This window comes from Drosophila santomea, unplaced genomic scaffold (assembly GCF_016746245.2).
Source record: "Drosophila santomea strain STO CAGO 1482 unplaced genomic scaffold, Prin_Dsan_1.1 Segkk85_quiver_pilon_scaf, whole genome shotgun sequence".
Lineage (NCBI taxonomy): Eukaryota > Metazoa > Arthropoda > Insecta > Diptera > Drosophilidae > Drosophila > Drosophila santomea.
In genome coordinates, this window is record NW_025319021.1 from 1,084,859 (window position 1) to 1,156,947 (window position 72,089).

General features: G+C 38.6%; 2 protein-coding genes across 4 annotated transcripts; one reads left to right on the forward strand and one right to left on the reverse strand.

Annotated features, from left to right (window-relative positions):
- Positions 1–28,429: 28,429 nt before the first annotated feature.
- On the reverse strand, positions 28,430–46,701 carry LOC120457862. Of its 3 annotated transcripts, none has more exons than XM_039645378.1 (5): positions 46,487–46,505; positions 30,589–30,677; positions 30,130–30,500; positions 29,906–30,078; positions 28,430–28,833 (listed from the first exon to the last, which is right to left on the reverse strand). In XM_039645378.1, the coding sequence occupies exons 3-5, from the start codon at positions 30,477–30,479 to the stop codon at positions 28,430–28,432; spliced, it is 927 nt and encodes a 308-aa protein (XP_039501312.1). In that variant the 5' UTR covers positions 30,480–30,500; positions 30,589–30,677; positions 46,487–46,505. The 3 variants fall into 3 exon arrangements, with proteins under 3 accessions (XP_039501312.1, XP_039501311.1, XP_039501314.1); XM_039645377.1 differs by lacking the exon at positions 46,487–46,505 and adding an exon at positions 44,008–44,314; XM_039645380.2 differs by lacking the exons at positions 30,589–30,677; positions 46,487–46,505 and adding an exon at positions 46,571–46,701.
- Positions 46,702–54,929: 8,228 nt separating this feature from the next.
- On the forward strand, positions 54,930–55,712 carry LOC120457871. The gene is made up of 2 exons (XM_039645397.2): positions 54,930–55,457; positions 55,519–55,712. Exons 1-2 carry the CDS (start codon positions 54,939–54,941, stop codon positions 55,528–55,530), a joined length of 531 nt encoding a protein of 176 aa, XP_039501331.1. The 5' UTR covers positions 54,930–54,938; the 3' UTR covers positions 55,531–55,712.
- Positions 55,713–72,089: the final 16,377 nt, after the last annotated feature.

Genomic DNA, 72,089 nt, shown 5'->3' on the forward strand with positions numbered 1-72,089 from the left:
GTGTTTCGGACAGACCCTTTCAGAAACTTTACATTGACATGTTAGGTCCCTACCCGAGAAGCAAGAAAGGTCACATAGGATTACTTATTGTCCTTGATCATTTCAGTCGTTACCATTGTTTATGTCCACTAAAAAAGTTTACTACCTCCGCGGTTATCGATTTTCTTGGGAATAGAATTTTTGCTGTATTTGGAACACCCGAGACCATCGTAAGCGACAATGGATCTCAGTTCAAGTCTAATGAGTTTGAAGCCTTTCTAACCAAGTTTGGAATCAAGCACACTTTCACAGCGTTATACTCCCCTCAGAGCAACGCTGCGGAACGGGTTAATCGCTCTTTATTGGCTGCGATAAGATCCTACCTGAGAGCGGATCAGACTGAATGGGATACCAATTTAACTAGCATTTCATCGTCATTACGATCCTCACTGCATCAAGCTGTTGGATGCTCACCTTATAAGGCATTGTTTGGATTCAATATGATTAATCATGCCAGCGATTATAAATTGTTAAGAAAGCTATCCCTCTTAGAAGAATCTCCGCTGTTAAATTGCCAGGATAAACTATATTGGTTAAGAGAAAATATACAACAAAATAGCCGTACGGCTTATGAACGTAATGCGACACAATACAATTTGCGATCCAATCTCGTACAAAGAAGGCCAAGAAGTGTTTAAGAGAAAATTTTACCTAAGTAATTTCTCGAAGAACTTTAATAAGAAATTAGGGCCTCGGTTTTCAAAGTGTCGAATGAAAAAAAAAATAGGAACAGCCTATTATGTATTAGAAAATTTACAAGGCAAAGAAATAGGTACATACCCCGCTAAGGACTTACGAAGCTAATTCCAGCTAATCATGCCTCGTTCGACCCTCTCGTTAGATTATCTGGTGGTGTAATGTCCCCATATATTAAGATTTTTTTTAAATCACCGAAATTCGCGCCTTAGTTAGTAGCTATAATAATTATCGGAACCTTATCTGGCAACGTCATCTAAATGGCAATTGACCAGCTGGTGAATATTGATTCGGATAAGGGTTCTTCGGATCCTCAGCATCTAGCTTCGATCTTTTCTTACGACGATCGTCAAGCTGATAAGTTCAGTCCCAGCAGAGATAAGACCTAGCAAAAAGGCAAATCAAGAAAAAAGAACTGAAGAGTAGAATCACATGTGCTCCCAACTTTATTCCAGCTTATATTGCGGCATCAAGACTAAAAGGCCACAAAGAAAAGGCAATTAATAAATGCCCGTGGATTGCCGTGTCGGCAAGGTAAATATTTCAAGGAAAATTTTAAAAACAAAAAACAAATTATAAGAACAGTTGTGCCCGTTTAGGTCACGCGTGTTATTATACCCGTTACTCGTAGAGTAAAAGGGTATACTAGATTCGTTGAAAAGTATGTAACAGGCAGAAGGAAGCGTTTCCGACCATATAAAGTATATATATTCTTGATCAGGATCAATAGCCGAGTCGATTTGGCCATGTCCGTCTGTCCGTCCGTCTGTCCGTCCGTATGAACGTCGAGATCTCAGGAACTACAAAAGCTAGAAAGTTGAGATTAAGCATACAGACTCCAGAGACATAGAAGCAGCGCAAGTTTGTCGATTCATGTTGCCACGCCCACTCTAACGCCCACAAACCGCCCAAAACTGCCACGCCCACACTTTTGAAAAATGTTTTGATATTTTTTTATTTTTGTATTGGCCTTGTAAATTTCTATCGATTTGCAAACACACTTTTTGCCACGCCCACTCTAACGCCCACAAACCGCCCAAAGCTGCCACGCCCACACTTTTGAAAAATGTTTTGATATTTTTTCATTTTTGTATTAGTCTTGTAAATTTCTATCGATTTGCCAAAAAACTTTTGGCCACGCCCACTCTAACACCCACAAAGCGCCAAAAACTGTCAGTGTTGAAGACACTCCTTCGCACTTCCACTAGCTGAGTAACGGGTATCAGATAGTCGGGGAACTCGACTATACACTGCGAGAACTCGCCAGGTCGATCTATTCCACTAAAGAAGAAAATCACTGGGTAAATATCCAAGCAATTCTGGGAAAATATTTCCCGAAATGAATGAGTTATATTTCTGCAGCTGAATTTTAAACTCTTCCACGCCCACCCAAAAGTTCGGCTGGAGTCAGCTACCTCTGCTGGGAGACAATTTGTTCGGAGGTAGCAGGAAAAAATCGACAGAAAACCTACATAGAAATAAAAACCCTTACAAAACTAGTGTAAAACAAAAACAGATTAAAATTCCTTCAGTGCCTAAAAACCCAAAAATTAATTGAAGTTAAACAAATTACATATTACATAAAACAAAAGCATTTGATAGTGATGTGAGTGTGTGCAGGTGATAAGTAAAATAAGAGAAAAAAAGAAATACAAGCTGGCCAACCCAATGTAAAATCGTACACTGAAAGAAAAAGAAAGTTTCGTTGCCAATGCCAAAAATAAAATACTTCAAATCAAAAATAAAAATAATTAATCATGACAATATAAAAAAAATGAAATGAAAAAAATTCATAAAAAAAATGAAATACCTATTTTAATTATAACTTATGAAAAAACTAAATAGTGCATTTATAGTTTGAAGTTTTCTTACTAATAACCCCCAACACGCATCGACAAGAAGGCCTTCTTCGAGAACCAACAGTGGGTGAGTAAAATTAAAAAATAAAACATTATATATATAACCAAAACAAAACTAAAACTTCAAGTTACTAAATTGCAATTATGTAGTTCAGTGTAGAGCCTGGCTACCTGAGTTAAGGCTTATCAACCGCTCGCGCCGATTGATTTGTCTATTTTGTCAATTACTTTTTTCATTCTTATCCAAATTCTAACATGGTAATTTAAAGCACTATAATGCAACGTAAACATTGACGACTACACTGAAAAAAATTAATATTGACATGATTGGCACCTACATATTTTCTCCCTTTTAGCAATAGAAACCTTTTTCTTTCAATGATGCGAATAAATAAATCAACCCCATAGAAAAAGAAAAAACACTAATTAGTTGTTTAGGATTAATGATGACTTAACAATTACGGCATAAAAAAAAAAACCACACCACTTCAATGTTCTTTTCTTGGTAACAAACAAGAAAAAGAAATGCTTGGCACAATAAAAAAAAAACAAGAGAGAGTTCCCCGACTATCTGATACCCGTTACTCAGCTGGTGGAAGTGCGAAGAAGAGTCTTAAACACTGACAGTTTTTGGCAATTTGAGGGCGTTAGAGTGGGCGTGGCCAAAAGTTTTTTGGCAAATCGATAGAAATTTACAAGACTAATACAAAAATGAAAAAATATCAAAACATTTTTCAAAAGTGTGGCCGTGGCAGCTTTCGGCGGTTTGTGGGCGTTAGAGTGGGCGTGGAAAAAAGTTTTTTGGCAAATCGATAGAAATTTACAAGACCAATATAAAAATGAAAAAATATCAAAACATTTTTCAAAAGTGTGGGCGTGGCAGCTTTGGGCGGTTTGTGGGCGTTAGAGTGGGCGTGGCAAAAAGTTTTTTGGCAAATCGATAGAAACTTAGAAGACCAATACAAAAATTAAAAAATATTAAAACATTTTTCAAAAGTGTGGGCGTGGCAGTTTTGGGCGGTTTGTGGGCGTTAGAGTGGGCGTGGCAACATGAATCGACAAACTTGCGCTGCTTCTATGTCTTGGGAATATAACACAATATAAAAACACAATAAAAAAAAATTAATCAATAAAAAAATAAAAATGAATAGAGATTTTTGCGAAAAATAAATAAAGATAAATGATGTAAAATAAGGAGCAAAACTTAGAAAAATACGGAATCAGACTTAAGGAATTAAGAGTATGGAATTATGAGATTTAAGCTAGTAAGGCTAAGTAGCTAGAAATATGTACACTGCAAGAAATGCACTCAAAAAGAAAGAAGAAATTGTTTATTGAAAATTAAAATGGTTGTAAAGATGCAACTCTAAGTTCTTATTCATGGCAGGGGAGCATAATTAAATTATGCATATTTAATTACATTTGGGGTCTTCTAAAAAAGGTTACACTGAAGACTATGGTTGGGAGGGTAATGATATTGGGAGTGGAAACTAACATCTAAAACCACCCCGCCAGGCTTACATCAAAATTCGTGCTTCCTTCTCTCGCGTTATAGTTTAATTAAGTTTCGCTTGCTGTTAATTTTCTAAAAGAAGAAACTGAGACAGTGGAGTTGTTTGTTGTTTTTTTCCGCTGTTCGTTCATATGAGGATATCTATAATAAAACCTTTTGGTGTAGCAATCATTATCCACAGCAAAAAACCCCCCCACATCTCCCGCTAGAGCTAGGAATCAATGGGTCCCGCTCAGCTGATGGTTAATGGTCGACAAGCCTGAAGATGGTGAACATTTTGGAATCGAATCGCCAACAAGGATACCCAGTAAATGTTTCTCTTCTTCAACGGCGCTCTTACACCACAAGATATGATTTATATACAAATCGAATGGCTTGAACTACAGGCCGGTATATATAAAATCAGTCAACTGGAAATATCTTTGAAAACATTTCAATTGATAATTTAAAAAAATGGGCAAACAAATATTAAAAAATTAAAAGTGGCCCTACTCAACCCAGTAACGTTAATAAATGATGAAAAAGAAGAAATTTTGTGTATGGTACATGACGATCCATTACAGCGAGGTCATACAGGCATTTGAAAGAAGTCATAGAACTTTAAATGAATACATACGATCCTGCATATCGGTTGATAAAACTGATTTGGTCGTATGGCATTAGTATTTCGTCTATTGTATTAATATAACCCCCTCTGAGGTACATAATTATTGTCCATATGAGTTAATTTTTGGTAGTACAAATATCTTATACAAATATTTTAATAGTATTACCTATTTATATAGAGGATTATGCCAAGGAAAGTAAATTTAGGTTGATCATAAAAATGATAAAAGAAAGAATAAGAAAAATTATGACTTAAATACAAAAAATATAGAAAGAGACAATTTAATATCAAACAAAAACAAGAGAGAACGCTATAGTCGAGATCCCCGACTATCTTATACCCGTTACTCAGCTAGTAGAAGTGCGAAGGAGAGTTTCAACACTGACAGTTTTTGGCGGTTTGTGCGCGTTAGAGTGGGCGTGGCAAAAAGTTTTTTGGCAAATCGATAGAAATTTACAAGACTAATACAAAAATGAAAAAAATATCTAAACATTTTTCAAAAGTGTGGACGTGGCAGCTTCTGGCGGTTTGTGGGCGTTAGAGTGGGCGTTGCAAAACGTTTTTTGGCAAATCGATAGGAATTTACAAGACCAATACAAAAATGAAAAAATATCAAATGGGCGTGGCAGTTTTGGGCGGTTTGTGGGCGTTAGATTGGGCGTGGCAACATGAATCGACAAACTTGCGCTGCGTCTATGTCTCTGGAGTCTGTATGCCTAATCTAAACTTTCTAGCTCTTGTAATTCCTGAGATCTCAGCGTTCATACGGACGGACAGACAGACAGACGGACAGACGGACAGACAGACGGACAGACAGACGGACGGACAGACGGACATGGCCAGATCGACACGGCTATTGATCCTGATCAAGAATATATATACTTTATATGGTCGGAAACGCTTCCTTCTGCCTGTTACATACTTTTCAACGAATCTAGTATACCCTTTTACTCTACGAGTAACGGGTATAACAATAGAGAAAATATATTAGAGTTCCCCGACTATCTGATACCCGTTACTCAACTAGTGAAAGTGCGAAGGAGGCTCGAAGGAGACACACGAATACAATCTCATAGGTCTTAATGGGGGGCTTTTCGCGAAGCTTCAACGAGACATAAAATGGACCACTCCACAGACCAAACATGGGGGAGCTTTCTTGACCCGAAAGGCGGGCAAATTACCTTTTATTTGATTAAGCAGAACAGGTTTATACCGAAAACAGTGGACACAGCCACGGACAATTTGTGCATGCTTCTTGATCATTGATTAGCAAGATCTGGTGCCTCAAAAGCGACACCATCAATTTTGTAGCATATTACGGGTGTATAATATTAGGGTATTCGGACCAGCTGATGGACGTACGGGATAGTAGTAACCCGCCCAGCCTTGACCATTTAATTTCATACAACAAAAAACAAGAAAGGAAATTATTTCAAATGGTCCCTAAGTACACTATCAAATTTCAGTTCGGCATGACCCCCACGGCTATAGATTAGCAATTCATCTCTAATTCAAACATTTTATTTCTAATACTAATTCTTCAACATATTTCCCCATTTAAATTGACCAACTTAATATTTTTAACCTAAATTCTAAATTTTTAAAATAAGTTGTTTAACTTTCAAACATGTTAGAAATATCGTAAGAATGGTGCTGTGGGTAGTTAATATGGTATGTATGTAAGACGGGGTATTGGGACTTCTCAACAAAAGCAGTACTCGAGTAGATTTAAGAAGAGATGCAGAAAAAGTATTAAGCAGGAGAAGCGACAGCAGAGCAGCAGCAGAGCGAGAGAAGAGCATTCGGAGAGTAGAAGTCAGCAGATACGGACGTCAAAGAACGAGTTAAGAAAGCAGAAAAAACAAAAGCAGAAAACTTAAACTAAACTTGTAACATTTATCGTTAATAATAATACTGATATTTAAATACTTATAATAATAAAAACCAAAGTTGAGTAAATCTCATCTTACATTTGGGGGCTCGTCCTAACCTGAAAATTGCAAGTGACGCCGTCCCGAAAAGTCTCAACGCCGTTCCGAGAAGTTTCAACGCTGTTCCGAGAAGTCTCAACGCTGCCCCGAGAAGTCTCAAAAGACGAAGAAGAAGAGTTTGACAGACGCCGGTTAGCAACGGGGAATGCGTGTGAGTGAGAAGGAAATTAAGCAAGAGCCGTCGCGGATTCCAATTTCAAAAGGAAAACAGCCATATTACACAAGGTCAGTGGCTGCAGCAGACAAAAAGATTAAAATGAGTACGCCGTTGGAAAGCGATTGCGAAATAAGTGGAAATGAAAATACGAAAGAAATGAAAATCGTGCAAGAACTTGTCGCAACAAGCGGAGAGCAATGTGGGAATGCAAGAAGCAACATGCAGAATCTTGTCGCAACAAGCGGAGAGCAATGTTTGGAAAAGATTAAACTCGTGTTTAACAGAGCTGGAGCGTTTGGCCTGAAGATAAAGTGGCGAAAATGTCACTTCTTGCAAAAGAAGATTTATTTTTTGGGCCACAACATTGAGGACGCAAACATATGGCCTGGACAGGAAAAGACAGCTGCGGTCAGCAAATTTCCGGTGCCAAAAAACGTCAGAGCAGTCCAAGCTTTTTTAGGGCTGACTGGATTTTTCAGAAAATTTGTATTGAATTATTCGCAGATTGCACGCCCATTAACTGACCTGCTGCGAAAAGATGTTTGCTTTCAAATGGCCCATCCGCAGATGAATGCATTCCATAGTTTGAAGGATGCGTTGACAAAGGAACCCGTTTTAAAGTTGTATATCAGAGCGGCCAAAACTGAATTACACACGGATGCATCAAAAGATGGATTTGCAGCGGTTTTAATGCAGTGGTTCGATGGCAGACTCCATCCAATACAATACTGGAGTAAGAAGACGTCAGAAGCTGAGTCCCGCCAGCACAGTTATATCCTAGAAGCAAAGGCCGTTTATCTAGCGGTGAAGAAATTTAGACATTATCTGCTGGGATCGCCGTTTAAGCTGGTTACGGATTGCTCTGCTTTTAAACAAACCCTACAGAAAGCGGATGTGCCGAGGGCAGTCACGCAGTGGATTGTTTACCTGCAGGATTTCGAGTTTGCAGTGGAACATCGCCCTGGGGAACGGTTGAAGCATGTGGACTGCCTTAGTCGCTATCCCGATCGTGTGATGCTCGTGTCCTCGGAGATCACAGCTCGAATCAAAGTCGCACAAGGAAAAGATGAGATGCTAAAGGCAATTATGGAAATTCTGGAGAGTCGTCCATATGAGGGCTACAAGATGAAAGCTGGACTTGTCTTCAAGGAGGTGAACGGCAATGACCTCCTTGTGATCCCGAAATCGATGGAGAAAGAAGTAATTGTTGAAGCCCATAGTGCAGGTCATTTTGCACTACAGAAAACTGTTCATGCTGTTCAACAATTGTATTGGATTCCTCACTTAGAACAGAAGGCTCAGCAGGTAGTGAACAACTGTGTGAGATGCATCATTTTCAACAAGAAACTTGGCAAGAAGGAAGGATTCCTAAGCTGTATTGATAAAGGTGATCAACCCCTTCACACGCTGCACGTTGATCATTTGGGCCCCATGGATGCTACGGGAAAACAGTACAAGTACATATTTGCGATGGTGGATTCATTTACAAAGTTTATATGGCTGTTCCCAACGAAAACTACAAGCTGTGAGGAGACACTGAAGAAGTTGAAGATTTGGTCAGAAGTTTTTGGCAACCCCGTGAGGATGGTTTCGGACAGAGGCTCCGCTTTCACAGCCAACTTGTTTGCAGAACATATGAAGGAAAACGGAATCGAGCACGTTTGGAGTACAACAGGGGTTCCACGTGGAAATGGACAAGTTGAAAGGGTGAATCGAACAATTTTGTCGATTATTTCAAAGATGTCGGCGGATGAACCAGCCAAGTGGTTTCAGGCAGTGCCAGACGTGCAGAGAGCGGTCAATTCACACGTACATGCTTCAACCAAGAAGTCACCATTTGAGCTGCTATTCGGAGTGCAGATGAACAATAAGCCAATGGATCGTATTCTACAGCTTTTGGAGGAGGAGATGTATTTGAGTTTTGACGAGCAACGACAGCAACTGAGAAAGGATGCAAAGATCGAGATTCAACGCGCACAGGAATCTTATAAAAGGAATTTTGACCTTAAGCGGAAACCAGAAGTCGCATATAAAGTAGGAGACCTAGTCGCTATACGCCGGACACAATTTGTTGCGGGAAAGAAGTTGGCTGGAGAATATATGGGACCGTACGAAGTTTCAACTGTCAAGAGGAACGGCAGATACGAAGTTCGAAAGGCAGCAGATTTTGAAGGCCCATGCAAGACTTCCACAAGTTGTGATTACATGAAGTTGTGGAGGTATGTCCAGGACAATGAGGATGATTGTTCATCTGGGACAGATGAATAGTCAGGAATGGCCGAATGTAAGACGGGGTATTGGGACTTCTCAACAAAAGCAGTACTCGAGTAGATTTAAGAAGAGATGCAGAAAAAGTATTAAGCAGGAGAAGCGACAGCAGAGCAGCAGCAGAGCGAGAGAAGAGCATTCGGAGAGTAGAAGTCAGCAGATACGGACGTCAAAGAACGAGTTAAGAAAGCAGAAAAAACAAAAGCAGAAAACTTAAACTAAACTTGTAACATTTATCGTTAATAATAATACTGATATTTAAATACTTATAATAATAAAAACCAAAGTTGAGTAAATCTCATCTTACATGTATATGTATAAATTATTAATCTTGTAGCTGCCGGGGGGATCCCTCGCCGCAGTCACTAATATTTAGCCGGTTGGCTGTAGATATTCGGAAACCCCTCGTACGGAAACGGGCGGTATCTTTGCTTGATGATTTGTGATTTTATTTCTTTTAACTTCTGGCCTAAAGACTCAGATATTTAAGTTAAGTTTAATAATCACAGCGAGAGCCGGAGTATGTTTATGAGCTAGTGCTCTTTATTAATATGCAAAACGAACTGATTTAAAAGCTAACATTAAAAAGCTTCATAGCGGCCTCTGCCGATGTGCAGAGCTTTTGCCGGCTATGTTTGAGATCCGGCCAAATGCTTGGTCAGCAATTTGACCGGTGCTGGAGAGCGGACGATCGGTCCGGTTAACTTAGTTATCTACTCCCCCCTTAAGATTAAGGCCGCCCTCGGCTGACCTTATTTGGGAAAGGACTTCCTTCAGGTGGGCTGTTGATTTTCTGGCCCTCGCGGCTCGCTCACAGGTTAGGCCGATGCAGATAATGGCGCAGAAAATTGCTCCTGCAACTAGCGCTATCTGACTTAGTCGGTATCCGTCGACGTCTTTCTCGAATTTCTTTATCTGCTTCAAATTCTTTTCACTCAGGCGGTGAAGGTATGGGAGGTTCAGGATCTCGTGCTTCATCGAGATATTCAGGACTGGAGAGTTAGCTACTCCCGGTCCCCTTTTTTGGACCATATCGTGATTAATGAAGACGGTCACGTTAACCATAGCACTCTCAATGAATGTTATTAAGTGCATGCCTCTAATATGGATGTTTGTTCCATTATCCACGCGCACGAGTGCTGGTCTATCATGGATAATGATTATGCCTTCGTCGACGTAGGTGATTGGATGCAGGTCGCTCTGCTCTGTGTCGCAATGTGCCACAACTCCAGCGTGAAGTTCTTGGGCACACGAGCTCACCGAAGATAACTGGCAAAACGCCGGCCCAGGTGATATGGAGCAGTTCTTCACAGTGCGGATTTCTCTGTTGCACTCCGCCACCACATAATCCTCTAACCTCAACACCGTATCATGGTGTACCACTGGAAGGACGGTGATCTTATTACAGGCTATAATGATCTTGGGGAATTTTATTATGAAATGCAAAATGTTAAGGGACTGTAAAACTTTCACGGACGCAAGGGAAAAAAATTCCCTTATGGGGGTGTTGGTGGACTCCTCGCCCCAAACATTTTCCAAATCTGCATGGTGCAGGAAGATTGGACTAACTACGTTGATTTTTGCGAGTGTGATTTTTAGCATAAGGTTCTGTTATTCCATGACAATAATTCTATTGCGTGTAAAAAGCATTTCCTAAAATTTTTTATTTTTTTTGTTTTATTACTTTGTTTTTATTTATTGAATCTTCTTGTTTAAGAACTAACAATAAGTTTAAAAATCTTAACTATAACAAGTATTTTTTTCTAAACAGTTTTATTATTTTTCCAACTGTTCTATGATTAAACGGCCGTAAAAATTTCTTCGCTGGGCTTGGTAGGTCTTTTCGCCGGAGACGGGAACGGCTGCTGAGCTGGGTTAAACCTCTCGCTAGGTGGTTGGGGTGCGAGTAAAGCTTGCTATGGTATTTTTCCTTAAGTTCCGTAACTGCATTGATAACTGATGGGATATTTAAGTCTCTTTGGATGTTTTCATTCCGAACGTACCACGGTGCCCCAGTTATGGTTCTCAGAATCTTTGATTGTGCTCACTGTATGATGTCAATATTGCTGTTGCTGGCATTGCCCCATAACTGTGAGCCATAGGTCCAGATAGGTTTTAATACAGAATTGTAGAGTAAGACTTTGTGATCTAGGGTGAGCGGAGAACCAGAGTTGATGAGCCAGTGTAAGTTGTTGGCTTTGAGTTTCAGTTGAGTTTTTTTGGCTTCAATGTGCCTGCGCCATGTGAGTCTTCTGTCAAGGTGTACTCCTAGGTACGCTACCCCATCTGCTTTCGGGAGTGGTATGTTGTTCAATAAGAGCGGAGGGCAGTCTTGTCTGTTTAGCGTAAACGTCACGTGCTTGCATTTTTGCTCGTTTACTTTTATTCGCCAGTCAGAGAGCCATTGAGGTGCAATGCCAGCTGTGCTGTTGCTTGGGTAGGGGACCTTGAACGGCTAAGGATAGCTGTACCGTCGACAAATGTGGATACCGTTAAGCGACTAATTGTAGGGATGTCGGCTGTGTAGATGAGGTATAAGGTTGGCCCAAGAACGCTGCCTTGGGAGACTCCAGCCTCAATTACATGATCAGTGGAAGTGGCAGTGTTGCACCGCACTGCAAACTTTTTGTCATAGAGGTAAGACTTTAGAAGTTTGTGTGTGCTTTCGGGTAGGGTTGTTTTAATTTTAAACATTAGGCCGTCGAGCCAGACTCTGTCGAATGCTTGGCATACGTCTAAAAATACTGCTGTACAGTATTCGCGATTTTTGAATTCAGTTCTTATTTCCGTTGTTATACGATTCACCTGTTCAATGGTTCCGTGGCATTCGCGAAATCCAAATTGATGGGCTGGGATTATGTTGTGTGTTCTCAGATGTAGATTAAGTCGGACCAGCAGGCATTTTTCGAACAGTTTCGAAATACATGAGAGTAGACTTATTGGTCTGTAAGATGAAGAGACTGTGTGGTCCTTACCAGGCTTTGGAATCATTATGATAATCGACCTCTTCCATCGTTGTTGAAAGTAAGCAAGTTTGGTGATGGCATTGAAGAGCTGGGTTATGTAGCGAACTGCAGATTGAGGCAGCTTGATGATCATTTCCGGTGTTATAAGTTCGAAGCCCGGGGATTTTTTCGGACTGAGATTGTCTTTGATTATTTTAATTACTTCTTTAGGACGAAACACAATTGGGGTGTGTTGCTGTTGGCAGTTTACGGGTGAGGACTGTAGCGCGAACGTGCTAGTAGCCTGGTTTGGCGTGAACACATTTTGTAGATTAGCGGCAAATGTGGTGGCTCTGTCTGCATCACTACGGGCCCAGCCGCCTGAGGAATTTCTTATCGGCAAAACGGTTTCAGTCGGTGGGCGAAGAGTTGAGTGGGCTCTCCACAGTGACTTATGTTTCGTGCCTGTTGGTGAGAGTTGCTCTATGTATCGGCGCTGATCGTCTTCCTCTTCTTGTTTCAGAGCGTTGGCCAGTTTTCGTGTAACTACTTTTAGCTTTTGTTTTGCAGTTGGGGATCTAGAACATTGCCATTCTCTGCGTAAGCGTCGTTTTACGTGGACGAGTTGCTCGATTTGTGCGTGTGTGTGTAGTATTTGTGATTTTAAGTGTTGCAGTAAGAGCTGCTGCATTAAGGATGGATTGTAATGCACACGTGCAGCTCTTTATATCAGATTCAGTATTGAGTTTTGGGCTTAGCTCAATGTGTGAACTTATATGTATTTTATACCTGAGCCAGTTTGTTTTGTGAAAAGTCAATATGTATGGTGGTTTCACGTTTTTGCGTATCGGCGGAGGTGAATTAGTACAGGCGAGTGATCAGATGACAAATCCGGCAGTCATTCAGCTTTAACCAAACTACGGGAAATATTTTTCGTAACAGCGAAGTCTATCAGGTCAGGCAGCTTATTGAGGTCTGATGTCCAGTATGTAGGACTCCCAGTGGAAACATGGTCAAGTTTATTAGTGGCTTTTGTTATAGTCTTATAAAGCTGTTTTCCTTTTGGGTTCACAAGTTGCGATCCCCAGTGAGTATGTTTAGCGTTGTAGTCGCCTGCTGCAATGAAGTGTGGCCCTAGTGCTTGGAAGAAATCCAGGAATTGATCTTCCAATACTGTGAAACGGTGAGGGCAGTATACGGCCGCTAGTGTGAGGTGAGTGCTGTCCTCCAGCTGTATGTTGATAGATGTGGCCTGAAGATCATTTTCCGCAAATTCTTTGTAAAAGTGGTGCTTCATACGGTTCCTTATGAGTATGGCGGTGCCACCGTGTGCTTTTTCGTCGGGATGATTTGTACCATAGAAATGGTAGTCTTTTATTTGAAAATGGTGTTCCACGTAGCTATGCGCAAGGTTGCCATTATTTATTTGATTGTTAGGCTACAAGCATCTGTATCAAAAGGTTTTGATTACGCAACATGTCTTGTATGGTGGTCCTCATAAATTCCATCATGCTCTGTTGTAAGGCTTGCATCATAGCTTTAGTTTTTGTTTCTTGCTGCGTAGCTGGGTTATAGTTTTGTTGTGTGTCTAATTTTGTATGCACTTCATGTTGAGGTTCGGGTATTTTGGGTTGGAGGCTGGAGGTTGGAGGTCATACCTGATTTTATTACGTTTGGAAAGGTTATTTAGTTAAAGGTTAGTGCTGGGTGTAGACCAGGGAGCGAAACTTGTTGGTTTCGAAAAAAGTACTTCAGGATTTGTTTCTGATGGTATCAGCGTAGCTGTTCCTTGGTGTGCCGGCGCCGTATTCATTCTTTTGTGAAGACGGCTATTCAGCTCTTTGTAGATTGAACAGCCTCTGTAGTTTGCTGTGTTATTGCATTTTTTCTCGTTTGCATTTTCTTTATTAGTTAAGCAGTGTGGAGTCATGGATACCTCCACAGACTACGCACACCGGGCGAAAAGTGCAATACGACCTCGTGTGGCCATACTCTTGGCAGTTTGTACATTGTACAGGAGCGTTACGTTTATGCGGCTCTTCTACTGTGATAGTACGGTGCAGAAGGAGCTGGAGTTTGTAAATTGGATGAACCTCGTTATTTTTAGGAGGCTTGTTTTCTGGTTCAAGCTCAATCTTCAAGAGTGGTTGGGGCTGCCTGTTTCTGTTTTTGATATTAAACACGCTTTTGGCGAAAAATCCCTTTTCCTTTAGCGCCTCACTTATCTCTTCGGGCGTAACATCAGACTCAATGCCCTTCAGTACTACTTGCAGGCCCTTGCTGCTTTTAAGCTGGTAGGTGAAGAAGCCTATTTTTTGTGCGGTAAGGTAGTTTGTGACTTTTCTGTAGTTGTCCTCCGTTTTCGTTTGAAGTTTGATTTCATTGATAGTACCTCTTACGAGGGGAATTATATGAAAGCTATTTTCCCAATAAGGCCAATCAAAATATTTACCAAACCGCTTGTGCTATTCTCGCGGGTATATATTGGCGGAGGCTTTGTTTTCTTCGGTTCGATATCAACGGATCCCAGCGGCACGTCCTCAGCGGTATCTTCCAGCAAGGCAAATCTGTTAGTATTTGCGGGCTCTACAATGTTTTTCGGTTTGTTTTCCAAATCTGAATATTCCGGGCTGAGCTTTCGCTTTATTGTAATGTAGCGATCCATTCCAGTCTGCCAACCTTTTTTGTTTACGATTTCGTTTTGTTTTGCTGGTAGTGCAGCAGTACCGTTTGTTGCTTGCGGTTTTACTTTCGCTGACTCAGTCAGACCGTCAGCGGGTGCAGCGGACGACGAAATAGAGCGGGCTGTCGGTGCAGCTTCAGCTGTTGTTGTTGGAGGTAGCGGGGCTTGTGTCGGAGCTAAAAGAGCGGGAGAGCAAGAGCGCGCTCTTTCTTGTTTTGTTGGTAGAAGAAGGTTTCTTGGGCTATGGGTTATTGACCGCTCGATGTCTGCGTTGGGTGTTGTCGGTGAGACGTAGGAAAATCCGAGTGTCTAACGTAAGCAAATTCCTCCCAGTTGATGGAAATATAGTCTGCTTGAGAGTAGTCTGTGATATGGCCGATGTCACGGCCACAAGACAAAGTACAAGCGATGGAAACGACCTGCAATTGTTTGTGATTAATTAATACATGTTCCGAATGGAGTTGCACACCACCAATAAAAGTGAATAGATGTAAAAAATTATGCCGAGTGTCTACGAATAATGAAAGCTATGCCAATTGGCTATAGGTAATAGGAAATAATGAAAACTTATGCCAAGTGGCTATAAACAATAACAAAAAACTTATGCCAAGTGGCTAAAAATAAAAAATTAAAAAAAGAGAGAACGCTATAGTCGAGTTACCCGACTATCTGATACCCGTTACTCAGCTAGTGGAACTGCGAAGCAGAAATTTTAACAATGACAGGTTTTTGCGATTTTTGGGCGTTAGAGTGGGCGTGGCAAAAATCGAGAGATATTTACAAGTCTAAATAAAATGTGAAAAATATCAATTCATTTTTCAAAAGTGTGGGCGTGGGAGCTTTGGGCGGCTTGTGGTCGTTAGAGTGGACGTGGCAACATGAATCCATAAACTTGCTCTGCATATATGTCTCTGGAGTCTGCATTAATCTCAACTTTCTAGCTTTTATAGTTCTTGAGATCTCGACGTTCATACGGACAGACAGATGGAGAGACGGACATGGCCAGAGCGAATCTAGTATACCCTTTTACTCTACGAGTAGGGGGTATAAAAACTCCGGGCAAATCGCAACTGGGCTCTGCTCGGGTTACCAGAGGTTGTCTCTGTGGACCACCCTCCCTTTCATTAGGACTTTGGTCCCTAAGTCTGCCAAGTTTTGGGCGTTTTTGATTTTTTCCTGGACATCACTTTGTGGATCGTCCGGATCTGCCCGCATGACCTCGACCGGTTTCTTGTTAATGACAGAGTGGGTAGACTTGTTATATCTGGCTGTGGCCAGCAAGATTAACTCCACCGTGTCACTTATGCCTTTATCGATTTTTAGGCATCTAGCGAGCTCGACCAACGTGCTGTGGAAGCGTTCCACCTGTCCGTTGGAGACGCTATGAAGGGGCGGTGCATTCGAGATGCGATTTCAATGAGGGTTCATTGTCGCAGTAGATGGCTTTGGCTTTGGGGAAAACATTCATAAGTTGTAGCAGGGATGGTTTTAGATCATCTATGGTTCTAGACGGGATTGGCTGAACCATGGCGAATTTCGAAAACTTGTTCACGCAGGTGCGGAAGTATTTCCTATCCGTTGAGAAATTATCGATGTGAAATATCTCTCCTCTTGGGCCGACCTGTGAGCTCTGTTGTGCTCTGCGGTGAGGATTTCTTTCCCCTCCTCGACCGCAAAAATTTCGGTGACCCTTTTTTGGCAATACCAGAATTATCTGGCCGGAAATTGAGGAACCACTTCGTCCTGGATTTGTGCCAACGTGTGAAGATCACAATGGAAGGCATTCACACGATTAGGGATAATGGTGTTGGCAAGGTCCTCTAGCTAAGTTTGTTTGCACGAGAAGTTAATCGAGTGGCGCTTCTTATTTCCAAAAAGTAAAAAAGTGAGTTTCCAAGGGGAGCGCGCCTCTTCTAAAATTATTTGGTTCTGGAAGCAATTCACGGGTTTTTCCGTGGACTCGATAGTATGTGTAAGCGAAAAGTCGCTGTGAACCGTGGCCGCGCACGACTCTGGTTCCGTGGGCCGAAGCATCTGTCGTTAGATCAAACGCTTTTTTGTAGTCAGGGTATCTGAGGATGACGTCCGCAGATGCCAGGATATTACGTAGTTTCTCGAAGGCACGTTGTTGCGCTTCGGAAAATTGTACCTGAATGGATTGCAAATGGGGACTCCACCGGGCCAACGCCTTTCAACCCCTTAAATGGCCGGATGAAATTTTTTGACGCGCCCGTGTGAACCAGCAGTTTTATGTCGATCGCCGCTACTCTTCGTCTGATGACTGGTAGCAGGGATTTTCCCCTAAAAAATTTATGGCATCAGAGTCATACTCTAGTATGGCATCATCGTCGACTTTATCGCTGCACTGGAGACCGCGGTGGCATAAGCAGTGTCCAAATTAACTGAGGTCCGGGCAACATGATTGACCCTTTGCTTTTTAGGCGGGACCGAGCGGCCAGACGTGGCCGGCATCGATTTCGGGTAAGCCGTGGGATGGTTGCATTCTGGACAATGACGGGTCAACGTCCATAGGTTCCGGTGTATTCCCTCGAGCCATCCGGTTGTGCTTTGTGCTGCCTGGTAAAGTGTGGGTTCTTCCCGGCACTTCCCTGCGAGTTGTCTTGTGCAGGGGCCTGCTAGCGCTCCTGCACTTTGGGATATTGTTTACGGTCTCTATCTTCATGGCTTCTTGCAAATGAAGTTGCGAAGGTGTACGGCTCGTGACTCAACCTCCTGTGCCTGGAAGAGTGCTGACGCAAAGCATAATCTCGGAACTTTTCGCTTAGCACTGCTGATAGTGTCGCGAACAATTCTTATTGTTTCCAAACATAGGGTAAGCGACTTTCGCCGCCAGAAGACGTATGTCTGCTGTGTGCCCATAAAATCTGGAAGACATTTTACGGCGTCCAATATTTCATCGCAACGGACTTGTCTGGTGATATCTACCGGTTGGTAAACTTTAATTTGTGGAGTTTCTGCCTGTGCAGGGCAAACCTGTATAGCCGCTACTTGGTTGGCAAAGTCCTGAATTGTTCTACGCAATTCAGTCTCTCTTCGTTGGCCTTCTAAGACTTGGTTCTGTAGTACCTTTATAACAGTCTTAATTTGTTCTGCGTCAAAAAACATTTTATATGTAGCAATTCATTTGCCGGCACTTTTTAAAACAGAGTTTATTGCAGAATCGTCGCTTTTGGACTCTGAGTCGCTAGCGTATGGTTTCGAATTCCTATATCGCTCAAATAAATCGCTCATGAGGAGCTGTATATGAGAATACTCAAGCCGTTGTGCCCATGGGGCCAAACGGAACGGCTGAGTCGCCGCTTTAAAGGCATTGAACGAAGACTCGGTGAGCAGAGCCGTGTAGCGAACATTTATTAAATACTGCGGCTGGATGTTAAACTCAGGAGAAGTGCACACGCAAAAATTTTGTCCGGCTGGGCTCGTCGACTATGTGAGGGTGGTCTTGCTACTTCTCTTGGATTTGCCTTTATTCATTATGAAGTTCAAATTTGCGTGAAGGGACAAGCCAAAAAATAGGGGCACGGGATAATACAAATCTTAGTCTAAATACACGGAGAAAGGATAGACGTTGATAAGACAAGGAAAATATTGCACTACAGCATCACGAACCCCTATTTATCTCAGATGGAGTTGATATACTTTTCGCCCTCCCTACCATGGCCGTTCTATTATCATATTTATCCTCTTCGGTGTACAGGGTCTCAAGGGGTTAATGTCATGCCGAGTAAAAAGTTACTGTTTTTCAAAAACATAAAAGTTTATTTAAATGCTAAAAGGAGTATATGGGGACATGCTAAATTGATTACAAATAATTGTTATAAATATACACAAGTGGGCATAAGTATTTAGACAAGAAAAATATTCATTATATTTGTTTGTAACTTATTGTTTACTTACAGGAAAATTGTTTAATAATTTTAGTAAATAGGTAGACTATCGTAGTTAAATTAGGTAATATAAACATAGGGATAACTTCATTGTTGATTTAAGATAAATTACTTTTCTATAAATTATCGGTGGCATAAGTATTTAGACAAATTATTTAAATTTCATAAATTGAAAAGAGAAAAATGTGAACTAAAAAATTATAACAAATTAATAAAAAATATATCCCCCTTTAGCGTCTATCACTTTTTGGAGACGTTTTGGTACAGACTGTACCAAGCTGTGGATATAATCTATTGAAATATCCTTCCATAAGGCTTGAATCTCCAAAATCGTTTCTTCGCGACTTCTAGATAAGTTTGCACATCTTATTTTCTTTATATAGGGTGTTTTTTTTAGAGGTATAGAACTTTAAATTGCAATAAAACAACGATGGATTATTCGATTGACATGAATTTTATTGACATGAAAGATAATCTTGTGGCATTACATTTTAAATATGATTTCTGGCATATGACCGCCACGGCTGGCTCGGATGTAGTCCAATCTGGACGTCCAATTTGCAATGACTTTTTCCAACATATTTGGCCGTATATCGGCAATAACACGGCGAATGTTGTCTTCCAAATGGTTTAGCGTTTGTGGCTTATCCGCATAGACCAATGACTTTACATAGCCCCACAAAAAGTAGTCTAGCGGTGTTAAATCACAAGATCTTGGAGGCTTATGAAAAATCGGGAACAACAGCAATCTCGTTTTGGGCCCATTCGACGAATCTACGCCTTGCTTGATGATCGTTTGGTTTCAATTCTTGCACGAGTTGGATTTTGTAAGCACGCATGACGAATTGCCAAACCAAACTGAGAATAAATCACTTGACAGCTGTTAAATCGGTCGCCATCTTGAACAGTAATGCCAACTTAAAGTTCTATACCTCTAAAAAAAACACCCGTTATATGACCAGAGGTTTTCTATTATGTTGAGGTCTGGACTTTGAGGTGGCCAATCCAATGTGTTTACGCCAACAGCTCTCAGAAACTGCGTAATCAGTTTCGGCCAAAAAATATGTTGGTCAGCCTGCTCTTTTGAAAGCTCTTTTGAGTTTCACTGCTCAAAAAAAAAATTTATGTTTGATTACCGAAACAATATCGGAAAAAAGTGGCACCCGTATGTCCGAGAATAAGTCATTCTGGAGGGTCTGTTATGTTTTGGGGATGCGTAGCCTTCACTGGATTGGGAGATTTAGTTCCCGTTGATGGAACCATGAATCAAACAAAATATTTGGATGTCCTAAATAATCATGCATTCCCCTCTGGTGATAAATTGATCGGGGAGTCTTTCATACTCCAGCAGGATAATGCCCCCTGTCATAAGGCCAAACTGATTACGCAGTTTCTGAGAGCTGTTGGCGTAAACACATTGGATTGGCCACCTCAAAGTCCAGACCTCAACATAATAGAAAACCTCTGGTCATATACGAGGGTCGTTTGATAAGTCCGTGACTTTTTGTATTTGCCGCGCACCTGCTCTAAATACAACACTGCTCCTGTCAGCAGTTATCGATTAACAGCTGACTGTAAAATTTTGAGAAAGCTGCGTTTTTTGGTTTGCGTTTTATAGGCATTGAAAGCAGACGATCTCGTGAATTTTAACGAAAATGGAAAAAAGTGAATTTCGTGTGCTAATTAAGCATTATTTTTTGCGTAAAAAATCCATCACCGAAACCAAGGAAAGACTTGATAAATATTATGGGGACTCTGCACCATCAATTTCAATGGTTAAGAAATGGTTTACTGAGTTCCGTTGTGGTCGTACCAGTACAAGTGATGCCGAACGTTCAGGTCGCCCAAAAGAGGTCGTCATGCCAGAAATCGTCGACAAAATCCATGGAATGATATTGGATGATCGGAGAATGAAAGTGCGTGAGGTAGCTGAGGCTGTAGGCATCTCAACTGAACGGGTACATCACATTTTACATGAATATTTGGACATGAAAAAGCTTTCCGCGCGATGGGTGCCGCGATTGCTCACACACGACCATAAGCGCAACCGTGTGACCATTTCAAAGGAGTGTTTGGCGATGTTCAACCGCAATCCAAACGAATTTTTGCGCCGTTTCGTTACCGTAGACGAAACATGGATCCACCACACCACACCAGAGACCAAAGAACAATCAAGACAGTGGGTTTCTCCGGGTGAACGTGCACCAAAGAAGGCCAAGGTGGGTCTGTCGGCCAACAAGGTCATGGCCACAGTTTTTTGGGATGCACAAGGTATCATTCACATCGATTACCTTGAAAAGGGTAAAACGATCACCGGCGAATATTATTCAGAGCTTTTGGACAGATTCGATATTGATTTGAAGCAGAAACGACCGCATTTGGCGAAAAAAAAAGTGCTGTTCCATCAGGACAATGCACGGGTGCACACGTGTGTAGTCAGCATGGCAAAATTTCATAAATTGGGCTACGAACTGCTACCCCATCCAGCATATTCTCCAGATTTAGCCCCCTGTGACTATTTTTTGTTTCCAAACATGAAGAAATGGCTCGGCGGTAAGAGATTCGGGTCAAATGAAGAGGTCATCACAGAAACAAACGACTATTTTGAGGGCCTTGAGAAAACCTATTATTTGGAAGGAATAAAAAAATTGGAAAAACGCTGGACTAAATGTATAGAGCTAAAAGGAGATTATGTTGAGAAATAAAACGCTTCTTTGACGAAAAAAATATATTTTATTCAAAAAGTCACGGACTTATCAAACGACCCTCGTATAAAGAAAATAAGATGTGCAAACTTATCTAGAAGTCGCGAAGAAACGATTTTGGAGATTCAAGCCTTATGGAAGGATATTTCAATAGATTATATCCACAGCTTGGTACAGTCTGTACCAAAACGTCTCCAAAAAGTGATAGACGCTAAAGGGGGATATATTTTTTATTAATTTGTTATAATTTTTTAGTTCACATTTTTCTCTTTTCAATTTATGAAATTTAAATAATTTGTCTAAATACTTATGCCACCGATAATTTATAGAAAAGTAATTTATCTTAAATCAACAATGAATTTATCCCTATGTTTATATTACCTAATTTAACTACGATAGTCTACCTATTTACTAAAATTATTAAACAATTTTCCTGTAAGTAAACAATAAGTTACAAACAAATATAATGAATATTTTTCTTGTCTAAATACTTATGCCCACTTGTGTAAGTCAACATAAATATGAATGACTATAAAGGTGGTTAAAAGTATACAAAACGTATCGATTATAATTATGATTATTTAGTAAATAAGGCAAAAATTAAGCAAAAGTTAAATTTGATGGGCTTCTCATCGTTGTTTACAATACTTTATATTCGGCAATAACTTAAAAGCACGAAGCCTCTTCAGATAAATAGTATTCAAACCAAAATTGAGTGGGCTTTAATTGCAGCGAACGCTTTGAGCTCATTTGTTAATTTTCGTTTTTCTCTGCCTGCATAACTCTCTCCATAGCTTCTTTAAGATTTTATTTGTTTAAAGTTGAATTTACTTTTACTTTTTACTTTTACTCATTTTTGATTTGGGAATGAAATGGAGGGAAATAGAATTTCTATATAACTTATTTTCTAGATATTTTCGTTCACCAAATTTCGCCGACAAGTCCCTCGTTGAAAGCGCTTTCAGCGCTGTAAACGCTGCAGAAAATAAATATTCACTTCTTTTTCCCCAAAATTAAATCATTGGTTATAGTCAAAAACTAGTCAATATTTTATAGTTCCATCTTCGTTTTGACCCTTTTTGGGTCAAAGACTGGTGAATTATAGGGGCTTCTACTAGGTCTTATAATTTGTTCCTTTAACATTCTATCGATTTCATTATTAACGAAATCTGAGACTGACATAACATAAAGATATTGTTTGCTATAAATTTAACGACGGCGTGTACAGGACTTGGTGATCCCAAACCTTTCAATGTTAATTTGACGGAATAAACATCGTCGGCGTGTTTAGGATTTTTTTGATCCCAAACTTTTTAATTTTCGTCGGCGCGTCCAGGATTTTTTGATCCCAAACCTTTAAATTTTAATTTGACGGAAATAACATCGTCGGCACGCTCGAGATTATAAAGCTATAAAGCTTTCTGCAATAGCTGACTCAGTTTTATATTCTATTTGATTGCTAAAGTATTTTTTTATAATATATTCCTTTAATGAAAGAGTATTATTTTCTTTAATTAAACGGAAATCGTTTTTCTCCTCATTGTAATAACGTTCTAGTTTTTCTTTTTTTCCATTATATTCCAGAATACCTTTTTCTACATCTTTTTCAGTTCCAATTTTCCTTAATAGATTGTATCCAATTAATAAGTCAGATTCTAAACCTTCTATTTCATAAAACAATTGTTTCGCTGCAAATATTGTTAGTATATGGTAATATTTTATAATAGAGTATCCATTAACTGTAAATACTCTCTTGTGAATTGGTAATTCTTTTTTATTTTTATAAATTGCCTTCTTGATGTAGCAAGGGGAGGCCCCCGTGTCGATTAATAATTTCAGTTGTTTCATTTGTACTTATGTCTATTCTTGTTACATGTGGTATTCCGCTATTGGACTTTGATTTGAAAAATGATCCTCATAAATGTTTTTTATTCTCATGCCTTTTTGGGCTGGCTTACTTCCCTTTTTAATGCGATTTGTGGTTAAATTTTTTTTTGCTTGGTTTTAATTATAATTATTTCATTGTGCAAAGTTATTATAATTCTGTCTGTTATTATTATACCCTCTGTTATAATTATTACTCGGACCATAATAATTATTATTCGGACGATTTTGATAATTTATGAAACTTTCTATTTCCATTGTTTCTGATGGGGGTTGTACCTTAGAATTGTTATTTGAATTCCAATTATCATTTTGCCCAAAGTTCCCGTTCTGCGGCCAATTATTATTCTGGTTATTATTCCAATTATTATTCATTCTGATTATTTCCCTGACTTTTATTTTCATTCCTAAATCCATAATATCTATTTGCAAATTGGGCTCGAAAGTTGTTAGACTCTAATTCCTGACACTTTGCCAAAGCATTTGGCAAGTCTGGTGGGTTTAGAGAATAAAGTGTTTCTGAGATTGAACCAGAAATAAAAATTCTAAGAGCGTTGCTCCTAATTGTTTTATTCGCTTCTTTGGTTATTTCGCTGTCTTTTCCATATGTCAATATGGTTTTATTTATCAGTAATGTCATTTTCTTGGTTACTTCGTTGTAGAATTCTGTAATGGTCATTCGTCCCTGCCTAAGGATGCCTAATTCTGAAAGACTAACTACCTCTAGGGTGGTTTCACATTTTACAGTTGGGTCGATTTATAATCTTCGACTACATTTTTGCTAGCGGTTATCAGCCCTTCTATCCCTTCAATTTTTCTGGTCACTTCACTCAATTGTACACTTATAAATAGGTTAATTAATATCCCGCCCACAGAAAGGATTGGTGCTGAACCTCCGGTTGCCATTGTTAAATTCAAATCTTCAAAACTTTTTATTAAATTTTCCAGATTGTTTTCTTTTAATAATGGTTAAAATAGATTTTAATTTTTTTAAGACTTTATAATATAAAGACTTAATATTATTTTATTGTGCTCACGATACTTTCCGTTGTAGTCTTCCCTCAGTTTAGTTGTCCTGAATATTTTCTGTTGGGGTCTTCCTTCAAATATTTTTTGTATTCAGCTGTGGCGGGGGATTGCTCTCTACTCTTCCCTCCTTCTTGGTGTTGATTTTTTATTATTATTATTTTTATACCCGTTACTCGTAGAGTAAAAGGGTATACTAGATTCGTTGAAAAGTATGTAACAGACAGAAGGAAGCGTTTCCGACCATATAAAGTATATATATTCTCGCCCGAAGCTGCCACGCCCACACTTTTGAAAAATTTTTAGATATTTTTTCATTTTTGTATTAGTCTTGTAAATGTCTATTGATTTGCCAAAAACACTTTTTGCCACGCCCACTCTAACGCCCACTCTAACGCCCACAAACCGCCCGAAGCTGCCACGCACACACTTTTGAAAAATGTTTAGATATTTTTTCATTTTTGTATTAGTCTTGTAAATTTCTATCGATTTGCCAAACATTTTTTTGCCACGCCCACTCTAACGCCCACAAACCGCCAAAAACTGTCAGTGTTGAAGACCTCCTTCGCACTTTCACTAGCTGAGTAACGGGTATCAGATAGTCGGGGAACTCGACTATAGCGTTCTCTCTTGTGTTTTTTAATATTCTGGTTTTAGTTTTTGGTTGGGTTTTACTAGTGTTTGTTGTAGAGTTCTGTTTTTGTTGAGTTCTGTTTAGTATCGTGTTCTTGTAACTTGTACCAAGGATTCAGTCCACCTTTTTTTTTTAACTTCTGAATAGGAATTTTGCATTAATGAATTTCCAATTAAGTTTTTCCACGATCACAGTTGTTAGATATGTCGTTGGATTAATGAGGATGTTTTGATTTTTCCTCTAAAAAGATGGGTTGTTGGCGGCGCGTTCCGTTTTATATTTAACTTATTATCGTTAATATTTACTTTTAGAACTTTTGAATTCCACCGCCCTACGTTGGGCGCCAATTAAAATTGTTGATAAAAAATTATTTAAAAAGTATTTTATCTTAATATTTTACTAAATTTATTGGTGATACACTTTTTAAACTTATACAATATTACAAGACATTTTTATCGGATTTTATCTTAGATCTTTCTCGATCCGATCTCGAAACTGACTTGAACTTTTAAATATGTTTAGAATAAAAGCTTGATGTCGAAATTTGGTCTTGTGAAATTCAGTTTGCAAATGAGTTTGATATATGATATATATGATATCGGGTATACTCCAGCTTATCAAATTTAGGATATCTATCTATTTAAATGGAACCATAAAGATTTCGTTCTGAATTTGATTATACTCTGCTGATGATTTCTCAAGCGTAGGGCATAAAAGGATCACAATAACGCTCTTACCAACTTTCTCATCATATTTCCTATCTCTGTAAGTCTCGTCTCGCTTTCATATATAGTAGAATTCAGTTATAGCAACTTTCAAGGGACCGGCAATTTAACGTCGTTATACCCGAAAGACCCAGTAACAGAAAGGTGGAAACAAAAATTTGTTTTGTTTATTTATTGGTTGCCATGGTTTTTAATCAAACTAAAAATTTAATTTAATAATATGGGTTTTTCATAAGAAAAAACAGAAAAAAGTAGAAATATAACGGGACATCTCATGGAATATAGGCATGAGGTCTGCACATGCACGCTGTAAACGTTTTTATCGTCGGTCACTGATAGATACATACATTTCTAAAAGAGTCTAGAAGTATATATGTATATTCTTGATCAGGATCAATAGCCGAGTCGACCTGGCCATGACCGTTTGTCCGTCCGTCTGTCCGTATGAATGTCAAGATCTTAGTAACTATAAAAGTTAGAATGTTGAGACTCCAGAGACATAGACGCAGCGCAATTTTGTTGACCCATGTTGCCACGCCCACTCGAACGATAATTTTTTATTTTTTTATTAGTCTGGTTAATTTTTTACGCCCACAAACCAAAGCTGCCACGCCAACACTGTCGAAAAATGTTTTGATATTTTTTCACATATTTTTTGGTTGTATAAATATCTCTCGATCCATTAAAGATATGGACTTGTGTAACCCCATACAAAAAACACAAGCTAAATATCTCTCCCCGTTCTAGAGTTATTAATTTAGGCCAGAAAAAGTGGTCAAATTTCCCATAGTGAGTTGGCAGCATTAGAAATTGGAAGTTGGTCAAGAGTCAACGGGGAATTAGAACGTGCGAAGAAGTTGAGCAGAATTAAAGTAGAAATGCCTAAACAGGGTTAAATTTTTGAGGCGCAAGGCGACTGCAATTTCCGTTCTTCAAGTGATGTTGGACCTGATCGTTAAGCTTCAGCAACCATTTAGAAAAATTCTTATCGAGGTCGTGCATGCTAACTCCTTCACCTGGGAAACTTGTCCTCGTCTTTACTACAAGAAATATCACAGCTTGCAGAAACGCTTGCCTGCGGCTCACATAATGCCGTATAACCCTCTACATTGCCTGGAACGTCTGCTGCGCTTCTTGCACAGGATTTCAGTAAAGATGTGCTTCTAGCCACTGCAACCGCTGAAGCACCGTTCAGGAATCTTGTTTCCTTGCCGTGCTTTGCTCGACTCTGGATTTCAACTCCACCTTAACATCCCGGTTCGCCAATCATTTTCATCTTAAGAAGGCAAAATCATCAGCTTGTATTACCGGAATAGGCGATTCTAGTTTTGAGACAGATGGTTCGTCAGTAAATATTTCAATGAGATCACAACCGTCATAACTGCTGCTATTGCGTCCAATATTCCAATCGAAAGTCAGCCGTGCTTATACAACATCAATTGCAGCTGGAACTTACCCCAAAATCTTAAGCTCGCGAACACAGATTTTCATCGTTTGTTGGCTGGGTTGTTTCTGGAGGTTTCAGTCGCTCGGATGGAACGGATCCCATAACTGATTGGCTACCTACAGCAGTAACGGAGAAGCCAGTACTAGAATTGCATTAGTTATTAATACAGCCATCTACCCCGTGCCTCGCTTTCACTCTTCGTTGATCAAAATGGCCTTCATCGAGGCCAGATGGAGAAGTCTTCGTTGTTTTCGGTGATCAAAACCAAATCATAGTACCGAAGGATCATGCAGCAGCAGGATTGACGAAGCAAGCAGTGAATGAGCTGCGTCTGCCGCCCTTTTCTGACTCTGTTGAAAACCACGCTCCCTAAGGGGGTAGAATGTCGGGTTTCATGCGCCAGCCGTTACTAAATTTATGTTTAGGTTTATGGCCAAAATTGGAGACAATTCTTCTCGACGGCACCTTAGCTGTGCGAAAATCTTTCCTTATCTAAGCTCGGTTCTCTCGCGCTCCCGATTAATCGCTTGCGATTAAGTCGCTCATATCAATCGCTTTCGTAACCTATGCATGCACGCATTGATGCCAAAATTACTTCGAACCAAAAAATAAAACATAATCGTTCAAAATCGCAACATAAATAAACCTAAAAAGATCTAAAAAAAAAAAAAACAAGAGAGAACGCTATAGTCGAGTTCCCCGACTATCTGATACCCGTTACTCAGCTGGTGGAAGTGCAAAGGAGAAATTTCCACACTGACCGTTTTTGCCCGTTTGTGGGCGTTAGAGTGGGCGTGGCAAAAAGATTTTTGACAAATCGATAGAAATCAACAAAACTAATACAAAAATGAAAAAATATCAGAACATTATTGTAAATTTCTAGCGATTTGCAAAAAAAGTTTTTGCCACGCCCCCTCTAACGCCCACAAACCGCCCAAAGCTGCCACGCCCACACTTTTGTAAAATGTTTTGATATTTTTCATTTTTTAGTTAGTAATGTATATTTTGATCGATCTGCTGAACAGCTTTTTGCCACGCTCACAAATCGCCAAAAACTGTCAATGTTGAATAGCCTCCTTCGCACTTTTACTAGCTGAGTAACGGGTATCAGATAGTCGGGGAACTCGACTATAGCGTTCTCTCTTGTTAATCTTTCCTAATGGTATTAATAGATCGCATATGAATTTATTTTGTTGGCTTGAGTTCCAACATATATTTTTTCTATGATTATACAATACAAAAAGATTAAAAACTTTTTATTTACTAGATTTTTTCCTACATTATTTAATCTTTTAGTCCGTGGAATTTATTATTTCTAAGTATATTATTGTTTTTAAATACATTACATGAAATTATTTTGTTGGATAGAATTCCAACATATATATTTTTTTAGGTTATTACTAAATTTTGAAATACAAAATTTGTTGATATTGTGAAACTCAAACCAAAAAACGACGCAAACTAATATAATTACTAAAAGTAGTGAGATAATAAAAATATACATTAATTTGTCACTTTGTATAGTAACAGAATGTTGTTTCTTGGTCGTGGACTTAAATTGTGTAGGTGCTGGATTTAGGTGACTAAGATCTGGGGGAAAATATTCTGTAGTTAAGGCAATATCCGAGCACGAACGAAATTCTTCCTGTGGGCCACATCCAACAGCTCCATTACCATCGTTACACATACCCCAATTATTGCCTGTAACGTATCGCCATTGCAGAACACAGTGTTCACATGTAAAATCTGCAATTTGTATTATTTAAATAGTTAATTTTACTATATCAAAAAATGCAAGTAATTAAGTTGAACTATTCTTGCAAAGGGATTAAAATGTTTTGTAAACATTTTACAACACAGATAATGCAAGAGAGAATTCTTAAGTCGATTTTCTCTACTATCAGATACGTGCTACTTAGCAAGCTTAAGAGCGAGGAAAAAAAATTTTTAAGGACCTTTGGGTTAAAATTAAATTGATATCAAACAAAGCGTTCTGTCTTGCTTCTATATTTATACCCGTTACTCGTAGAGTAAATGGGTATACTAGATTCGTTGAAAAGTATCTAACAGGCAGAAGGAAGCGTTTCCGACCTATATGGTATGAGGGAGCGTCTTCCAGACTGACAGTTTTTGGTGGTTTGTGGGCGTTACAGTGGGCGTGGCAAAAAGTTTTTTGGCAAATCGATAGAAATATACTTGACTAATACAAAAATTAAAACATTTTTTAAAATTGTGGGCATGGCAGTTTTCGGCGGTTTGTGGGCGTTAGAGTGGACGTGGCAACATGAATCAACAAACTAGCTCTGCGTCTATGTCTCTGGTGTCTGTATGCCTAATCTCAACTTTCTATCTTTCGTCGTTCCTGAGATCTCGACGTTCATACGGACAGTCGGGCAGACGGACAGACAGACGGACATAGCCATATCGACTCGGCTATTGATCCTGATCAAGAATATATATACTTTATATGGTCGGAAACGCTTCCTTCTGCCTGTTACATACTTTTCAACCAATTTAGTATACCCCTTTACTCTACGAGTAACGGATATAGAAATCTAAGAAGGTATGTGGGTAGAATTAAAGCTAGATAAGTTTCGACCAAAACGTTCCTTCTTGGATTTCATTCAACAAATTATTAACAATTTTTCTTTTATTTTCATCAAACCAAGCTACCTAAATATGTATTACATTTTGTAGGTATAAGAATTTACTTGTATCATAGTTAAATCCTATATATTATGATAACATCTACTTAGCTGAAGTATTTTACCTATTTTTGCCAAAGTAAGATTCTGTTCTCGTGTTGAAATATATTTACCTGGTAACTGTGCCAAAATTTCATATGTGCAACTTCCGTTTCGAGGATAAAATCGGATATCCAGGTCTGATTTATTTGGTTTAGAAGGAGATCCATTAAGAATTAGCAATACATTTTTATCTAAGCATGACTGCTTAGCAATTGGATTTGGACATATCCGAAACTCAAAATATCTGAAAAAAATTATATATTGATTTAGAGTAACACAAAAAAGAATTGGTTACCCCATATGGCTAGCTGTTAGTTCTACACGAATCGTCATTTTAGATCCAGGCAAATAGCTCCGTACAATTAAGCCTTTTCCCCAGTAGCCACCATATTCGTGGGGTCGTGGTTCCGGAACATCCCACGCGTCGCCGCATTCTCCACATCTACCGCCGTTTCTTTTCCACTGACGGTTAAGCCCTCCACAGTATAGTTCATGGTCATTATAGTCTGGTGGGGTTTGAAATCCAAACCGCCAAGCTGACGCTCTACTTGGTGGTTCGATCAGTCTGCCGTGGCCATTACATGACATGGTAAAATTCGAAGCAGCAAAAAAAAAGGCAATCCACAACTTGGTTACAAGTAGCATGTTTCCTTCTCTGCATAAATGCTTTAAATCGGGAAAAGAAATTTACGTTTAAATATAAAAAAAGAGAGAACGTTATAGTCAAGTTCCCCGACTATCTGATATCCGTTACCCAGTTAGTGGAGGTGCGAAGGAGGCTCTTCAAAACTGACAGTTTTTGGTGGTTTGTGGGCGATAGAGTGGTCGTGGCAAAAAGTTTTTCTACAGATCGATAATAATTTACATTACTAACAAATAAATTTAAAAATATCAAAACATTTTACAAAGGTGCGGGCGTGGTGTGGCAAAAAGTTTTTCGGCAAATCAATAGAAATTAGTCTAATGTAATAGACTAATACAAAAATTAAAAAAATATCAAAACATTTTTCAAAAGTGTGGGCGTGGCAGTTTTGGGCGGTTTGTGGGCGTAAGAGTGGGCGTGGCAACATGAATCGACAAACTTGCGCTGCGTCTATGTCTGGAGTCTGTATGCTTAATCTGAACTTTCTAGCTTTTGTAGTTCCTGAGATCTCGACGTTCATACGGACGGACAGACGGACGGACAGATGGACATGGCCAGATCGACTCGGCTATTGATCCTGATCAAGAATATATATACTTTATATGGTCAGAAACGCTTCCTTCTGCCTGTAACATACTTTTCAACGAATTTAGTATACCCTTCTACTCTACGAGTAAAGGGTATAATAGCCATATTACATAGAAGAAGTAGAAATATCCTTTTACATTTATGTGAGGAGCTTCCAGCAGAGTATTTACTTTTGTCTGTTTGACTATGATTAGTTGCCTAGCGTCATCTTTCGTAAAACGCTACGAATTAATTCCAACACCTAGTATATGAAGTTTTTAAACCAACTTGTAGCGATTAGTTTTATACAAGATTTGTTGCCTTCCAAGAGAAGAATTGTTTTTAAAAGTACTTAAAAAAATAGAATAAAGATTTGTCAAGTACTTCCTTAAAAGTAAGTAAGCGCACCGAAGTGCTGACGTGTGTATTCTCTTTGCTCAACAAGTATACATTGTTTTCCAAGTAAAAAGTGACTATTTCCCAATAATTTACAAAAAACTACAATTAGCAAAAAGGCGCTCAATGCGGTGTTAAATTTCTTATTAAAAAAGTTATTGTAAGTGGTTTGTTTTATACAATTATTATACTCCACAGCAAAATATTTCAGTGAGTCAAAACGACATTCGCGATCAGCGTCAACGAGAGCGTAAGTAGTAAGTATGGCAGCAGTAAGGGCTTTTGAAAAGGTCATGTTAGCAATCATTGCGACAATGCAAATAAAGAACACGATCGCAACGAAAAACAAGAGAAAACGCTATAGTCGAGTTCCCCGACTATCTGATACCCGTTACTCAGCTAGTAGACGTGAGAAGAGAGTCTTCAACATTGAAAGTTTTTGGCGATTTGTGGGCGTTAGAGTGGGCGTGGCAAAAAGTTTTTTGGCAAATCGATAGAAATTTACAAGACTAATGAAAAAATGAAAAAATTCCAAACCATTTTTCAAAAGTGTGGGCGTAGAAGTTTTGGGCGGTTTGTGGGCGTTAGAGTGGGCGTGGCAACAACAAAGTTTCGCTGCGTCTACAACTCTGGAGTCTGTTTGCTTAGTCTCAACTTTCTAGCTTTTGTAGTTCCTGAGATCTCAGCGTTCATACGGACGGACAGACAGAACAGACGGACAGACGGACGGGGCCATATCAACTCGGCTATTGATCATGATCAAGAATATGCCTTCTGTATATGTTCGGAAACGCTTCCTTCTACCTGTTACATACTTACATTAATGTTACATGTTACATTCCTGTTAATAATATAATTCAGTTATAATAGATAATATATAATATAATATAATATATAAGTTAATAATTACAGTTATCGATTTGATTTTGAAGATCGCAAGCGACCGTTTATTGCAATTTATCATTTGAAACTAAATCTAGCGTACAAAATGTTTCCCTAAGTCCCTAGCAATCAAGTGAAGTCGTCGGCAGCGGCGCAGCAGGCGTCGGCCGCGGCGCAGCGCAGAAGTGTCGATGTCGCGCTTAACCGTTCGTTGGCGTTGATGGCAGCGGAGACTATGTGGAACCACAAGATGTTAGAGAATCAATTGCAGGGCAATAACTCCTCCCCTCTTAATTGACGCTTGTCCTCGAGCGGTCATCATAAGGATGGGATGTTTTGAGTCGCATCGTTGGTGGGGTGATTCGTGGTAGTTTGGGCACAGCATTAATGGTTTGAATGCCAGGTGTTGATTGTTGCGTGCGTTCGAGGTTTGTGCAACTCGGATGTGTTCTGCATTGACAACTTGATTGCTTCTATTAAAATTCTGGTTTTTACTAAATTACTAATGAATTTATATCTACATATTTTTAGACCATTGGAACCTTTGCAGAAGGCATTGATTCCGTACATTTCGTCTTTAATTGGTAAATTTTATTATTATTCAAATTAAATTATTATTTATTTATTATTATTAGTTTCCTTTACTGATCATGTTTTAAAATATAAGAAATAAGGAATTAACTGATTCAATATGGAGATTTCAATGGCATTCAAATTGTAGTTCCGTTGTGTAAAGCGAGAACGTGTGAAAGTTTTAACATTTATTTGACCGTCAAGGCAGAAATCGGTATATTGTTTTCAAGTAGGCTACTGGTCTCATTCAATTTAAACTCGCTCCGCAGAAACGCATTCACAACGCAATCTCTTCTTTCACGAGCCCAATCTAATTCTGCAAACCTATGGCCAACTCGTCTGTCAAAGTCGAATCGTTTCAAATTTAATTCTCGTGGTTACGTTAATCAGTACGTTTAATGTTTCTATGTTCTACTTGTCTATCGATGTGGCCACAGTAATTATTCTGAAGCAATCATGATCTTATGTTACTTTTATGTACTAATTTCCCTGATTCTGTTAATATTGTGGTACTTCGGTCTTCCTTAACTAGTTCCTTCCTAAATCTACTTGATAACTTAGAACCTAATCTTGTATTAACCCTAACGAAAATTTCTTGCCCTTTGATATAGGTCTTTATGGGCTTTCTTGTCCGGTTGTGGTATTCTATGTCGGTTTCCTGTTTTTGCCTAAGTCGGTCTATATTGTCCAGTCTAGCTTGTTCATATTTTTCTGGAGCTACGGTAGCTATCCTGCCGAAGAACACCTCTAGAGGTCGTTTTTTTGTGACAGAATGGACAGTGTAGTTATATTCATAGATGGCCCTATCGAGAAGTTCCTCGAAGCCCCTATGTGTTCCATCTCCTTTCAAACATCTCATTATTTCAGAGAGTGTGGAGTGAAATCTTTCTATCTGTCCATTTACTGTACTCTTATACGGAGGTGCTTTGTAGAGCTCAATACCCAGCTGGTCTGTCAACATGAATTTGATAGAGGCTGAGTTGAGGGACTTTTCATTGTCCATTACTATTAATTTAGGCACTCCATAATAAAACACGATATCTCTTAGGGCTTTCCTAATGTCTTCTACAGCTTTGGATTTGATAACTCTTCCCATGGCCAGTTTGGAAAATTTATCAATCGCCGTGAGCACCAGATGTCGTTCTGTCGAGTAGATGTCAATATGAATAATTTGTCCGGGGTATTCTGGCAAGGGAGTTTGTCTTATTTCTGGATGCGTGGGATGTCTGTCATATTTAGCAGTCTTACACACCAAACACTGATTCACGATAGCCGAAACTTTTTTCCTCATTTTAGGAAAGTATACTCTTTCGGACAACTGAGCTTTATTTTCCACAGCATTTCTGTGTGCTCTGTTATGTGTCCTAAGTATTTCTTCCTCTTGTTCGGCTTCGTTAACAAGGTCTTTGACTTTGCTTTGGCAGAATCTAATCTTGAAACCCTGAAAATGGATGGGGTAGAGAATTTGAATTTTCCCCATTACATCCTCGGATGTGAAAATTCCATTAATCACGGATGGGTTAAGATATTCTTTCAAATCTGACAAGAGACTATCGGGTGTGAACAAGTTGCGATCTACTAAATGCCTTTGAAATGTCGGGAATGGAATGCTAAATGAGTAGTTCTCTGACTCGGACTCCCTGAAGAAAATTTGATTCTTGAATGCGTTTATCGGGGCTTCAACGCTAGGTATCAGCCCATGGCTCGAACTGTCAGAGCTGTGCATTGTTGAGGCTACTGTGTTAATTTGTTCGACTGTCGGTCCTCTGGACAGAGCGTCGGCTACAGTATTTTCTCTGCCTGGCTTGTAGAAAATTTCGTAGTCATATTCCTCAAGGTATGCTTTCCATCTCTTAATCCTCGCATTTCCATTCCAACTACTGAGAGAATGGGTCAAAGGCTGATGGTCAGTAAAGATTTTCACCTTTGCTTTACCGTAAAGGTAAATTTTTAGCTTTTTTAGAGCCCAGATAATGGCTAACATTTCCTTCTCATTCGTGGCATAATTTTCTTCCGCCTTCGAGAGTGTTCTCGATAAAATGAGATGGGTCTGTTCTCTTGTGAAAGAACAGCACCTACTGCGAAATTGGAAGCATCCGTTGTTAGGTGAAATTCTTTCTTAAAGTCCGGGTAGTGGAGTATTACGTCTGGAGAAACCAAGCTGCTCTTCAATTTCTTGAAGGCTTCTATTGCTTCGCGATTAAGGGAGACGGATTTTTTTGACGATAATGTCCTGGAAATTCGACCATCCTCCCCTCTCAAAAGCGAGCTAAGTGGTTTTGCTAACTTAGCGTAGTTAGGAATAAATCGCCTGTAATATCCGGATAATCCCAAGAATGATCTCAGTTCTTTGAGTGTCCTTGGAATTGGAAAGTCTGAGATTGCCTGTACCTTGGTTGGGCTGGTTTCAATGCCCTTGTCGGACACGACGAAGCCTAGGAACTCCACTTTTCTCTTCATGAACTCGCATTTATCCAACTGACATTTCATGTTGGCTTGCTGAAGAGTTCTGAAAATAGTGTCAAGGTTCTGGTAATGTGTTTCATCATCTTTACTAAAGATGATGATGTCGTCAATATAAATGAAACATATCTTACCGATATGTTCGTGAAGAATATCGTCCAGTGCGCGCTGGAAAATTGACGGTGCATTTTTCAGACCGAATGGGAGTCGTGTAAACTCATATTTTCCATTATTGATGGAGAAGGCGGTCTTTTCGATATCAGATTCCTTTAAAAGAATCTGATGAAACCCACTTTTCAGATCGAGCACTGAGAAAATCTTGTTGTCTCCCAATTGGGCCAACACTTCATTAATGTCAGGGATAGGGTATCTGTCCGCTACCGTTACCATGTTAAGTTTTCGATAGTCAATTACCACCCTGTATTTTTTCTTGCCAGAGGAGTCGAGTTTTTTTGGTACAATCCACACTGGTGAATTGTAAGGTGACCTTGAGGGTCGAATGATTCCATCGTGTAAAAGTTCGGAAATTTGTTTGTGTACCTCGTCTTTAAGAGACATTGGGTACTGATAGAATTTTGAGTATATTGGCGTATCCGATATAGTTCGGATTGCTGCCCTTACACTTGTTGTGTAGGTTAGTTTTTGATTCGGGTCTGCGAAGAGACCTGGATACGAATCAATTATTTTATTCAATATCATTCTCTGTTCCACCTCTAAGTGTTTTATTCTCGGACTAATTGTGCTAACAGCCTCGAACTGTTTTTCTTTGAGAACAACTCTTTTCCCGTTTTCCAGTGTCATGGTTAGGTTCTTCAAATCAATTTGCGCTCCCATTCCCTTCATTGTGTCTTTGCCAAGTATGGCGTCAAAAGTCTTCAGCGTTGGTAACAAAAAAAATTTTATTTCGAAATCGAAAAGGCTTGCTCTTTTGTAATGCGATATTTTTACATCACCGCCTGGAGTATCAGCTATGTAAGGCTTGTTATTCGGTATCGCGTTCGTCACCAAATTGGGCTGGATGTAATTTTTATTAGAGCCTGTGTCAATCAACACCCTTAAAACCTTTCCACTCCCCACTCTACATTCGAAGTATGGTAGTGAGGAGTCTTCTACTCTAAAAAATGCAACACGTGGTCTCGTTGTTCGCTGTCCAAATTGTCTATTTGTCCATCACAGTATTCATTTAGTGTGCCGTTTATATTGTTCTGGGTTTCATAATCTTGCATCGACCGTTGATAGCCTGTCATGCTTGAACTGGACCCAGTTACTTCAATACTTGGCTGTCTCATGTTCACTGTTTGGATGTTGTAGTTCTTTTGTCGTTTGTTTATGTCCGAGTGTGGTCTATTCATATAATTAATGTTTCGCGTCTGTACACTGCCGTCCACGTCCATTGGTTCTGGTCTTGGTTGTGGTTTGGTCGCAAAGGGACGGGGTGGGGCATTATATTGTTGCCATTGCTGTTGATAGTTTTGTCGGGGTGGAATGAACGGTGCATTACCGAAGTTAGACACGTGTTGCCTTGGCGCCGGGAATGGCTGGCCTAAATATTGTGGAGGTCTCCTCATGGGATGTCGTGGAGGGACCGGTGGAGGCTGTCGATGGCCAAAGGCATTCGACGGCTGAAAATTGCGGGGTGCCGGAATGGGTTTTTCGTTTCCTCTGAAACTCGACTGTTGACCCTTATTCGCCGCATGGTTTGACCTGAAAGTTTGATTTTCAAGTTTAAGGCAATAATGTAAAGCTGAGGGGAGATCAGCTGGCTCTTTTATTGCCAAAAGGCGAGGTAAATCTCCTCGAAGGCCTCTGATAAAAGTATCCAGAGCTTTTTCTCTGTACATTTTTGTAACAAAGTGCTCGGATTCTCGGCTCATTTGCATGCAGCCGACTTTATTTAGAATAAGCGACAGATTTTTGTAGACGTCTTGGTGGAAGTCTTCCACCGACTGCTGGTGGCCTTGAACCAAAGTTGACATTTGGTATTCCAAGGTAGTTATGTCCCGTTTATCTGCGTAATGCAGAGTGAGACATCTCGACATGGCCTTCCAGTCCAGCGGAATGCTGTAGGACTCGAGTGCCACATCAGCACTTCCAACAATTTTATTTCTTATGGTATGAAGTATACCATAATATTTTGGAGTACCCACAAATGGGGTATAAGTCTCCATGATTCTATCAACGCTCTTTTTCCAAGACCCGAATTCTGCTGGATTTCCAGAGAATTCCCTGATCGATTTTACGATATCAGGCACCCTGTCAAAGTCCGCTAAATTATTTCTGTATTCGGGCTCGACGACCTGGTCGCTCACGTCAGTAAAGTCAAGAGTATTGTTGTTCATTTGTTTTATCAATCCAGGTAAAACTTGGGCCACCGTTTGGCCAATTAATGCTGTCAACTGTTCGACACTCATGTCTACGCGATGCTGTTCAGGCAGGTCGTGTCTTTCTGAGGGCACCGGTCTTTCGTTTGAACTAAAAGCTGATGGTCTTATTATATTATTAGGATTTGCCATACTGATTTTTAATTCGGACAACACCTGCACAAAACAAGCCTAAACCAATTTGAACTTAACAAAAGTTGTGGGCAGAAAATATGGAATGCGTGTGTATGTGTTTGCTTATTTATCTTTTGTTTTTGTTTTTTTATTTTTTATTTTTATATTTTTTTTTTATTTTGCATGCAATAAATTTTAGCTCACCGCGGTTATTTTGCTTTGAGAACAGTGTACCAGAAAGGAACAGTAAATAGGAAAATTTTCCTTTCAGAAGATCTCTAGGAACTGGGTTGAAAATATAGTATTAATAATAATATCAATAATAATAATAAAATAATAATAATAATATAATAATAATAATGTAATAATAATAATATAATAATAATAATATAATAATAATAATATAATACTAATAATATAATAATAAAAATATAATAATAATAATAATATTATAATAATAATATAATAATAATAATATACTTAAATTTTTTTTTTTTTTTTTTTTTTTGGTATACTTATGTTTTATTATGGGTGGATGCCTGAATTTCAAATTGCTGATGTTTTTTCCAGTGTACTTTCCAGGTTCTTGTAGTCTCTCTGCCTCCTCTTCGGTTGTTTCAGCTTCAGCTTCTTCGTCGTCAACGTGTTCTTATTCCTGTTCTTTTGGCGGGCTGCTGCTGCTGCTACGGCTGTGCTGTTGTTGTTCTTTTTTTTTCCTTCTTGTCTGCACTTTGGTTCACGCAGCCGTTCTCTGCCGTTCGTCGTCTTTACCTCTGCCGTTACGTTTTGGGTTGCACTGTTAACTGTTATCCGTGTTGCTCTTCTGTAGTTCCGTTATTCTCGGCGTTCTACTTCTACTTTTCCTTCTCCTTTTCGATGAAATTGCTGTTCTTCGTTTTGCATTTATTTAACATAGAATTGTTGCGGTCACTCCTCCTGGCTGGGTGAATGTTGTCCTTTTTGCCTGGGCTACTGGGGAATCCACGTCAGCACTCCAAAGAAGGTTTTCTGCGGGCTGGCCTGACAGAAACTGTGATCCACCAATGGGCAATGCTATGCCGATAAGTATTTTCCTCTTCCGGAAAATCTGTTTTTTTTCAAACAATTTTATTTTATAGCCGACCGTGAATTTTGTTTGTTAATAACTCGCGGGAGTTTCTTCGGCACAATTTAACCAACGAATATTTTTTAGCAAAATTTTGATTTTGCTCCGCGACTTAGAATTTTGTCTTTCGTTCGCGTTTATTCGCTGGTCCCTGTTCGGGCGCCAGTTAATAATTACAGTTATCGATTTGATTTTGAAGATCGCAAGCGACCGTTTATTGCAATTTATCATTTGAAACTAAATCTAGCGTACAAAATGTTTCCCTAAGTCCCTAGCAATCAAGTGAAGTCGTCGGCAGCGGCGCAGCAGGCGTCGGCCGCGGCGCAGCGCAGAAGTGTCGATGTCGCGCTTAACCGTTCGTTGGCGTTGATGGCAGCGGAGACTATGTGGAACCACAAGATGTTAGAGAATCAATTGCAGGGCAATAACTTATATATTAAAATATATATAATATTATATTATATATATAATATTATATACATATATAATATATATTAAATTATCTCCTCCGAGCATTGCCGTGAGGAAAACATGGTCTTAAATATCGGGTTTGATCGCATTTTTCGATTGCAACATTTTGCTCTGGCGATTAGTTTTCAGCAGCTGGAAATTATGCCGTTTTGGCAAAAGACTACTACGAAGCTTTTAACTGCAATTGGTAACGATGATTTTAGCTTCGCTGATATACGCAACATTTAGGAAATCTACTTAACATTATTAAAGTTGATTAGAAATCTTTAAGTTAACATTTTGCGTTTGGTTGAACTAAAATTCATGCTTTTTTTTTTAATTGGTCATTCCGAAAAAAAGGGGTTAGACTGCACTCACTCACAATGCTCAATTGAATACTACTATATAGTCATGTTTACCCACACATACCCTCACTTATTAGAATAAGATCCTTATGTTATGAATACACATGGCGCTAAGCTTTGAGTCGTAGGTTTCACTCAAAGCTTAGCTTTACTGAAAAGATAAGAAGACCAAGAGCAGTGAGCACGTATCAATAAACCTCTTTAGTTAAAACGAAACCATCGTTTTCGTTAAACCCTTTTTAATCGACAAAGAAATCGATGGAAGTGTTAAGCTGGGGAATTCAACGTTCAGTCTACAGACGACGAAGAAGTCGTTTCCAAAGCATCGATCGACTCGCTTGGGGACACAAAGGTCTCGGCGATCAACGCTTACATCTAGCTGGACAAATAAGTCTCTGCTCGGTAGGCACCCTTTCGACCTTCCACTTAACTATATGTATATCTAACAGCTTTCACATACTTATAATCTATATAGTATTAAAGTCACCCAGATGATAAAACATATGTCGATGCAAATTTAAATAACAAGGCACGCAATCCCCTAGTTTTTGAAAATATCATGTACCTTTGCCGTTTTGTATTTAAATTATTTTACTTCTGCTTGATAGTTTTTAGAAATCCAGTATTAAATATTCGTATTTTATTATTCAATACTTGGTTTACCGACGTGACGCCTTCAAAATTACCATGCGTACACTGCCGATGCATTTGTTAATTTTTCTTTATCTTATCAATCTTTTCCCAATTTCTAAAAGGATCCCTATTTGAAGTTATTTTTAGTTTGCTTTTAAATGGTTTTGAAATATTTAGTTGGTAACTGATTGGACTTAATGGTATATTAAAGTTTATATTGGCAAACAGAAAGACAGAATTTTTATACATTAACTCTTGATCAGGATCACAAGCAGAGTCGATCTCGCAATTTCCGTCAGTATGAACGTCGAGATCAGCATCCTGATGTTAGTAACGCCTTCAAAACTACCATGCGTACACTGCCAATGCATTTGTTAATTTTTCTTTATCTTATCAATCTTTTCCCTATTTCGAAAAGGATCCCTATTTGAAGTTTTCTCGTCAAAAGTTATTGGCCTACTTAACTTTAGACGTCAGCACTTAAAAACTTGTGTACTGCTTATTTTCACATTATAAATTTATTAAAAAAAATTGTTTCCTTATGCAGAAAGCATTAGCTTCCTAGAAGCACAAACACTACAATATTTAAAGATTTCTCATAAGTAAATTATTAATAACAAAATCAAAATTAATAACAAAAATCAAAATTTAGGAGGTCTTATTCTAATTTCCAGGAAAGGGGAGTTTTCAGGAGGCACGGGTTCACCATAATTTTAAGGAAAAGGAAATTTTAGACACAACCAGATACGGCTGAATCAATTTAAGTCTGCATTTTTGGAAAACCTTTAAACTGGCGGTATTGAGTAAGTCGCCGGAGTAGGGTATGGTAGGTGCAAGGCTTCGTCAAAAAAGATAAAAATAGCAATGAAGATCTAGTTCTCATTGTTAGGGTTAAGATCATTTTCAACCGTTCAGGAGGTTCCTGTTTGTTTCAAAGGGTAGGCTCCGCTTTTCAGGATCAACAATGACCAAATAAACCTCTCTATCCTTGCATTCTCCTCAAACAAACAGCAATCAAATCAGCTAAGGGTATTAACAATCCCAAAGTAACAAAGGTGTCAAATCCCTAAGGAAATCTCAGCCAGACCTGTACCAACTTACCATACATTCAATACCAACGCAGACATAAACTCACAAGTTGTAGACTTTCTATGAGATGCTCTTCAAATTTCAAGCGCCATTAACACATTCTATGAACGCACCCCATGACAATAAAAGTGGTTTATCTAAATAAGATTTAACATAAAATGTAGAATTCTAAAGATCGTTAATTTTATATAAAATATCGGAGTTCAAACAATTAACCTTAAAAAAGTATCTACTGACAGTTTTTTGCGGTTTGCTTAGAAATACAAGCAACCAGCACAAATGAAAATTTAAAGCACTGCCTTAGGCTGACGGCAGAGTGCGCGCGAGAAGCGAAGCGAAGCAAGAAGCTATGAGCAAAGCGAGAAGATGACAGAGTGAGAGCGAGACGAGAAGCGAGCTACATTGCTCTCTTTTATTTATAAATGTGGACGAGATGGATTCGGATGAAGAATTTTTCGCATCAAGTGCAACTATAAACTTTATATTAAAAAAAAAACCGGCGACCACCCCCTTAACACCAACAGAAATGTAAAAGGGGAATTCAACAATTTATACAATGATTTGCGAAACTACCCAGATAGGATCTTTAACTATACGCGTATGTCCATTTCGACTTTTGATTATATATTAAATAAAATTAATAGTCGTTTGATGAAGAATTGGCCAAATTTTGTTATACACCCTATACTGCCTTGTCAAAAAATTATAATAACATTGAGGTAAGTTCTTAATATATTAATTTTGTATTATAGTTTGCCGGTATCGGAAATATCGTCAAAAGAAAAATTAAAAATTGTTTTTTGAATTTCCATTCGGCATAATAATTTTTTTTCGGATCCATTTTCCGCAAGTATGGTAGTAGGCTGTCAAAAAATGCCTCGTCGTTGTCTTTCTCTTTCTCTTTTTTGCCATTTGTTTTTTTTTCGAGCAAAAGCAACTTTTGTTGTTCAATAGCAACCAGTTCCTCCGCTGCAGTCACCTTCTTTTCTTTTTTTTTTGGTGGACAAATTGGTTGATCATCACAAAGCTCTCGAATTTCCTCACAGATGGTCTCATCTAAAGATGATGAAAATCCCGGTGAAGCTGCCTCAAAGGTAAATTGTGATGATGCGTCAAAACTTCCAACCAATTTGCGCGGTTTCATCTGGTCTTTTAAAATAAGCAAACTGGTGAAATGAGGCCAAGAAGTGTAATGGCTGTAAGCCATTTTCCATTCGCTTCGGAACTGGTCGCGGATGTTCTTCCATTTTTTTTTTAAACAGCCTTCTGAAATAAAAATTGTATTAATTACACTGATGTCGAAAATTATCCGAAATTACAGATATTTAGCTACTGGAGCATCTTTCGCCTTATTGGCATATTCATTTAAAATTGGGAGGACTACTGTTTCAGTTGTTGTGAAAGAGACTGTAATAGCTCTTTGGGAGGAGCTACAACCGCTACATATGCCTAAGCCCACGAAGGAAATAATTAGCCAGACGGCAGACAAATTTTGGAATCTGTGAAACTTTCCCAATTGCGCTGGAGCAATTGAGGGAAAACACTTCCGTATTAAGTGTCCAGCGGATTCTGGGTCTATGTTCTATAATTATAAAAAGTACTTTTCGATAAAACTTCAAGCGGTAGCAGATGCCAATTGCAAATTTATTGCCATAGAAGTTGGAGGTTACGGAAAACAAAGTGATGGTGGAACATTCAATGCATCACAACTGTATATGATGCTAAGGGCTCGACAATTCTTGCCGCCAGATTCTTGCTTGCTTGTGATGAGGCTTATCCATTACTCTGAAATCTTTTAAGGCCATATTCAAGAAGGGATATAAATGCAAACAACGAATATTTTAACAGTAGACTTTCTAGAGCTCGAAGATGCATTGAATGTGCCTTTGGTATCATAACATCCAAATGGCGTCTTCTCTGGAAGCCAGATCCCAGTTTTGTTGATATAATTATGAAGAGTATATGTATTTTGCATAATACCTTATATAGTGACATATTCATTTCTTTATACGACATATTCACTCTTCATATAAAAAAGCTGAAGCCGATCTTTTGGAAAGCTTCACTCTCCAAAAGCCTCATAAATAACATTCCCCCAAGATACGAACCGCTTAACGGTAACGAGCTTAATGATCTGTTAAGCTTGACATATAAAGCTAAGTAGAACTTAAAAGGCGTATGTTAATCCTCTGTAAAAGGTTTGCTGGGCCGAAAGAATACATTTGTAAATTAGTTCTTAACTGACCTCTGGTGAAACTTATTCAAATAAAGATCATAAAAAGGAAAATATATTTTTTTTCATTAAATCTATCACCAAAAAAGTTTATTATATATTGATATGGAAACACAAAATATAACTCATAACGACGAAACTTTCAATAATGTTAATTTAAGAACAGGCCAATTAATAAGAAACGCCTTTCGCGAGTTTGTTTGCACTCACAGAAACACCGAATAAAAATATGTAAATACAAATATGGTAGTTCACAGTTATTAATAAATCTATACTTACTTTCAGTTTCAAATATGTTTTCCATCTCAGTCCAATTTTTTTCCACCAAGATTCTATTATGATAGATCTTGCTCTTTTGATCCCATAGCGCTGGGCGTAAAAATATTTCGTCAATTAATTTTTCAACGTTTATCTCCATTTCGTTCTGTTGTTTTCTCACAAATGCCACCAAAAGAAAGCATTAAAAACGCATGCTTTGAAAGCAAACGGTAAATAAAGCACAGAATGCAACAAAACAATCGTATGCTCTGAGCGAGTTGAAGCGATAAAGCAGGTTGCAAACTGCTCTTTCGCTTTGCACTCGCTTTATCGCTTGAGCTCGCTACTCGCCTCGCTCTCACGCTGACATATTTCGAAACTTAACCCAACAACTAGTGACAACACGCATATTTTTCAAGCTTAGACACCATCAACCAATTACCAGAACAAACGCAATTAAAAACAAGAGAGAAAGCTATAGTCGAGTTCCCCGATTATCTGATACCCGTTACTCAGCTAGTGAAAGTGCGAAGGAGGCTCTTCAACACTGACAGTTTTTGGCGGTTTGTGGGAGTGGCAAAAATTTTTTTCGCAAATCGATAAAAATTTACAAGACTAATACAAAAATGAAAAATTATCAAAAAATTTTTCAAAAGTGTGGGCGTGGCAGCTTTGGGCGGTTTGTGGGCGTTAGAGTGGGCGTGGCAAAAAGTTTTCTGGTAAATCGATAGAAAATTACAAGACCAAAACAAAAATGAAAAATATTAAAACATTTTTCAAAAGTGTGGGCGTGGAAGTTTTGGGCGGTTTTTGGGCGTTAGAGTAGGCGTGGCAACATGAATCGACAAACTTGCGCTGCTTTTATGTCTTGGGAGTCTGAATGCTTAATCTCAACTTTCTAGCTTTTGTAGTTCCTGAGATCTCGACGTTCATACGGACAGAAAGACGGACGGACAGACGGACGGACAGACGGACATGGCCTGATCGACTCGGCTATCGATCCTGATCAAGAATATATATACTTTATATGGTCGGAAACGCTTCCTTCTGCCTGTTACATACTTTTCAACGAATCTAGTATACCCTTTTACTCTACGAGTAACGGGTATAACAAGAGAGAACGCTACAGTCGAGTTCCCCGACTATCTGATACCCGTTACTCAGCTAGTGTAAGTGCGAAGGAGAGTCTTCAACACTGACAGTTTTTGGCGGTTTGTGGGCGTAAGAGTGGGCGTGGCAAAACGTTTTTTGGCAAATAGATAGAAATTTACAAGACTAATACAAAAATTGAAAAATATCCAAACATTTTTGCAAAATTGTGGGCGTCGCAGTTTTGGGCGGTTTGTGGGCGTTAGAGTGGGCGTAGCAAAAAGTTTTTTGGCGAATCGATAGAAATTTACAAGACCAATACAAAAATAAAAAAATATCAACACATTTTGAAAAATGCTTTAATACAATTTTTGTATTGGAAGGAACAAACTATTGGAGTGCGAATTTTTGAAATAGTTCACAATGAAACTATAATTGATAAGTGATAGCGGCGAATAACTTCCCAAGTGCACATATCGAGCGGGCGGTCTCTTTAGCCAACGAAACGTGTGAAATCTTAAAATTGTTGAGTGGATGCAACTCCTACGAATGTCCTTGTTTTTCACAAGGCATTTCTCATAAGTCAGAAAATGAATGTTCTTCTTCTAGCCATTGATCTAAAAATGCCGCAAAAAAAATAAAAGTAGAAAGGTATCAGAACTTCTTAAGTGCACATCGATACCAATAGTTTATTAAATCGCGGCGGAACTTCCCACTGAATACGGAAATAGTTTTTAAACAAGAACTTATGAAAGTTTTTGCCCACGGGTTATCAGTCAAATATATCATAAATCATAATCTATCTTACGTATAGAACGTTAAACCACTGTGGTGGTCTTTAGATAGTACCGCTCCACGTGGAGCGGCTATGCTATGCTATGTGGGCACACAAGAAATATTGGTTTTCTTTATTCCATTTTTAAACATTTGAATGGAATTTTGAATTGTCCATTTAAATAAGAATTTCTTTTAAAGAGCCTCGTTTTACAAATTTGTTTGCTGAAATCAGTGAACAGAAGTAGTACTGGTTGTATTAACTTTTTTTTTCAAATATTCCGTTGCGACCTTCAACATCTTTATGTTAATTTTTTTTTTTAATTCTCAGATTCTTAAAGTCCTCAATAGTAAAATCTCATTCTAATTAGAGAATCGTTAAGAGATGCGATTTATCTGAAAAAATGTTTAATGAAACTTCTGTAATAATTATTAAAAGGAATAATTATTAACACTCAAAATAATCAATTAAATGGCAATTTTAAAATTTAAAACCCAATTTTGAATTTGTACTATAGGTATACAAAATTTGTTTAATAAATAATTTATTGTTTCCGTTTTCAAAATATTAATTTTATATAATACAAATCGGCAAACAAACTCCCTAAATCCCAAAGAGAGGACTATAATTTCGCACATTTTTTCTTCCACCGCATATTATTAGTATTTCGCAATTCTGAAATGTGTATTTTAAATGAATTGTTAAGTTCGGTTCTCTCACACGAGAATATTTTGTCCCTATAAAACTACACTGGTCGGCACAATTTTTTTGACGAAATGTTCTTTCGTGTTTCTCAGTACTCTATGATCAGCTTGAACTAAAATTCTTGCTATTTTTTTTTTTATTTGACATTCCAAAAAAAAGATGTTAGCTTGCACTCACTCACAATGCTCAATTGTATACTAATGTATGTATATCTAACAGCTTTCACATTCTTATGATCTATATAGTATTAAAGTCACCCAGATGATAAAACATATGTCGATGCAAATTTAAATAACAAGGCACGCATTCCCCTATTTTTTGAAAATATCATGTACCTTTGCCGTTTTGTATTTAAATTATTTTACTTCTGCTTGATAGTTTTTAGAAATCCAGTATTAAATATTCGTATTTTATTATTCAATACTTGGTTTACCGATCTGGATAAAACTCTTTTAAGACAATAAAAATATTTCATCTGCATTAGGATTTTTAGTTTGCTTTTAAATGGTTTCGAAATATTTAGTTGGTAACTGATTGGACTTAATGGTATATTAAAGTTCATATTGGCAAAGAGAAAGACAGAATGTTTATACCTTAACTCTTGATCAGGATCACAAGCAGAGTCGATCTCGCAATTTCCGTCAGTATGAACGTCGAGATCAGCATCCTGATGTTAGTGACGCCTTCAAAACTACCATGCGTACACTGCCGATGCATTTGTTAATTTTTCTTTATCTTATCAATCTTTTCCCAATTTTTAAAAGGATCCCTATTTGAAGTTATTGTTAGTTTGCTTTTAAATGGTTTTGAAATATTTAGTTGGTAACTGATTGGACTTAATGGTATATTAAAGTTTATATTGGCAAACAGAAAGACAGAATTTTTATACATTAACTCTTGATCAGGATCACAAGCAGAGTCGATCTCGCAATTTCCGTCAGTATGAACGTCGAGATCAGCATCCTGATGTTAGTAACGCCTTCAAAACTACCATGCGTACACTGCCGATGCATTTGTTAATTTATCTTTATCTTATCAATCTTTTCCCAATTTCTAAAAGGATCCCTATTTGAAGTTTTCTCGTTAAAAGTTATTGACCTACTTAACTTTAAACGTCAGCACTTAAAAACTTGTGTACAGTCTATTTTCACATTATAAATTTATTTAAAAACAAGAGAGAACGCTATAGTCGAGTTCCCCGACTATCTGATACCCGTTACTCCGCGAAAGTGCGGAGAGTCTTCAACACTGACAGTTTTTGGCAGTTTGTTGGCGTTAGAGTGGGCGTGGCAAAAAGTTTTTATGCAAATCAATAGAAATTTACAAGACTTATACACAAATGAAAAAATATCAAAACATTTTTCAAAAGTGTGGGCGTGGCAGTTTTGGGCGGTTTGTGGGCGTTAGAAAGGGCGTGGCAATATGAATCGACAAACTTGCGCTGCGTCTATGTCTCTGGAGTCTGTATGCTTAATCTCAACTTTCTAGCTTTTGTAGTTCCTGAGATCACAGCGTTCATACGGACGGACAGACATACGGACAGACGGACATGGTCATATCGACTCGGCTATTGGTCCTGATCAAGAATATATATACTTTATATGGTCGGAAACGCTTCCTTCTGCCTGTTACATACTTTTCAACGAATCTAGTATACCCTTTTACTCTACGAGTAACGGGTATAAAAATTGTTTTCTTTTGCAGAAAGCATTAGCTTCCTAGAAGCACAAACACTACAATATTTATTGTTTTCTCATAAGTAAATTATTAATAGCAAAATTAAAATTTATGGGAATCTTCCATAAACCGTAAAGAGGTCTTATTCTAATTTCCTGGAAAGGGGAGTTTTCAGGAAAAGGAAATTTTAGACACAACCAGATACGGCTGAATCAATTTAAGTCCGCATTTTTGGAAAACCTTTAAACTGGCGGTATTGAGTAAGTCGCCGGAGTAGGGTATGGTAGGTGCAAGGCTTCGTCAAAAAAGATAAAAATAGCAATTGTAGTAGTAGTAGTAGTAGTTGTATAAGTTAATTACTTTGCGGTTAGCAAGGTAAAAAATAATAAAATTAATTGGAGTTCAGTTAAGAACGACTTTATTTGTATAAATCCAATTTGCAACTAAATTACCCTAAGCTGTCCCTATCAAGCTGTGAGTCTTTGGCTGTGAGCTGCGCTGCCCTTGGTGGCAGAGGATCGGCGTCGGCTCCGTAGCTTTCCAATAGGCCACGACATTGGCTGATGTTTTGCTGGTCAAATCAGTGCAGTCTTCTTGGAATCACTTGCATTGGTGGGAGCGGAAGTTGTTACCAATCAGATTCTTTGAACTCTACTTGGCAGCTCGGCGTGTGCAGGAAATTATCGAATTCTGCTTGGCAGCTCGGCGTGTGCAGGAAATTATGCAGACGCTGAGCTTGCAGATTGAAGCTTGCTTATTGGGGTTCATTGTTCTGGATTTAAACATTTTTGTTGTTAACTCTTCCCCCTCCAATTTATGCTTGTCCTCAAGCTGTCTCTAAAAGTATGGAATGTCGTTGAACTGAGGTAGCTGGTACTGTGCCTCAGTCGAAGATTGCTCGCGGGTTGTAGGTGCGAGAATCGCGGTGACTTTCGCTTCCATTCCAGGCGTGGGACCTAGTTGCAGGGTTATGCTCTTCTTCCGTTGGCTATAGATGTGCAAACCCAAGATGAGAACCAGCACAATCCCAAAGAGCGTTAACAAAGTAATGCTGTTAACTGTTGAATGTGTTCTTATGTTCATCAGCTGTCCAGTGTTGTTTATGTGCAATGCTTCCAATGCTTCAAGAGATAGAACCTTAAGTCTTTCTTTTTCTTCGGCCGTAAACTGCACAAGAGGTGTTCCGGGGGTCGAGACTGTAGGTTCCAAGTTGCTGAACTGCTGGTTGTCGATAATTATCGAGTCATTTGATAGTTGAACCAGATAGGTGCCCTCTAGGTGAAGTTCTGTGTTGTTCCATGTTGCGTTTCCATCGTAGTCGTTTAGTAGGATGATTCCATCGTCGACTTCTTCTATTTTGGGTACATGGTCGGCATTGCTAAAACTACACAGCGCTTTCTGTCCCTGAACTAGCTTTGGTATACATTTTGAATTACTTATATTAACAATTTTTTTCTTATCGCATATTTTTATATATTCTACGGTTTTACAAGTTTGGGGAATGCCATAGGTAATGTTTTTGTAAACAAAGATTTCTTGAAAGTTTAAGTGTATGATTGAATTGTTTTTTACTATGGGTTTTATAATAAGGTCTTGGTATTGTATTTCTTCTAAGTTTGGAACTTTTACAATATATAGAAGTGTTGTTTTATTATGTAGAATTGACACATCGGAAAACTCCATTATTTCTTCCATTGATAGGGTTGGCATATTATTTCTTTTAAAAATTTTCTCGATTTCAATTAGCTCATCTTCATTTAATACAAGTGTGTTAACTACGTTTAATCGTGCCCATTGAATGGCATATTTAATGTTAATAATTTCTTCTTTTAAAAGGCGAATCTGGTTGTGCAAACTAATAGCCGTCTCGATACTTACTGAACTGCTTTTTTGAATAGAATTGCTGAGAGCATTAGATACTGAAGTTAGTTTATTTATTCTTCCTTCTAACTGTTTGTTAATAATGACCTGTTGGTTATTATTTTCAATAAGTTTGTCTAAGTTCTGCTCTATCATAACCGGGTCATCATGATCTGGGCTACCCGCTATGTACTTCCATCCTGACCCTAGCCAATTTAAGGACCTAGTTTTTCGAGTTTTGGGAAAGGCTGTGATTGTTCGGAATATGTGAGTAGTTGTGTTTATCTCATGGTGAAGGGTAGCGTATAATGGACTGCGTTTAAGGCTATTTTCCGTATGTTCATGTAAAATATCTAAAGCGGTTTGGATTTGATCGAGGTTAATGAGGTGTATTAGTTTAGTTGTTGAGGTTTGTAGTTTTCCGATCCCCTTGTTCATTGTCAATATCTGTGCGTTCGTATAGTTTGTAAGGTTCATCGTTCCACTGACACCGTTCGTAATCCATAGTAATATTCTGAAAAATTTTAGATTTTGATATGGCTTTTATGTACCGTTTTTCCCGATTCTGTTGTTACTGTAGTGTGCTTGTTTTCCTTAACTATTTCTTTCCTATATCTTGGGGAAAGCTTTGATCCTAATCTAGTGTTTATTTTTACGAATATTTCTTCTCCTGGCTGATAGTTTAGTATTTCGTTTTTTTTCTTATTGTGGTTTGTTCGGTCAATTTCCTGTTTATTTTTAAGTCTTTCAATATTGTCTTGTCTGGCTGTCTCGTATTGGTCCGGGTCTGTTGTTACTCTCCTACCGAAGAATACTTCTAATGGTCGTTTCTTTGTAACCGAATGAAAACTGTAATTGTACTCATAAACTGCCCTTTCTAAAAGTTCCTTAAAATTTCTCTCAGTGCCCTCTTTCTTGAGGCATCTCATTATCTCTGAGAGTGTTGAATGGAATCGTTCCACCTGACCGTTAACGGTACTTTTGTATGGTGGGGCAGTATAGACTTCTATCTGTAGCTGCTCCAACATGAACTTAATTGATTGGGAATTGAAAGCTTTTTCGTTGTCCATAACGATATGTTTTGGGACTCCGAAATAAAATATAATGTCACGCAAAGGCGTTCTGATATCTTCTATTGCTTTTGAATTTATAATTCGTGCTTGCGCTAATTTAGAAAACTTATCTATTGCAGTGAGTACTAAGTGTCGTTCTGTAGAATAAATGTCAATGTGCAATATGTGACCGGGATATTCTGGAATAGGAGTTTCTTGAATTTCCGGATTTGGGGGGTGTCTGTCATATTTAGCTTCTTTGCAAAGTTTACATTGCTTAACTAAATGTATAATTTTTTGTTTCATTCTTGGAAAATAATAGGTTTCTGCTAGTTGTTTTTGATTTTCTAGGGCGTTTCGATGTGCTCTCCTATGTATTTGAAGAATTCTTTCTTCCTGTTCAGTTTCGTCTGTCAAGTCTTCTACCCTGAATTGGGTGAATCGAGTTTTGATTCCTTTAAAGTGATTTCTGTAGGTTGATTGTATTTTTCCCATAATGTCTTCAGTCGTGTGAATGCCGTTAATTACGGAAGGGTTGAGGTGTTTTTTTAGGTCTGTTATTATATCGTCCGTGGTGTATTCGAGTCTGTATATTTCATGTCTATGGAAAGTAGGAAATGGGATGGTAAACTTGTAGTCATATTTATTTGATTTATAAAAGAATATTTGGTTTTTGAAAACATTTATTGGGGCTTCGACGCTAGGGATTAGGTCATGGCTAGAACTTTCGGCGCTATGTTGTGTAGAGGCAACAGAGTTAATCTGCTCTAAAGGTATTCTTGAGAGCGCGTCTGCAACAACATTTTCTTTTCCTGGTTTATAAAATATTTCATAATCATATTCCTCCAAATAAGCTTTCCATCTCTTGATTCTGGCGTTTCCATTCCAGCTACTCAAAGAATGTGTTAAAGGTTGGTGATCTGTAAAGATCTTAACCTTTGCTTTACCGTATAGGTAATTTTTGAGGGCCTTGAGTGCCCAAATTATGGCTAACATTTCTTTTTCGTTCGCCGCGTAGTTCTCTTCGGCTTTGGAAAGTGTTCTAGAAAGAAATGATATGGGGTGGTTATCTTGCGATAGAACTGCGCCGATCGCGAAATTTGAAGCATCAGTAGTTAAATGGAACTCCTTATTGAAATCTGGGTAACGGAGAATTATTTCTTTTGACACTAAGTTACTTTTAAGCTTCTTGAAAGATTCTAGAGCTTCTAGAGCTTCTAGAGTTAGGGGTTTTGCTAATTTGGCATAATTTTGTATAAATCTTCTATAATAGCCGGAAAGGCCTAGGAAGGATCTTAGATCCCTCAAAGTTTTAGGGCAGGGATAATTTGCTATTGCTGCCACTTTACTCGGGTTTGTTTCTATTCCCCTATCGGAGACAACAAATCCAAGGAATTCGACTTTGTTTTTCATGAACTCACATTTGTCTAGCTGACATTTCATGTTGGCGTTCTGTAAAGTTTGAAAAATTTTAGCCAAGTTCTCAATATGCGTATCATCATCTTTGCTAAATATGATGATATCGTCTATGTAAATAAAACATATTTTTCCAATATGCTCACGAAGTATGTCATCTAATGCGCGTTGGAAAATTGAGGGCGCATTCTTAAGACCAAATGGGAGTCGTGTAAACTCATATTTTCCGTTGTTTACGGAGAAGGCGGTCTTTTCTATGTCACTATTTTTTAACGAGATTTGATGGAAACCACTTTTCAGATCTAAAACGGAGAATACTTTATTGTCCCCTAATTGGGTAAGAACTTCATTTATCTCAGGAATAGGGTATTTATCTGCAATGGTTATTTTATTGAGTTTGCGATAATCAATAACCATGCGATATTTTTTTTCGCCTGAAGCGTCTGCCTTTTTGGGTACAATCCACACTGGTGAATTGTACGGAGATCTAGAAGGTCGAATTATACCATCTTCTAAAAGTTCTTTTATCTGTTTGTTTACTTCATCTTTCAGTGTCATTGGATACTGATAGAATTTTGAGTAGATAGGATTATCGGACGAGGTTCGGATCGTTGCTTTTACGTTAGTTGTGTAGGTCAGTTTTTGGTTTGGGTCTGCGAACAAGTCTGGAAACGACTTGAGTAGTTCGCTTAGCTTGGTTTTTTGTTTGTCGGACAAGTGGGATGTTCTCGGAATAATTGTGTTGACTGCTTCGAATGTTTTTTCTTTTATGGGGATCGAGAGACCGTTCTTTAATATCATAATATTTTTGCTGATTTTTATTACTGCCCCTAATTCTTTTAAACTATCATTGCCCAAAATGGCATCGAAAGATTTTAAAGTGGGCAACAGAAAAAATTTTACTTCAACATCCTGAATATTAAAAAGGTTTGCTACCTTATGATGCGTAATTACTGTGCTGCCGCCTACTGAGACAGCATTGAAAGGTGATTTATTCTGTATAGGGTTATTGACGAATTTAGGTTGGATATAATTTCGGTTTGAACCGGTGTCTATAAGTATTCTAATAAATTTGCCATTCCTCATCTTGCATAAAAAGTATGGAAGAGAGGAATTTTTTATTCTAAAAAATTTAACCCAGCGTTGTCGTAGTCTTCTTGGAATCACTTGCATTGGTGGGAGCGGAAGTTGTTACCAATCAGATTCTTTGAACTCTACTTGGCAGCTCGGCGTGTGCAGGAAATTATCGAATTCTGCTTGGCAGCTCGGCGTGTGCAGGAAATTATGCAGACGCTGAGCTTGCAGATTGAAGCTTGCTTATTGGGGTTCATTGTTCTGGATTTAAACATTTTTGTTGTTAACTTATATAAGCATAGTAGTATAAGTCCCATTGCAATATTAGAATGTAAGAACCTAATTATAAGAGTCGCGAATGTAAACAGTACACACATACTTCCTGAATAAATGAAGAGTCAGTCGTCGCTGAACTGTCACAGAGCGCACACTAAAGCTCAGAAGTGGTCGGACCTACCCAAGTGATCATTTGAAAAGAAAAATAAAAATCGGCATTAATGAATTGTAATCCTGGCAATTACACATTAAAAGAACTAAAAGCTCTGTTCGTGCAAAACAAACTTAAAAGTAGTGGCACAAAGATCGAATTGATTAAAAGACTTGAAAATATTAAATTTGAGTGGTGCGCGAATGAAAAAAATAAAACAGCAATGAAAAAAATCATCGCCACAGAACAAACCGGTAAAATAGACAGGGATGAAAACAACGGCAACGGCGAAGAACAAAGTAGCGAAAACGAGATAGCAAGAAGTAGCGACAACGACGGCGACACTATGACGGCAACGTTTGCACATACATACAAAGGAATGCAAGAAACAGAAGGTTCGAGAAAAGTAACGAAATCTTGTGAAATGAATGTTAACAACGAAAATGAGATCGAGCAATGTTCTGAGAGGCAGATGGTGAGCGCCAGCAACAATGAGTCCAACAAATGTTTAGCGATCCCGATGGCTAGCAACAATGATCCTGATATGCAAATGGCTGGCAACAAGGAGCCGCAACAATGTTTTGGAAACCAAATGATGCGCAACAATGTAACTATGCAAGGCAGCGATATTTAAAGACTGGAAAATGAGTTGAAAATATTGGCGCTGCAAAATGAGATCGACCAGTTAAAAAATAAACAACAACGAAGTAACGACACAGACTCAAGCATTTCTTTCAAAATTTTAAATGTTTGGCTATCTCAACTTTTGAATGTCCAGAAAAATTTCAAGGTCGGCGACGAGATAATGCGTGCGCTGATTCACTACAAAGTTAAGGGCGTTGCTGAAATATGGCTGTAATCAAGCACGAGCGCTACTATGGACACAGCGGATGAAATGTTAAGCAACCTGGAGAAAATGTTCGTAATGTCCAAAGAGTCAAAGTTGAGTATGCGGCAGAAGCTACAGAGCTGCGTCTGGATCAAAGGTGAGGAGTTCTCCAAGTACTACAACGAGAAGTGGCAGCTGGCGGATAACTTAGCACTGGCAGAAGATGAATTTTTGGAATATGTCATTGACGGCATACACGATGTCAATCTACGCAATCTGGCTAAGTCGCGTTCGTTCAAGACCGGATTGGAGCTTTTGGAGGCATTCCGAAACGTTGAGTTGGGCTACGTTCCTAAGCCCAAGTTACCAGAAGACCGTAGAGCAGGAGATTATCAAAAGCCACGAGGTAATGCAGAGTGCGACAATTGCCACAGTCGGGGCCACCTGGCCAAAGAGTGCTGCAAGCCTAAGAGACAAGATGGGGCTTGTTACGCATGCGGCTTGCAAGGACATGTGGCTAAGGAGTGCAACCAATACAAGAAGTCGAAGGGCGGGGACAACGATTATGTAAGTTATATTGAATTAACATTTTGTACAAAGAATAATATTCTGAACCCCATTTTTATAGAATGTCTCCTAGATTTTGGCAGCCCGATAAGTACTATTAAAAAACGTTTTATACCAAGTCAAATAAAAATGGAAAAGACTACCTATTTAAGTTACGTTGTATTAAATTTAAGTAAATTACAAATACATGGAAGCGTAAAATGTTTAGTTAAATTCTCAAATAAAGATACTCCTATGTCGTGGATGATGAATCTATGGAATATGCTATGTTATTGGGAAGGGATTTTTTAGCAAGAGTAAAGGCCAAAATTTTAATTGATAATGAACACGAAAAAATATCTGAAATAAAAAAAGATTCGATAGTTGAAGAAAATCAAAATAAAAACAAGAGAGAACTATAGCGAGTTCCCCGACTATCTGATACCCGTTACTCAGCTAGTAAAAGTGCGAAGGAGGTCTTTTGTAGTTCCTGAGATCTCGACGTGCATACGGACAGACAGACGGACATGGCCAAATCGACTCGGCTATTGATCCTGATCAAGAATATATATACTTATAATAAATAAAACTTTAGTTAATTGTTTCACAAGAAGGTAATTCGGACTCGAGGTCCGGTTTTATTTGAATAAAAATTAGAACTGAAGTGGGTTTACAATCTTTGGTGATATTTATGCCGCCAACTCCGTCGCTGCCTCTGCCTGCGTCGGTGTCAACTCCGTCGCTGCCTCTGCCCGCGTCGGTGCTTTTGGTTGCCGTCAGCGCTCCAGACGCTGATCTTGCAATTTTCTGTTATTGCAGCTGCATGGCCGGATGCGCGTGCAAGCTTTGGCTATTTGTTGTTTTAAATTCCTCTGGTGTTAACTCCTCCACCTTTAAAATCGAGTGTCCCCACTCGTTGCGGTCGTTGATCTGTTCGTCACGGAATTTTGCGACCCTCCTAATCAAGATGCGGATCGTTATTAGAACGACTCCGGTGATTATGACACAGCCCATCAATATATCGGCTGTGTGGGAGGTTGTTTTTAGTAGCTCCAAGGTTTTGGTATTGTTGACATTAAGTTACTTGACCAATTCTAGAGATAGTTTCTCTTCCAGATTTTTAATGGTCATTTTAGTTTGGAGAATTGCCGGCATAGGTTGGTGGTGTACGGAGTACCTATTCGTGAAGACTTGGTTATCAATTTCTACTGTTGTATTGCTGAAATTAATTACAAATGACCCATTAAGCGTTGACGTTGTTCCATTGACTGATATCTCGCCGCTGAATTTATTTAGTAGTATAACTCCGGGTGCAATTTCATCGGTGGTAGGGATGTGTTGATTGTTGATTCTAGTGCAGGTGGTAGGGCGACTTTTTGTGAGGTTTGGAAGGCATGAAGAGTTACTAATGTCTATCATATTTTTATCTTTACAAATCGTTATTTCATTGTAGTTATTACATTTTGCAATTTTTGCGAATAATTTTTCCTTACACCTAATTACATTTTCGGTTTCTATTTTGTTGACAAATTGACCAATTTTTATTGGTTTAATTAAAATTGTTTCACATAACTTGGTATCGGTTACAGGGATTTTTATAATATAGATTAACATTGGTCCGTTACTTGCTATGCTTACTTCTGCTATGTGCATGGCTTCCTCAAAATATGTGTAGGGTAATTGGTTCTGTTCTAAAATTCTTTTGACTTCATTGATTTCTTGATCTCCTAGTATTTGGGGATTGCTAAGGTCTGCTTTTGCCCACAGTATGGCCTGATTAAGATTAAGAATTTTCTCTTTTAGCATCTGAATTTGAAACATTAAAGTGGTACTAGTATCTCTTTGGGCGTCTCCTTCATATTTTGAGCTGTTTATTAGATTTCTATTGGCTAGGGTAATTTTATTTATTTTATCAATGATAAGCCTATTAAGGATAACCTGGTTATTGTTATTAGTTAAAGCTGAATTTATTTTTTCCTGAACTATTTCAAAATCTCTGCTATCCGGTGATCCAGCCAGCCATTTCCAAGCACTGCCTATTAAATCTATATGTCTTATCTTTATATTCCTAACCTTTAAGCTTTTAATTAATTTTTTTGCAAACCTGATTTCTTCTGTTATGAATGGTAGAATTAGGTCGTAAGTTTTTAATTTCATTAATGGCGTGTGGTTGATTTTATCAATGGTCATTTCATTCTTCTTCTATGCAATACTATGGATCAATCTAAATGTCCCTGTTTGTACCTTGGCAAGTCCTATAGTCATGGTCACAATGTCCGAGTTGGTGTAGTCCGTTATTTGCACGTCAGCAGCGCACACTGTCAGAAGGGCTCTGTAAATGGGGTATTTAATTTCTTATGAGTTTTTTGTAAATAATTCTTCCACTTTCTGCTAGTACTGTTGTGTTCCTGTTTTCTTTGACAATTTCTTTTTTGTATCTGGCTGACAACTTGGTACCTAATCTTCTGTTATTTTGTACGAATATCTCTTGTCCAGGGTAATATTGTTTTACCTCATCTCTACTTTTGTTATGATGAGCTAAATCCTTTTCCTGCTTGAGCTTAATTTTGTCCGTAATTTTTTGCCTTTTCATCTGGAGTAATTTAGGGTCAAGTGATACTTTTCTGCCAAAGAATAAATCAACCGATCTCCTATTTGTAGTTGAATGAGGTCGTTTAATGAATGTTGTAATTTTTCAGCTTTTTGGCATCTGATAATTTCTGAAAGAGTTGAATGAAAGCGTTCGATCTGACCGTTCGCTGAACTGTGGTAGGGTGGAGCTTTATAGACCTTTATATTGAACTGGTCTTGAAGCATTCGCATTATGGGACCTGATCCAAGGGACTTTTCATTGTCTATTATCACTATTTCTGGGATACCGAAATTTATTAAAGTTTCTTTCAGGGGTTGTTTAATGTCTTGAGTTGCACGTGAATTGACTATTTTCGCCTGTGCGGATTTGGAAAACTTATCTATTGCAGTGAGGACTACCTGTTTATAAGTGAGGTAAAAGTCGTCGTGGATAATTTGCCCTGGGTATTGTGGAATTGGTGTGTTTTGTAGCTTGGGCTTATTCGGGTGCCTTTCTTATTTCTGTTTCTTGCAAGTCTGACATTCTTTTGTTATTTTAATGATTTTAGCCCTCATTTGTGGAAAGTATACTTTTTCTAACAAGTACACTTCTTGAAGTTTGCCTAAGGTTTCTTCGTCGGTATAGATTCCATTTATAACGGAAGGGTTTAGTCTTTCTTTTAGAATTTTTAGCAAATTTTCAGAATTGAATGTTGGTTCTTTAATAGTGTGTCTGTGGTATGTAGGGAAATCAATTTCGATTTTGTAGGATTTTTCTCCCAAGGATAGCAGTATTTGATTTTTGAACACATTTATTGGTTCTTCTGCCATAGGTATTAATTTTTCGGGAGAGCTGAAACTACTGTGCACGGTTTCTGTCATTGCATTAAGTTCTCCATGCGTTTGCAAGGGAGGTCTACTCAATGCAACCACGTTTGCCTTGCCAGGTTTGTGCAAAAGTACGTGATTGTATTCTTCTAAAATTGCTTTCCATCTTTTCATTTGATCGTCACGGCTTTTTGGGTTAGTTGGATGTGTAAGAGATTCGTGGTCTGTGAATATATATACCCGTTACTCGTAGAGTAAAAGGGTATACTAGATTCGTTGAAAAGTATGTAACAGGCAGAAGGAAGCGTTTCCGACCATATAAAGTATATATATTCTTGATCAGGATCAATAGCCGAGTCGATCTGGCCATGTCCGTCCGTCGGTCTGTCTGTTAGTCCGCCCGTATGAACGCTGAGATCTCATGAACAACCAAAGCTAGAAAGTTGAGATTAAGCACACAGACTTCAGAGACAAGCGCTAGTTTGTCGATTCATCCTGCCACGCCCACTCTAACGCCCACAAACCGCCCAAAACTGCCACGCCCACACTTTTGAAAAATGATTAGATATTTTTCCATTTTTGTATTGGTCTTTAAAATTTCTATCGATTTGCAAAAAACCCTTTTGCAACGCCTACTCTAACGCCCACAAGCCGCCCGAAGCTGCCACGCCCAGACTTTTGAAAAATGTTTAGATATTTTTTCAATTTTGTATTAGTCTTGTAAATTTCTATCAATTTGCCAAAAAAACTTTTTTCCACGCCCACTCCAACGCCCACAAACCGCCAAAAACTGTCAGAGTTGAAGACACTCCTTCGCACTTCCACTAGCTGAGTAACGGGTATCAGATAGTCGGGGAACTCGACTATAGCGTTCTCTCTTGTTTTATTTTGGTTGGGCCATACAAAAAATTTCGCAAAGTTTGAATTGACCAAATTATGGCCAGCATTTCTTTTTTATTTGGTGCATAACTTTCTTCCGCCTTACTCAAGGTTCTAGAAATGAACATTATTGGTTTGTCTTCCTGGGCTAATACGGCTCCTATGGCATAATCCGAAGCATCGGTGGTCAATTGAAATTCCTTACTATAGTCTGGATAAGCCAGCATGACTTCTTCGAAGGCAAAAGTTTGTTTTAATTTATTGAATGCTTCATCAGCGTTTTCGTCGAGTTGGATTAGCGTTCTGCTGGAGGCGTTTTTTGAAATACGGCCTCGGACCTCTTCCCCTCTTAAAAGGGCTGTTAGGGGCTTTGCAAGTTTCGCATAATCTTTAATGAAGCGACGGTAAAACCCTGACAGTCCTAAAAAGGAACGAAGATCTTTAAGAGTTTGCGGCTTGGGAAATTCGACGATGGCTCTAACTTTTTCGGGATTCTTTTTTATTCCAGTGTCGGCTACTAAAAATCCTAAGAATTCAACTTCTGTTTTGAAAAATTCACACTTATCTAGCTGAATTCGCATGTTTGCCTCTTCAAGAACATTAAATATTAACTCAATGTCTCTCAGGTGGTTTTCTTCGTTTTTACTGAAAAGTATAATATCGTCAATGTATACGAAACACCTAATTCCTATATGCTCTCTAAGGATGTCATCTAGTGCTCTTTGAAAAATAGCAGGATCATTTTTAAGTCCAAATGGTAGTCTGGTGTATTCGTATTTTCCCTGATTTACTGAGAATGCCGTTTTTTCGATATCTGATTCTCTAAGTGGAATTTGGTGGAACCCGCTTTTAAGGTCTATTACTGAAAAAAGTTTGTTCTGTCCTAGCTGTCCTAGTACGTTATTGATGTCTGGTATGGGGTATCTGTCCGCTACGGTAACTGCGTTTAATTTTCTGAAATCATTTACCATTCTGTGCTTTTTTTCTCCTGAAGCGTCAATTTTTTTCGGTACAATCCATAATGGAGAATTGTATGGAGACCGTGAAGGTCTAATTACTCCATTATCCAGAAGCTCTTGTATTTGTTTTTCTACTTCTGGTCTGAGAGCCTCCGGGTACGGGTAGTGTCTAGAGTATATTGGGCTCTCGTTTGTACTTCTTATAGTAGCTTCTAGTCTTGTCGTGTATGTCAGTTTTTTGTCCGGGTCTCCAAAAAGATTTTTAAATTTAGAGCAAATAGTTCTTAAATGTTTCTTTTGAGTTTCTGTAGCGTGTTCTATTTGGACATCTAGTTTTTTGACTTCGCGTGAGATTTTCTGCTTTATTTTAATTCTTTTTTTATTCTGTATTGAAATATACCCCTTTTGCATATTAATTTGTGCTTTTACTTCGCGCAGTGTATCGTTTCCGATAATGGCATCGAAGGTCTTTAGGGATGGTAATATATAAAATTTTATAAAAGTAATTTTATAAAAGTATCTTTAAGGTCGAAGGGATTGGCGATTGTGTGATGCGTTATAAGAACTTGTCCGCCCACAGAGTTAACGACAAAGGGTTGGTTGTTTTTAATTGGTTTTTTTACTTGTCTAGGTTGGATATAGTTTTTATTGGATCCGGTGTCTATCAGAATTTTAATCATCTCTCCATTACCATTATTAGATTATTTAGATTGGAAATATGGTAACGAAGAGGGTTCTACTCGAAAAAATTTAATCCAGTATATTCTGCTTCTTCTGTTTCTTGCTCGAAGTCTGGGGTTTCTGAATAGTATTCGTTGAGTGTTGCTTCGTCAATCTCTGTAGGTTCGTCGTTGTACCCTGTACTTTGTTGTTCGCTAGCGGTGTCTAGGTGAAAATTTCTCTGTCTTTTGTCTGGCAGTCCGTTTGGTCCTTGTGGTGGTGGTCTTTTTTCCAGCTGTCCGAATTTGGGTCTGTTCATGTAATTTACTTGTCTTGTCTGCATGCTCCTATCTATGTCCATAGGCTCGGGTTTAGGAAGTGGCTTTGGAGCCATTGGTCTTGGTGGCTGCGTTGGCAAGTTGCCGGAATATTGTTGGTAATGCCCCCCATATTGTTGTTGTGGTACGTAATGAGTTGCTCTATTGGTCTGTGGGACATAAGCCAAGTGCGGAATAAATGGTTGTCGACCTACGTTTGAAAGTTGTTGTGCGGGTTTTCTTGGTAGGGGTGGTCCTTTACTAGGGCCTTCGAATCTTTTTGAATAGATTTGGCTATTATTAGCGTAGTTGGTCCTAAACTTTTGGTTTTCCAACTTCTCGCATAGCTGAAGCTCTGTCGGGAGATCTGCGGGTTCTTTAGTTCCCAACATTCTGGGCAAGTCACCGTTCAGGCCTCTAATGAAGGTGTCCAGTGCTTTGTCCCTATAGGATTTGGCAAAAAGATCTATTGATTCTTTTCCCATTTCCATGCAAGTGATTTTGTTCAAGATGAGAGATAGGTGGGTATAAACTTGCTGATAGAAATCTGTTGCGGTTTGATTACCCTGTACCAGCGAGGTCATTTGGTATTCTAAAGTTGTCACATCGCTTTTATCCGCGTAATGTGCTGTCAAGCATTTTGAATGGCAGTCCAGTTAAGTGGGGTGTTATAAGATTCCAAGATTGAGTCTGCGTTGCCTACAATTTTGTTCCTGATAACATTAAGAATCCCATAATATCTGGGTGATCCTACTGTTGATTAATAGATTTGAAATATTCTCTCTACGCTTTTCCGCCATGAGCTAAATTCTCCTGCTTGTCCAGATAATTCCCTTAGACACTTTACTATATCTGGGATCCGATCTAGTTCGTTCATATTACCATTGCTGATATCTACCGTCTGATCTAGTAGAGGTGCAGTGTCTGCGTTTAATTTGTTGCTCAAAATTCTTTCTACTATTTCCTGAATTTGTCCCTGCATATTGATTACATTAAAAGCTTGATTTACTGCGGGGCCTGTATTCGGATTAAGTAGGGCAGGCCTAACTAGGTTGTTTGGGTTTGACATGATTGGTTATAAACTATTTTCCTTGGTATTTTCTGTTAAGGGCAACAATTTTATTTCCCCAAAATTTGTTGTTGGTATAAGTTTTGTATGTTTTATTGCAATATATTTTTTTCTTGTAATTTTTTGTTCAAAATTGAATATCTTATATTTTGAAAGTATTTCTCATATAGATTTTATCTATAAAAACTTTTATTTTTTTCTTAAAGTATTTTTCCTATATTTTTTGTATGTTTTGCAAATATTTTTTTGAAATTTCATTAAAGAAAAATTTATTTTATTTCTCGCATAGATGTTTGCATAAAAGATTTTTATATTTCGTGGTACTCTTTTGCTTTTTGATATTTTTGTATTTATTATTTTTATATGATTCTCAAATATATTTATTTGTAATTTTTGTTAAAATTCTATGTCCTGTATTTTCAAATTATTTCTCTTATAAATTTTTTATTTTTTCACAATATTTTTCGTTACGTTTTTCAAATATATTTTTTTTTCAGTGATTCTATGTTTTGTATTTTCAAATTATTTCTCTAATAAAAAATTTATATTTTCACGATGTTTCTCGTTATGTTTTTCAAATATATTTTTTTTCTCAGTGATTTTGGGTTTTATATTTTCAAATTATTTCTCACATAAAAATGTTTATATTTTCACAATATTTCTCGTTTTGTTTATCAAATATTTTTTCCTCAGTGATTTTGCGTTTTATATTTTTGCTGTATTTCGCGTGTATTTATTTTTGTATGTTTCTATCTTTTGATTTCTTCACTTAATTAACTTACAATATAAAGTACATCCTGAACCGGTTAGTTGGTATTCTTCCTTTTTGCTCCTGCTACTGGGGTACCTTCTTAACACTCCCGTCCAGTGCGGCGATAGCCTCCAGGCCGATGTAAGTGAGTTCTTCTTTGCAGGATCCTTTCCGCGTTAATCTTGGCAGCCAATTGGGTGCTCTTACAGATTTTTTTTTTTTTTTTTCAAGTTCGCGAACCAGGGCAGCCTATGGGGTGCTCTTACAGGTTTTTTTTTTATTTTGCGATTTTGCGTACCGTAACCAGGGCAGCCTATGGGGTGCTCTTACAGGTTTTTTGTTACTAGGAAGGATTTCTTTCGCGGCAGGACCCTTTTAACTTTGGCCGCCAGTTAAATAAAACATTAGTTAATTGTTTCACAAGAAGGTAATTCGGACTCGAGGTCCGGTTTTATTTGAATAAAAATTAGAACTGAAGTGGGTTTACAATCTTTGGTGATATTTATGCCGCCAACTCCGTCGCTGCCTCTGCCTGCGTCGGTGTCAACTCCGTCGCTACCTCTGCCCGCGTCGGTGCTTTTGGTTGCCGTCAGCGCTCCATACGCTGATCTTGCAATTTTCTGTTATTGCAGCTGCATGGCCGGATGCGCGTGAAAGCTTTGGCTATATGTTGTTTTAAATTCCTCTGGTGTTAACTTACATCATTTACCACGCCACTAGGACAGTATGACTTCACAAGAATGCCTTTTGGGCTGACAAGTGCTCTGTCTGTTTTTCAAGGGTTCATCAACAAAGCATTTGACGACATGATTAGGGAAAAGAATGTGATAGTTTATCTCGATGACATAATGATAGCGACAAAGAATATAGAAGATCACCAAGCTATATTAAAAGAAGTATTTGAGCGATTAGTTAAAAACAAATTAAAGCTACGAATCGATAAATGTATGTTTTTTCAAAGTGAGGTGAAATATTTAGTTTATATAATATTAGAAAAGGGTATTAAAGCAGATGACGACGGTGTGAAAGCAATTGAAAATTTTCCCGTGCCACAAAAAGTTCATGATGTTTAAAGTTTTTTGGGGATGTGCTCGTATTTTAGAAGATTTATACAGAATTTTTTAACAATAGCAAAGCCACTCCATGATTTGACAAAGCAAGACAAAAAGTTCGAGTTTGGCCCAGCGCAATTAGAAGCATTTGATGCTGTTAAAAACGCCTATTTTGGCATTGTACAGTCCTGGAATGAAACAGAATTGCACTGCGATGCAAGTTCGATAGGTTTCGGATCAATCCTCTTGCAAAGGAAAGCAGATGGTAAACTACATCCAGTTTATTACTTCTCAAAAAGGACAACGGATACAGAATCAAGATATCATAGTTTTGAACTAGAAACACTGGCAGTAATATATGCATTAAAAAGGTTTAAAGTGTACCTACAAGGAATTGAATTCAAAATAGTAACAGACTGCAATTCCCTCACAATGACGTTGAATAAAAAAGACTTGAACCCAAGAATAGCAAGATGGGCCTTGGAATTACAGAATTATTTGTATAAACTAGAGCATAGATCAGGAACCAGAATGAAACACGTTGATGCTCTTAGTAGATGTAATACGATTTTGGTAATAGAGGAAAATACGTTCGAGGACAATTTAGTTATATGCCAAAACAGAGACGTGAAGTTGAGAAAGATTAAAGAAATGCTAAGTAAAGAAGAAATCGAATTATATGAAATGCGAAATGGTGTGATTTACAAAAAGGTAAAAGATAAGTTATTGTTCTATGTCCCGGAAGCTATGGAAGAACACGTATTGTATAAATACCACAATGAGTTAGGCCATGTAGGGAAAGACAAAGTTACGGAAATGGTCGGTAAAAGTTATTAATGTTAAAGGTAAAGCAGATGAACATGTTAAGAACTGTCTAAAATGTATAGCTTTTCAAGGAAGAAATGGTAAGCAAGAAGAAACTGTTAGTATTGTACCAAAGGGAAATACACCATTCGAAGTCATACATATAGATCACTATGGTCCGGTAAATCAAAAGAATTCTACGAAAAAACATGTATTAGTAATTGTTGATGGATGCACAAAGTTTGTGAGATTGTATCCAGCGAAATCAACAAACTCAAAGGAAGTAATGGAAGCCTTAAACGATTATTTTAGAGCGTATAGCAGACCAACGACCATTGTTTCAGACAGAGGGACATGTTTTACATCAGATATGTCCAAAGAATTTTTGGAATCAAGAAACATTAAGCACGTCAAAATTGCAACAGGCTCACCACAAGCAAATTGACAAGTTGAGCGAATAAATAGAGACCTAGGACCCATGATTAGTAAGCTCGTAGATGTAGAAAAAAACGCACACTGGCACAAAGTTTTGGAAGAAGTAGAGTATGCAATGAATAATACAAAGCACAGAAGCATAAAAGAGCACCCAAGTATAATGCTGTTTGGAGTGAATCAAAAAGGAAAAATGCTAGATTGTTTAAAAGAAAGTGTATTGGAGTCAATGCTAAAAAGAAAAGAAATTAATTTAGAGAAAATAAGACAAAATGCAGAAGTTTCGCAGGAAAAAGTACAGAACTATAAGAAGAAATATGTTGACGCTAAACGACTAGAAGCAAATAAATACAAATTAGGAGACTACGTTGTGGTCATTAATTTCGATTCAACAGTTGGAGCGCCTAGGAAATTAATAACCAAATATAAAGGCCCCTATGAAATCGCCAAAGTACTTGACAATGATAGGTATTGTATCAAAGATGTGGAAGGTTTTCAGTTGACACAAAAACCATACGATGGAATATGGGCGGCTCATAATATTAAACCATGGCTTCGAGAAAAGAATTCGGTATCAAATAATACAAATATAGATAAGAAAAATGATAAAGAAAAACACAAGTCTAAGGTAAATGTAAATAAGAAAACCAAAGCAAAGAAGTAGAGCGGCGAGGATCAGGAGATCCTAATTATCAGGATGGCCGAGCTGTGGTAGTAGTAGTTGTAATTGTATATAAGCATAGTAGTATAAGTCCCATTGCAATATTAGAATGTAAGAACCTAATTATAAGAGTCGCGAATGTAAACAGTACACACACACTTGCTGAATAAATGAAGAGTCAGTCGTCGCTGAACTGTCACAGAAAACACACTAAACAATGAAGTACTAGTTCTCAGTGTTAGGGTTAAGATCATTTTTAACCGTTCAGGAGGTTCCTGTTTGTTTCAAAGGGGCGGTTCCGCTTTTCGGGATCAACAATGACCAAATAAACCTCTCTATCCTTGCATTCTCCTCAAACAAACAGCAATCAAATCAGCAAAGGGTATTAACAATCACAAAGTAACAAAGGTGTCCAATCCCTAAGGAAATCTCTGCCAGACCTATACTAACTTACCATACATTCAATACCAACGCAGATATAAACTCACAAGTTGTAGACTTTCTATGAGATGCTCTTCAAATTTCAAGCGCCATTAACACATTCTCTGAACGCACCCCATGACAATAAAAGTTGTTTCTCTAAATAAGATTTAACATAAAATTCAGAATTCTAAAGATCGTTAATTTTATATAAAATATCGGAGTTCAAACAATTAACCTTAAAAAAGTATCTACTGACAGTTTTTTGCGGTTTGCTTAGAAATACCAGCACAAATGAAAATTTAAAACACTGCCTTAGAGATCTATTTAAGAACGTCCCCATCAACCAATTACCAGGAAAAACGCAATTAAAATCTGAGAACCACGAAAATATTAACCTATTTGTGGGCGTTGGAGAGGTCGTGGCAAAAAGTTTTTTTGCAGATCGATTAAAACTTACATTAAAATTTTAGAACCACGAAAATATTAACCAATTTGTGGGCGTTAAAGAGGTCGTAGCTAAAAGTTTTTTTGCAGATCGATTAAAATTAACATTACTAAAAAAAAAGTGAAAAAATATCAAAACATTTTACAAAAGTGTGGGCCGCTTTGGGCGGTTAGTGAGCGTTAGAGTGGGCGTGGCAATGTGAATCGACAACTTTGCGCTGGGTCTATATCTCTGGAGTCCGTATGCTGAATCTTGAATTGGTTTTGGTTTTTTTATACAATATATACTACGTAACACCGTAATGTAAATGGTAACCATAATTGTTGAATCGAAATCGAAATATGAATCGTAATCGTAATCTTAATTTAATCTTTCTAGCTTTTGAAGTTTCTGCGATCTCGACGTTCCTACGGACGGACGGATCTACTCGGCTATTGATCCTGATTAAGATTTTATATACTTTATATGGTCGGAAACGCTTCCTTCTGCCTGTTACATACTTTTCAACGAATCTAGTATACCCTTTTACTCCACGCTTTAGAGGTATAAAAAGTAAATAACCTATTAAGTGTGGCTGTCAGGACAAATGAAATTAATAAAGTCGCGGTCCCCAATAAAATAAAAAAGATTACTTAGTTACCAGCTTCAAAAAGATTTGTCTTCTTAGCGTTTTATTTAAAATAATCCTACGATGAGGAGGGGAAAAACAATTAGAGCGCCGGTACCGTCTACACCCAAAAAAAAAAAGAGGGGAAGTATGGATTGCATGTGGGGAGAGGGAGAACGCGGATGATGTGCACCCACGCACACTAATATGGGACAAGAGCACTGGCCTTGAAGTCGGCTCTCGACCTATGGGAGGGAGAAAAAGAGGAAATTTAAGTAGGAAAGGGAACCGTCAGAACCGAGCCCATATATAGGGCTACGTGACCGCCATGTGGGTCAGTAAAAATTGGCAAACCGCTGTCCGCGACTGCGTTACTAACGGCCGTGTTCAAAATCTTTTGGAGGTGAAAGCTCCAATATAATCGTTAGAGGTGTTTTTTGTTGTAGGGAATTTATAGAAAACCCGATCCGGAGATCGACGAGGATAAGAAGGCAGGAACAGGAAGATACCAGTCAGGAGGAAGAAAAGAAAAGTGAGTTCGTTCCAAAATGGAACACAATTAGAAATAAAATATATCTGGGTTTTAGAAGGGCGGAAAAGCATTTTCTCGGCCCCGGGATATCCTCATTCTGGATCGGGGAGACATTTTTCTTGGATCCGAGATCTTTTTTTTTGACCCGTGGCCTTGTGGATCGATTCCAATTTCAAGCCCCACTCGGATGCGAGCAAACCCGCACGGGCGAAGTTCGGCCAATAATTAAGAATAATTAGGATAGTTATAATCCACATTTATACCACATACATCAACCTTATTCCATATTTATTTATTGAACTTAATTTATTTACTTATTTAATTTATTTATGTGTTAATTATTATTTGCCAGTGCTAAAATTATTCGTGAATATTTGTGATCTATTTTTCTGTGTGTAATTATTTCTTATTTATTTTGGTGGCTATTAACATGCCATAAGAACATACGCATATTTATAAAAAGACAATAGAATCTTAAAATAGCACATAAACATTGATTAAAACCGAAGGCACGTAACACGATAATAAAAAAAGAGAAAACTCAACACAAAAACAAATATGTAATCTAAACACGAGTCAAAGCAAATTAAAATCTAAATTCTAAATATACGACATCCACGAGAAGAAGGTGGGGTAAAGATGAGCGGATGAGCCGGTAGTCTGAAAGAAGCCAATGGACACATGCCAGGGAGATCCCGAAAGGTATCAAGTCCGGATCTCAGGCAGGGAATAAAACAGTTAAATAAAACATTAGTTAATTGTTTCACAAGAAGGTAATTCGGACTCGAGGTCCGGTTTTATTTGAATAAAAATTAGAACTGAAGTGGGTTTACAATCTTTGGTGATATTTATGCCGCCAACTCCGTCGCTGCCTCTGCCTGCGTCGGTGTCAACTCCGTCGCTACCTCTGCCCGTTTCGGTGCTTTTGGTTGCCGTCAGCGCTCCATACGCTGATCTTGCAATTTTCTGTTATTGCAGCTGCATGGCCGGATGCGCGTGAAAGCTTTGGCTATATGTTGTTTTAAATTCCTCTGGTGTTAACTTACATCATTTACCACGCCACTAGGACAGTATGACTTCACAAGAATGCCTTTTGGGCTGACAAGTGCTCTTTCTGTTTTTCAAGGGTTCATCAACAAAGTATTTGACGACATGATTAGGGAAAAGAATGTGATAATTTATCTCGATGACATAATGATAGCGACAAAGAATATAGAAGATCACCAAGCTATATTAAAAGAAGTATTTGAGCGATTAGTTAAAAACAAATTAAAGCTACGAATCGATAAATGTATGTTTTTTCAAAGTGAGGTGAAATATTTAGTTTATATAATATTAGAAAAGGGTATTAAAGCAGATGACGACGGTGTGAAAGCAATTGAAAATTTTCCCGTGCCACAAAAAGTTCATGATGTTTAAAGTTTTTTGGGGATGTGCTCGTATTTTAGAAGATTTATACAGAATTTTTCAACAATAGCAAAGCCACTCCATGATTTGACAAAGCAAGACAAAAAGTTCGAGTTTGGCCCAGCGCAATTAGAAGCATTTGATGCTGTTAAAAACGCCTATTTTGGCATTGTACAGTCCTGAGGATGAAACAGAATTGCACTGCGATGCAAGTTCGATAGGTTTCGGATCAATCCTCTTGCAAAGGAAAGCAGATGGTAAACTACATCCAGTTTTTTACTTCTCAAAAAGGACAACGGATACAGAATCAAGATATCATAGTTTTGAACTAGTTTCAGGCAGGGAGGCTGCGTAAAGGGGTTGTTAACATCCACACCTCGAGCCCACGTTCAAGAGATCGAAGTTCGTGTTGGTTTTGTCGTATTTCAGTTGTAATTATTCCTTGTTTGGTGTACTTTGCGGTTCGTTCTTGTTTTGTGGATTCCATTTCGATGGTGCGACCTATGGGCACAGGGGAAAAACCCCTGATGATGACTGGCTAGCCGGCCTTGCCCCATCAAAAAAAAGGAGGTTGTAACAAAATGGCACCCAATGTTTAAACCAGAACTGGGGTGGCAAAGGTCCTCGAAAAAGGACATTCGAACCCATACGCGGTGCAAAAATTATAAATAATAAATCCAATGGAGGGATGAAATCCCAGTGGTGCCGGCAAAGCAGGTTGGAACGTGTGCGATGGCTTATGTCGGCAATCCAAGAAGTTGAACATAGTAACGGTAAGTGCGGGAAACGTGAGGACGAGCGCCGGAAAGGTGGGAGACCCGCGCTCGAAGTGCAGACCCAACTGCTTATAAGCCTTCCTCCGAAGCCACCAACAATTATACCTAGATTAGAAAATAATAAAATCATCAATAAGAATAACATTCAAAACAATGAGGTTGGGAACCGGATTTTTGTCAAACACCAGATAGACGGATTGCGGAGCGTCAGCTGAAGGCTTTTAAAGGCCAGAAGCTGATTTCGGCAGAGGCATCAGACGCGACGTACGGATTCGCCGAGGTACGGATACAGGGCAAGCCCATTTGGAGGAGATCGGCGTCAGCATGGACAAGTACACGTCGATCGTGAGGAATGCTGCGGGAGAAGATCGGTCAATTATAGGTCAAGTACATGTTCCGGTGGAGTTCAAGGGAGTAGAGAAGGTACTTACCTTTTCCGTGTACCCATACCTGGAACAAGCACTTTACCTCGGAGTCGATTTCTGGAGGCGTTGGAACCGGCTATCCTCGGAGAGATGCCAACAACGAATCCGAAGGCGAACGTTGAAAAAGTGTGGGACGCGACAAATCCGTGGCTGGATGGCCAAACCGCAAAAGAATCCGTTATTGAGGAGTGGGATCTGCAAGAAGAGGAAAAGAGTTGCTTAGAAGCGGTAATGAAGGAGTTCCTATCTTCCGAGGACGTCGGTCTGGGCAAGACGTCGGTGGAGACACATCGAATCCAGCTCGTGGAAGGCGCAGAACCTTTCAAGGATCGGCATTATCCAGAGTCGCCAGCGATGCAGGAGATTGTGTGGGCCGAAGTGGATAAGATGTTGGAGCTTGGCGTGGTCGAGGTCAGCGAGAGTCCGTGAAGTAACCGCACGACAGTGGTGCAAAGGCCGGACAAGAACAGATTCGGCTTCGACGCACGGAAGCTGAACAACCTCACCGTGAAAGACGCTTATCCGCTGCCATGCATAGAAGGAATCCTGTCCAGAATCGAGAAGGCGCACAATATTTCAAGTGTTGACTTGAAGTTCGCATCCTGGCAGGTAGACCTGGATCCCGAAAGTCGTCCATACACGGCGTTTACGGTTGCTGGGAGGCCTTTGTACCAGTTCGCCATGATGCCGTTCGGCCGGTGCAATGCGGCGCACCGGCTATGTCGGCTGGAGTTCCAGCGCAGTTGGGATCGAACGTCTTTGTTTACCTGGACGACCTGCTGATCATCGTAGCAGACTTCAAGACCCATCTGAAGTATCTTCGGTTGGTAGCGGAATGCCTGAAAAAGTCTAAATTGTGCTAAAAGGCGTTAAAATACCTCGGATTTATCATCGGTGGAGGAACCCTTTGGATGGATCGTCGCCATCCAAAAGATTCCTGAGCCGAAATCGGTGAAGGAGCTACGAAGCTTCTTGGGAACAGCGGGATGGTATCGCCGGTTCATCAGCGACCTTGCAACCATGGCGGCCCCGCTCACCGACTTCCTGAAAAAGGT

Bases quoted from the DNA above. Each gene is read 5' to 3' on its own strand.
- LOC120457862 (XM_039645377.1), bottom strand. From the start codon at position 44,146: ATGGAGATAAACGTTGAAAAATTAATTGACGAAATATTTTTACGCCCA. The intron at 30,678-44,007 runs GTAAGTATAGAT...ATCGATCTGTAG, and splicing joins AAACATATTTGAAACTGAAA to AAAAACTTTTTGCCACGACC. The intron at 30,501-30,588 runs GTAACGGATATC...CCCGATTTAAAG, and splicing joins TTCGCACCTCCACTAACTGG to CATTTATGCAGAGAAGGAAA.
- LOC120457871 (XM_039645397.2), top strand. From the start codon at position 54,939: ATGGACACAGCGGATGAAATGTTAAGCAACCTGGAGAAAATGTTCGTA.